General features: G+C 36.3%; 10 protein-coding genes and 1 non-coding gene across 20 annotated transcripts; 9 read left to right on the top strand and 2 right to left on the bottom strand.

Annotated features, from left to right (window-relative positions):
* The first annotated feature begins 909 nt into the window (after positions 1-909).
* LOC111788463 (nucleolar and coiled-body phosphoprotein 1) lies at positions 910-2,985 on the top strand. Its single transcript, XM_023668797.1, has 4 exons — positions 910-939; positions 1,058-1,340; positions 1,406-2,548; positions 2,789-2,985. Exons 1-4 carry the CDS (start codon positions 910-912, stop codon positions 2,830-2,832), a joined length of 1,500 nt encoding a protein of 499 aa, XP_023524565.1. The 3' UTR covers positions 2,833-2,985.
* A 196-nt stretch (positions 2,986-3,181) lies between these two features.
* On the bottom strand, positions 3,182-7,822 carry LOC111787024 (D-xylose-proton symporter-like 3, chloroplastic). 2 transcript variants are annotated; one of them, XM_023667199.1, is made up of 15 exons: positions 7,525-7,822; positions 7,343-7,446; positions 6,466-6,544; positions 6,292-6,351; positions 6,139-6,205; positions 5,931-6,055; positions 5,735-5,836; positions 5,259-5,636; positions 5,110-5,157; positions 4,955-5,017; positions 4,767-4,847; positions 4,560-4,658; positions 3,711-3,848; positions 3,480-3,621; positions 3,182-3,401 (listed from the first exon to the last, which is right to left on the bottom strand). In XM_023667199.1, exons 1-14 carry the CDS (start codon positions 7,729-7,731, stop codon positions 3,487-3,489), a joined length of 1,686 nt encoding a protein of 561 aa, XP_023522967.1. In that variant the 5' UTR covers positions 7,732-7,822; the 3' UTR covers positions 3,182-3,401; positions 3,480-3,486. The 2 variants fall into 2 exon arrangements, with proteins under 2 accessions (XP_023522967.1, XP_023522971.1); XM_023667203.1 differs by having other exon boundaries at positions 3,182-3,390.
* Positions 7,823-9,073: 1,251 nt separating this feature from the next.
* On the top strand, positions 9,074-16,404 carry LOC111786788 (serine/arginine repetitive matrix protein 1-like). 3 transcript variants are annotated; one of them, XM_023667014.1, is made up of 12 exons: positions 9,074-9,422; positions 9,836-9,925; positions 10,104-10,226; positions 10,814-10,851; positions 10,949-11,078; positions 11,171-11,257; positions 11,395-11,522; positions 12,711-13,748; positions 14,860-15,039; positions 15,188-15,274; positions 15,363-15,452; positions 15,620-16,404. In XM_023667014.1, the coding sequence occupies exons 1-12, from the start codon at positions 9,402-9,404 to the stop codon at positions 16,197-16,199; spliced, it is 2,592 nt and encodes an 863-aa protein (XP_023522782.1). In that variant the 5' UTR covers positions 9,074-9,401; the 3' UTR covers positions 16,200-16,404. The 3 variants fall into 3 exon arrangements, with proteins under 3 accessions (XP_023522782.1, XP_023522796.1, XP_023522790.1); XM_023667028.1 differs by having other exon boundaries at positions 10,814-10,875; positions 10,973-11,078; XM_023667022.1 differs by having other exon boundaries at positions 10,814-10,922; positions 11,020-11,078.
* A 1,049-nt stretch (positions 16,405-17,453) lies between these two features.
* LOC111787414 (tropinone reductase homolog At5g06060-like) lies at positions 17,454-20,142 on the top strand. Its single transcript, XM_023667375.1, has 5 exons — positions 17,454-17,856; positions 17,953-18,160; positions 19,303-19,519; positions 19,610-19,716; positions 19,813-20,142. Exons 1-5 carry the CDS (start codon positions 17,567-17,569, stop codon positions 19,993-19,995), a joined length of 1,005 nt encoding a protein of 334 aa, XP_023523143.1. The 5' UTR covers positions 17,454-17,566; the 3' UTR covers positions 19,996-20,142.
* A 1,434-nt stretch (positions 20,143-21,576) lies between these two features.
* LOC111787435 (methylsterol monooxygenase 2-2-like) lies at positions 21,577-25,552 on the top strand. Its single transcript, XM_023667393.1, has 7 exons — positions 21,577-21,838; positions 22,364-22,501; positions 24,308-24,453; positions 24,544-24,663; positions 24,758-24,970; positions 25,049-25,129; positions 25,278-25,552. Exons 1-7 carry the CDS (start codon positions 21,806-21,808, stop codon positions 25,336-25,338), a joined length of 792 nt encoding a protein of 263 aa, XP_023523161.1. The 5' UTR covers positions 21,577-21,805; the 3' UTR covers positions 25,339-25,552.
* A 5,920-nt stretch (positions 25,553-31,472) lies between these two features.
* Positions 31,473-33,635, bottom strand: LOC111787194 (probable protein phosphatase 2C 24). The gene is made up of 4 exons (XM_023667290.1): positions 32,843-33,635; positions 32,346-32,687; positions 32,130-32,235; positions 31,473-32,037 (listed from the first exon to the last, which is right to left on the bottom strand). The coding sequence occupies exons 1-4, from the start codon at positions 33,317-33,319 to the stop codon at positions 31,694-31,696; spliced, it is 1,269 nt and encodes a 422-aa protein (XP_023523058.1). The 5' UTR covers positions 33,320-33,635; the 3' UTR covers positions 31,473-31,693.
* A 5,183-nt stretch (positions 33,636-38,818) lies between these two features.
* LOC111787337 (metal tolerance protein B-like) lies at positions 38,819-40,381 on the top strand. Its single transcript, XM_023667364.1, has 2 exons — positions 38,819-38,990; positions 39,157-40,381. The coding sequence occupies exon 2, from the start codon at positions 39,191-39,193 to the stop codon at positions 40,310-40,312; it is 1,122 nt and encodes a 373-aa protein (XP_023523132.1). The 5' UTR covers positions 38,819-38,990; positions 39,157-39,190; the 3' UTR covers positions 40,313-40,381.
* A 1,521-nt stretch (positions 40,382-41,902) lies between these two features.
* LOC111787459 (elongin-C-like) lies at positions 41,903-44,207 on the top strand. Of its 2 annotated transcripts, XM_023667428.1 has the most exons (5): positions 41,903-42,105; positions 42,280-42,385; positions 43,489-43,619; positions 43,806-43,948; positions 43,985-44,207. In XM_023667428.1, the coding sequence occupies exons 1-3, from the start codon at positions 41,994-41,996 to the stop codon at positions 43,565-43,567; spliced, it is 297 nt and encodes a 98-aa protein (XP_023523196.1). In that variant the 5' UTR covers positions 41,903-41,993; the 3' UTR covers positions 43,568-43,619; positions 43,806-43,948; positions 43,985-44,207. The 2 variants fall into 2 exon arrangements, with proteins under 2 accessions (XP_023523196.1, XP_023523194.1); XM_023667426.1 differs by having other exon boundaries at positions 43,806-44,207.
* A 1,651-nt stretch (positions 44,208-45,858) lies between these two features.
* On the top strand, positions 45,859-45,940 carry TRNAS-AGA. The gene has a single exon. It is a non-coding gene; the product is annotated as a tRNA-Ser (tRNA).
* A 90-nt stretch (positions 45,941-46,030) lies between these two features.
* On the top strand, positions 46,031-51,510 carry LOC111787454. Of its 5 annotated transcripts, none has more exons than XM_023667422.1 (7): positions 46,031-46,196; positions 47,533-47,712; positions 48,899-48,983; positions 49,210-49,316; positions 49,450-49,525; positions 49,604-49,669; positions 50,640-50,828. In XM_023667422.1, exons 2-6 carry the CDS (start codon positions 47,590-47,592, stop codon positions 49,618-49,620), a joined length of 408 nt encoding a protein of 135 aa, XP_023523190.1. In that variant the 5' UTR covers positions 46,031-46,196; positions 47,533-47,589; the 3' UTR covers positions 49,621-49,669; positions 50,640-50,828. The 5 variants fall into 5 exon arrangements, 2 of the variants coding, with proteins under 2 accessions (XP_023523190.1, XP_023523189.1); XR_002813980.1 differs by lacking the exon at positions 46,031-46,196 and adding an exon at positions 51,010-51,510 and having other exon boundaries at positions 46,419-47,712; positions 50,640-50,703; XR_002813982.1 differs by lacking the exon at positions 46,031-46,196 and having other exon boundaries at positions 46,253-47,712; positions 49,194-49,316.
* Positions 51,511-53,277: 1,767 nt separating this feature from the next.
* Positions 53,278-55,709, top strand: LOC111787388. 2 transcript variants are annotated; one of them, XM_023667373.1, is made up of 5 exons: positions 53,283-53,867; positions 53,963-54,244; positions 54,336-54,543; positions 55,004-55,114; positions 55,278-55,709. In XM_023667373.1, exons 1-5 carry the CDS (start codon positions 53,586-53,588, stop codon positions 55,403-55,405), a joined length of 1,011 nt encoding a protein of 336 aa, XP_023523141.1. In that variant the 5' UTR covers positions 53,283-53,585; the 3' UTR covers positions 55,406-55,709. The 2 variants fall into 2 exon arrangements, with proteins under 2 accessions (XP_023523142.1, XP_023523141.1); XM_023667374.1 differs by lacking the exon at positions 55,004-55,114 and having other exon boundaries at positions 53,278-53,867.
* Positions 55,710-57,694: the final 1,985 nt, after the last annotated feature.

Genomic DNA, 57,694 nt, shown 5'->3' with positions numbered 1-57,694 from the left:
AAAGAAACTTTACAAAAAAAAATAATAATAATAATAATAATAATTAATGGACTTTTCTACCCCTCATTTTTCTAATTTAATTTAATTTTTCAAATATTTTATATTTTTATTACCATTTTCAATATCAATATTTACTAAAATAAAATAAAATTTATTGATATATAAAAATATAGCAACAAAATTTCACTCATGGAAATAAAGTACAAATAATAAATATTTTAACTTATTTAAAATATCTATTTTAATCTACAATTTTTTTTTTAAAACAATAATTTTGGTTATTTATTTTTTTTTCAAATATACCATGTTAAGTTAGATACGAACATTGGACAATGTATATTTATGTATTTGTGTATTCGAGTTCGAGTTCCTTCTAACTTAGACGGAAGATTATAAATGGACCCCTCTTTTGGGTTTTACTAGAGATTGGGAATTGACGTACTTTCCAAATGACCCATTTCACTTACGGGGTTTATCATCAGTTTGGCGACTTGATTTGTTACTCGAGATTTTCAATTATTCCCTTTTCTAAGGGGTTAGCAATGTATAGCAGTCAAATACGATCATTGTCTGCATCGTGACCTTTTACGATAGAACATAACATGAGAGAGAGAGAGAGAGGGAGAGGAGATTTGGAGGACATGAAGTTGATTTGTGTGGGTTGTTGGTCAATTGCTAAGAAGTAGGCTTATGTAAAGGAGAAAGAAAGGCCTTAATGAAAACTCTGTTGGATCTTCCCTCTTCAACAAACTTTGCCCACAAATATATTTAGTATACCATTGATTCAGCTTCTTGTGGCTCTTGTTTAACCCCTTCCCTTCAAATGCACCTCTCTTTCACACACAATTAACCAAAACCGAAACAAATCGAGAGCTAACAACGTCGTCATAATGCATGTATATAGTGTCAATGCCAACCCATCCACGGGACAACTTCGAGGTATAGGTAAATTCACGTTTCTTGCTCCTTTGTAATTTGTGTTAAGCAAACCACACAGATAGGCGGAGAAGTGTCTTTCGTTTATTAAACAAATCCATTGAAAACTAACCGAGTTTAGGCATTTCCATACGTAGAGGGGGATTCTTCTTCCAAATGGTCGCCCGCACATTCTCCACCCGTGACAGGAAAGGACCGTGACCCTGAAGAGGATATCGATCACCATCAAAAGAAATCAGTTTTTGCGAAAGTGAAAGAAAAAGCAAAGAAACTTAGATACACTCTAAGCCACAAGAAGAAGCACGGCGAAGACGAGAATGCTACGCCGTCGTGGGGGTATAATTTGGATGAAAATGAAGAGGAAGAGGAGGACCATGTTGATGCTGAATATTTAGGAGCCCCAAGTAAGGTTGTTTCTGTTCATATCTTTCAAATCCTATTCTAAAATATGAACTTGTTTCATTTGCAGTGTATGAATCAGAGCTAGCACCAGAGGGCTGCAAAGAGAATGCCAGGCAGCATCCACGAGCCAATCCTGTGATTGCTGAGAATCATGTGTTAGCAAACAACATAAATCTTGCATCAGGACAAGATGAAAAACCTTTCACCTCGTCGGAAATGTCGTCTGAAATGATCGTCGAGTCGTCTCTTGGGAATATCAAAACAGGAACCGAAACTGCAGCTGCGAATACTACCATTAAGAGAATACAAGAAATGGAGGCTGCTAAACCTTCAAGTCCAAGCAAGACATTGACAGAAGCTGTAACTGAGAAGTTGGCACCTGTTTATTCCACTGTTACTGATGCTACTCATGCTCTTGCTTCAAAGATCCAAAGCCTCACGTTCTCCGCTCCGTTGAACCCATTGGCCAATTCTTCACCGGCTACTCCAAAAGACGCTTTTTCCCCAGCAACGCAGAAGAGGAGCTCTTCCCCAATGGATCAGCAAGCATCAAGACTTGGTAAAGGAACTGAGCAGATATGGGACAAAGGAGATTCAGTAAAGGAGTACCTGATGCAGAAGTTCGAGCCAGGTGAAGACGAGAGAGCGCTTTCTGAGGTGTTGTTCGATGCGCTGAGTCCAGGGAAACTGCCTGGAGATGTAGGTGTTGTGGAGAAGATGAGGGAGGCTGTAAGTTCCATGTTACAGGCTGATGAGGCACCACAGCCGGTGGCTACACATTTGGCTGAAAAATCTTTGCCACGGATTGAAACGGCACCACAACCAGTGGCTTCACAATTGCCTGCAAAATCTTTACCATTGGCTGAGAACTCACCAAAGCCAGTGGTTGCAACATCTTCATTGCGGGCTGAAACAACACCACAACCAGCAGCTGCAAAACAATCGTTACGAACCAAGAAGACACCAGAGCCCGTGGTTGCACGTTTTGTCACAAAACCTTCATTACCGGCTAAGGAGGCACCTCAAGCAATACTAGCACTACATTTGCCTGCAAAACCTTCATCACAGGCCAAGGAATCACCACAGGCACTCCTGGCTACACGCTTGGCTGCAAAACCTTCATTACCAGAGGCAACACCACAACCAATGATTACACATTTAGGTTCAAAACATTCATCTAGCGCTCCTATCTTTACCACTACCCACATGGGTGAGTTACTACACCTTCAGATTTCTACTTTTACAGATAATGTGAGATCCCACATCGGTTGGAGAGGAGAACGAAACACCCTTTATAAGAGTGTGGAAACCTCTCTCTAGCAGACGCGTTCTAAAAATTTTGAGGGCAAGCTCGAAAGAGAAAACCTAAAAAGGACAATATCTGCTAGCGGTGGGCTTAGGTCGTTACAGATAATATAACAGAATAAAGCAATATTTCTTTCTGATGCAGTGGCTGAGGAAGAAGACCTAGAAAGAATTCTCCAAGCCAATTAACAGACATATTCAATGATATCAGAAGTTCATAGACACACACGCAAACAACAAACATTAAGCAATTTACAACTAAGTTGTATTGTACCAATAAAATATTTCTGCAGTATTGTTATTGCAGATTGATGTGAAGAATGCAAGGGCTGCTTGTGTTCTAATCTTAGTTTTCCTTTTATGTTCAGAATTTTGTACTCTGATGGGTTTACTTTGAACCCTTAATAACAAATGTTTGTTTCTTATGACTTCATAGTTCCCAGTCAAATTCTCGAACCGTTCAATATGCAGTTCCTGAATTTAGTTCTCGTTCTCGAGCCATTGGAACGGTTCCTGAAACATTGACAATATAATAATATACAAAACAAAGCTGTAGATTTCAATCATAATGGTAAGAACATTTAGATTTGCACATTTCAAGAAGGGAGAAACCCATGAGTATCAACTATTCGATTCGACACTGTTGTTCCTAAGCCACATTATTTATTTGCATATTGAATAGATCGACAAACTCTCTTCAATGACAGCAACGACCCGTCGTGTCAGCATCTCCAAGTGAGAAATATGCTGCAGTAGCTCTGCAAATGTTAGGTAATTCAACTGCTGCAAACATACGTTTATTATTGAAATCACAGGAAAGCGAATTTGATCATTACGTGTTTATCACTTCAAGATTTTGGATTCGATTTCTTCCAAACTTAGACCTTTGGTCTCTGGAACTTGAAGAGCTACAAAAAGAAGTGAAAGCAATGCAATAGCACCGAAAAGAAGGAAAAGGTTATCCGCTCCAAGCAATTCCTGCAAAACAGCAATTTAAGCATTTGATGTCAATGACTCCAGAAATAGTGGAGACCAGTAAAAAACCAAGCATTCAAAGGAACAACAACCTTTAGGGGTGAAAATGCAAATGTGACGATGGCATTCGAACCGAAATTGGTAAGAACTGCAAGACTGATTCCTTTCCCTCTAGTTCGAAGTGGAAATATTTCGGACACCATAAGCCAACTAATTGGTCCAAAGGATATCTGCAATGGCATTTCAGTAAGTTTTTCACATCCTTTGCTGACAAAAAAAACCAGTAAAGCAAAGGATGGCAAGTGTTCCAGTTTCATTTTGAGTTTGTTTATAATTCAGAAGAGTGATTATTATATAAAAGTGTACATCTGTGGTAGAGAGATTGATCAACAAAGGATGAAGGGCCGATTGGGAAGAAAATGAAAGAGACTACGTTGGCTAAGGGTAAACCGATTGTGTTGGAAAAGGTGAGGTTGTATGTACAGAGTATGGCGAAGGGTGGAGCCGAAGAGTAATCAATCGGTTCCGCCTGCGGGAGCCATGGGGACTGCCCCTACGACATCAAAGCTAGCAGTGGTAGTGGAGAAGAAGATGAGTAGAGGATTCATAAGCCATTGAAAATAAAGGATCAGGGTTGCTAAACCGAAAGAACTCTGATACCATGAGAATATTTGCTAAAATTACCACACCTAAATGGTGTGAAAGTTCTATATTTATAATCAAATAAATTACAAGGATATGGAAAGAGTAATAAACGGAAAGAGCAATATAAAAGATACCTATGTTAAGCCGTAATGAAAGGCAAATATCTAGATATTTGCATATAATAAAAGATCAAATATGATATACACGATAAACTATAATTCAGGACTAAATATCCTTAACAAAAGAGACCGATCAACAAAGGCCTCAAGGCTAAAGAAGCAAAGAGAAAAGTATACCTGGTAACAACCAACATACAAAAGCAGGGCACCAACAGCAACAATGGGGAACCCATCAAGAAATTTGTAGTAAGCTGAAAGAAGAAGCAAGGAAACCGCCTGCAGTAATAAAGACGGCAGAATCAGAACCCCCCAGCAAACAATTCCTCAAAGATTACAAGGTTATTGGAGGTGCCGGCAAGTTATGGATATGGTTATAGTGCTTACAATGCCACTAACACCTCCAATGAGCAAGGGCCTTCTTCCAAGATCATCAACTTTTAGAACAGCTACCCATGTCATAAGCAACTGAACGAAGAGCGATCGAAAGAAAATGATAAGAACGGTTATTATAGGACGACAGAAACAATCTCTTCCAGATTAGATTGCATATCTTTTAAAATTATCTCATGCACCTTAAATACCCCAATAACAACTGAGACTCTAGTAGCATCAGAGGCAGCAGCAAATCCTGCATTCTTGAATCATAATGGTGTACAGACATTATGATTTATCAAAGAGAAGAAAAACTGCCTTCTGGGTTATAATGTAACAAAGGGAAGGTCAAAACCTGAAGAATGGGACCGGCGTAATATAGAACGCTCGGCTGTCCAGTTATCTGTCACATCATAGATGATATAGTTTCTGGAGTTCTTGAATTATTTGCACTTTATGCTAAAATGTTATTCTCAAAATCAAATTTTAGAGATGACGAAAAACCTGCTGAAAGAGAACCAAACCGCCACCAATTATGAAGGCTTTCAAACTCGGGCCTTGAAAGACCTCCCAAATACTCCCTTCAGATTCCTGCTCTGAATAGGCAGATTTCAGGGAGAGAAATGTTTCTTCTATTTGTTTCTCAGATAGTTTATCACCAGGAGGTCGTCCTCTGAGTTTACTCAAGGCTACAATCGCTTGTTCTTTAGAATCCTGTGAAGGCGCTTTACCTTGAACGGCCCTGAGAAGTAACCAACGAGGCGATGGAGGGAGAATCGACATTCCTAATCCCATCAATAAAGCAACCGGTGCACTAAATCCATACATGTATCGCCATCCTCCGATTGTATTAATCTGAAGGCTTCCAACTAAATACCCCATCTGAGGAATAGCAATGGATTGGAAAATTAGCTCATAATCGAAATGGATTCTCGAAACGGAAGTAACTTAAACAACATGGAAAGGTTTATGAGCAGTACCAAGATTCCTAGTACTATAAACAGCTCCTTTAAAGATATTAAGGTTCCACGAATCCGAGATGGACATGTTTCAGCTATATAAAGAGGAGCCCCATGCATGGCCTGTTAAAGTGAAAATGTACCAACGCTAGTTTATAATGTCAGAATGCTCTTGCAATTTACAGGACTTATATGGGGAGTAAAGCAATAACATTACCAGACCAATGCCAAGGCCATAGAGAAGCCTTCCCGCCAGAAGAATGCCCAGATCAGGGCAACAAGCAGTGGTCAGGCTACCAAGTGCATATAGAACAGCTGCTATAATTAGTTCCCTCCTCCGTCCTTTACAACCGAGATAAAGAAAAACAGTCAATTTCATAAGAAGCTTCGAGCTTGAGTTTAAATTGAACACACCGAGCACGTACCGAGAAAATCTGCAATCGGGTACACGAGGAGGGAACCAAGAAGAGCTCCATACAAAGAGCCACTAACCTTAATTCAAGAGAATACAAGACGGGAAAGTTTGAGAGATATTTGCATCACAGTATGCAATTGTAAGTCCTATATAAGAAACTCACCACCAGACCAAGTTGAACGGCAGAGATGTTAAACCAACTGGTGCCACTAAGCTCAGGAGACTGACATTTTCAAGTAAAAAACACAAAAACTCATCAACAGTAAATGGTGACTTCTCAGCTAGAGAAAGTTTTTTTCAGGGGAAATCAGATTATATCAGAAAAATGTAGTTCAACCTGCAATGAAAGGGTAGCTCCAGAGGTGGCACCAATGTCATATCCAAACAACAAACCTCCTATGGCAGGGAACACGAACCTAATAATACAGAAATTCGACGAGGAAACTGTTAGGAATCATTAAACCTCCACAATGGTATGATATTGTCCACTTTGAGAATAAGCTCTCATGGCTTTGTTTTGGGCTTCTCCAAAAGACCTCATACCAATGGAGATGTATTTCTTACTTAAAAACCCATGATCATTCTCTAAACTAGCTAATGTGGGACTCCTCCCCTCGAAAAAAGTACACTATAGAATCTCCCAGAGGCCTATGGAGCCCTCAAACAGCCTCCCCCTTAATCGAGACTCGACTCTTTCTCTAGAGTACTCGAACAAAGTACACCCTTTGTTCGACACTTGAGTCACTTTTGAATACACCTTCGAGGCTCACAACTTCTTTGTTCGACATTTGAGGATTCTATTAACATGGCTAAGTTAAAGACATAGCTCTGATACCATGTTAGGAATCACGGACCCTCCACAATGGTATGATATTGTCCATTTTGAGAATAAGCTCTCATGGTTTTGCTTTGGGCTTCCCCAAAATGCCTCATACCACCAATGGAGATGTATTCCTTACTAATAAACTCATCATCATTCTCTAAATTAGCCAACATGGGACTCCCTCCCAACAATCCTCAACAATCCTCAACAGCAACTCGCCAATCCAAAAAACCCAAAAGTATGAAAATGCAAACTAGCTAAAACCAGACCCAATTGACGAATTGAGACGGTTCTTAATTCAATAAAGAGCTACCCACATAAACCCAGAATTTTACTCAACAAATAGTACAAGAAGAAATCAGCAATGAGCACAAAAGTAATGGAAACGTACGGCAAAATGACAGAAGACCAAGAAAACTCTTCTTCACTGTCTACTTCAGAACCAAGCGAATTGGTTTCTTCCTCCCCAGACGAATAATCAGCCCGATCACCAACCTACAGACCAGATAAGAGTTAAAGCAAAAAACCCCAATTAGCAAACCAAATTAAAATGGAATCCCGAAACTTATGGACCTTGGCGATGAGCCGAAGTTTGCAACCGGAGGAAGAGATTGGTTTATGGAACAGACGCTCTAATTTGCCACTGAATGATGAAACTAGCAGTGGGGTAGTGCGAGTAGAGGAGAAGACAACGCTTGAACCAATCACTTGGGGTTTACATGTTTTTGAAAGAGAAAGCTTATGGGTGAAGAGAGGTCGAATTGGCGCACAGCAATCCATGGCAATGGCGGAACGATCGGAGAGAGAGTGATGAATTTGGGCATTGTCATGCTGGTGCAATCCATTGTATGTTATCTATCATGTGTTGAGAATCTCGTGGCCTCCTTTCGTTCGTATTTATTTTCCTTTGACTTGTCATGTAAATTAATAAAAATACCGTTGATATTTATGTTATATTTAAAAATATATTTTCTAATTTTAAAAAGTAATTCAAAAATAATTTAAACTTTTAAGCAAAAAATTTTTATTTACAATATTTCGGACCNTTAAAAAGTAATTCAAAAATAATTTAAACTTTTAAGCAAAAATTTTTATTTACAATATTTCGGAGCAATAAACTTACACATTTATTATAAAGTCGTTCAAATAATATGGCGAAAAATAAATAACACGAATTTAAATAAACAAAGATAAATAAAGTATTTGTTGTGATTTAACTAAGGGTTATGGAAACAATGAATGCATTTGTCCTAGCTTTGGTCCCATGATGATGACTGTGATGTCGTCGTTCGTACAAGGGTGCATTACATTTACTTAAAAATAAAAAATAAAAAATAAAAGTAGTACGTGGTTTGAGTAGTTTAGAAATACTCAATAAGTATCTTTACTGCTGGGGTCGAAAAATGTATATACAAACAATCATGGTTTGACATATCCTTTCGTAAAACATTTCATGGCCTTAAACTCTGCTTTACGGTCCGAGCAAAATTTAGATATGTAGTACTTCTCAACATTAACCTACGACCCACGATATGAAGTTAAGAGATAATATATGATTCAATTCATCAAACGGTGCCAACTAATTATACTTTTCGCTTGAAAATAACTTACAACAAACTAGCTGCGAATGCTCCTAAAAATGTCAAAATGAAATGATCCAAAATAGTTGGGAAAGGGACCCAAGACTACACTCCAAAGAGGAATTAAGCAGATATTTAAGAAATAATAGTAAAATGTAAGAAATGAGAAATTACTGAGAAGACAGAACCATAGTAAAAACGTAAGAAATGAGAAATTACTGAAAAGAAGTAGCGGAGAGAGGTGATGTATGTACTCAACAAAAGTTTTTTTAATTCGATATTTTCATTTTTTAAATTAAATTTCATTAATTAATTATAGGAGTTGCGCGGTGTACCTAAGTCCATTAATATAATCATTACCAGTAAACCATGTACATCCAACTTAGTTTAAAGGTTGAAATTTAATTACGTGGAGTGTGGAGTAAGTTTTTAAATTTTAAAAAAATTGAAAATTANTATTATTATTATTTTTTTTTTTTGGAGTTAAATAATTTAAGCAATGAATTGTATAAAACAAGAGTTGGATATTTATTTACAAATAATTTAGCCCTAATTCAACGAGGTTGAATGAGGAGGAGGATAAAAGAGTACGAATTTCTGATGGCTCAATCCGTCATTCGAATCGTCTTTGCAGCTTAATCGAGGGCGTGTTCAGTCCAATTCGTCTGGTCTCTGAGTCGTTCCCACGCTCTCGCCTTAGCTGCCACTGTCGGGGAGTGTTCGGAGCTTCATTTCTCCCGCAGCTTCTCCCCAACCCATCGCTACCAATCATCACTTGCAGATGTACTCCAACTAACCCTAATTCCTTCTCCACTCACTCGCTCACCGTCTCATCAAACCCACCTTGGTTCCCACCACAAGCCCTAGAAAATGTCGGGCGGCTTTTTCCGGGTAATGATCTAAACAAACTTACAACTCAGTTTTCAGCTTATTTATTTATCTCGAAACGAATCGGCGTGTTTCTGAAGCTAAGCCTTAACATTTGGTTGGGCGATTATCTGGGATTTAGTTCTGTTCTTCACTTTCTGTTGTTTGGAAAATGTCGAGGCTTTAGGTTTTGATTGGACGAGTTCTTCATAAGCCAGAGGACTTCCCATCTTGTTTTTTGTTTATAAATATTTTTGGGTGTTTTAGCTAGAAGAATTGTTGTTTTTCTTGTTAGATCAGAACAAAATTTTCAGAAATGATTTATGTTTGTGGATTTATCCCGTATGTTTATGGTGTTCATCTCCTTGCATTCATACCTCCAGTATTTTCTTGAGGTTTTCATAGGTTTTTCTCTTTGTTTCATTATCATTGACTAGGGTACGTCTGCGGACCAAGACACTCGTTTTTCGAACAAGCAAGCAAAGCTGCTGAAGACACAGAAGTTCCCGGTTGAACTAGAACAGTTGGTTTGTTTTTTTTTTTCCCTCTTCAAATTACTATTATATGGTGTTCGTTCAATAGTCACAGATGTTTGTTTACGATTTGGTAATTGCAATTGTGCTAAGTGTTTAACCGTGCTGTTATGAATATCTAATTATTTTAAGGGTTAATCAGTAAATCTTACGCACGAGTGATGTTTCTCAGGTGGATATGACAAAGGTGAAGATGGATGTTATCAAGCCGTGGATTGCTACGAGGGTGACTGAGCTCCTTGGGTTTGAAGATGAAGTTCTTATTAACTTCATATACGGCCTTTTGGATGTCAAGGTAGTCAAAATATTTGTACAATAGAATTCAGGCAATTTTCTGCTACCTCAATATTTTACTCTACACTTCTCTCTCTCTCCTTCTCCCTCTCTCCATCTATCTATCAACCTTTGAGATGGTAATAGGTATTTTATCCAATNAATAGAATTCAGGCAATTTTCTGCTACCTCAATATTTTACTCTACACTTCTCTCTCTCTCTCTCTCTCTCTCTCTCTATCTATCAACCTTTGAGATGCTAATAGGTATTTTATCCACTAAGTTCGGATTTGCCTCTCAGATTTTCTTATTATAATTGCATTATGTGATACATGGTCGTTCCTTTTTGTGGCAACTAATTGGTTGCTATGCTCAAGTCATACTACGCTTGTGGCAAAAGGCAGATGAATTGAGGCTGTCACAGTTATAAAAATAGATATTCTATTTGCACTTGGGCAACATACTCTNGTCGTTCCTTTTTGTGGCAACTAATTGGTTGCTATGCTCAAGCCATACTATGCTCAAGTCACAGTTATAAAAATAGATATTCTATTTGCACTTGGGCAACATACTGTTCAATATGCATCAATTATAACTGCTTTGGTGCAGGAAGTAAATGGGAAGGAAGTTCAAATACAACTCACTGGGTTCATGGAAAAGAATACTGTGAAATTTATGAAAGAGCTTTGGACACTACTCCTTAGTGCCCAGAAAAATTCNGGAAGTTCAAATACAACTCACTGGGTTCATGGAAAAGAATACCGTGAAATTTATGAAAGAGCTTTGGACACTACTCCTTAGTGCCCAGAAAAATGCCAGTGGTGTCCCTCAACAATTTTTGGATGCCAAAGAAGAAGAAATTAGAAAGAAGAAGGTTCTGGATTTGGTCAAGATTTATTGTACTAGTGGTAGTTACTTAGATTACTTGGTGTCTTTCTACTGACTTGTTCTCTTTGATTATTACAGGCAGAGTCAGATTTTCTTGCAAATGAAATTCAGAAAAAGAGAGAGAAGGAAAATCGAGAAATTGAGGAGCAGAGATTGAAGAAGATGGTAATTAGTTTATTCATGTTGGAGTTACTATTTATTCAAATTGGTTGTTGGTCATAACTTTTCTTTGTATTTCCTCTGGCATTCAGCTAGCTTCTGCAATTATTTGGGTTCATGTCCTTTACCTCAAACTACTGTAGGATGATGGGGCTGAAAAGGTGGCCGCTTTGGAGCCTACCTCAAAGAATGTGCGCTCAAGGGCTATGAGAAATCATTCAGAGGAAGAGGAAGGGGCTGAAAAGAGAAATGGTTTTAGGGGAAGAAGCAGGTAACGAATTTCAATAAACTGATTTTCAACTTTAGTGTGATGATTCATTTTTGTACCTTTAAAATTATATCGAAGTTTACCTTCTTTCTTATCAAGTCTATGTCATTGCTTGAAGAGAATATGCGAATGACTTAAGATTTTTACTTGGACAATGTCNGATTTTCAACTTTAGTGTGATGATTCATTTTTGTACCTTTAAAATTATATCGAAGTTTACCTTCTTTCTTATCAAGTCTAATGTCATTGCTTGAAGAGAATATGCGAATGACTTAAGATTTTTACTTGGACAATGTCATGGAGTGTAGTGGTGGGAGTTTTGAGTATGATTGATAACAATTCTGCCACTGGATGCTACACCATCACTTTGGTTTGCTTGTGCTAAGAAGTCATGCATTCTGTCTTCTTGAAAGTGCACTGTAATGTTCAACCGGATTCTTGACTAGAAGTCTTTGAGAATGATATACTCATGCATGTCTGATATTTATAACGGTATTGCTAAGCATAAATAAGCTTCAACTACAAGTGACCAAGAAATTTTCTGTATATAAGAAAGTNGTTCAACCGGATTCTTGACTAGAAGTCTTTGAGAATGATATACTCATGCATGTCTGATATTTATAACGGTATTGCTAAGCATAAATAAGCTTCAACTACAAGTGACCAAGAAATTTTCTATATATAAGAAAATGCATAACTTCTTCTAACCAACATATACTGAATTGAGTATTAATAAAGCTAATAATATATTGTAACAGAGTCTGTTGGTGTCATTTAGCTCTTCAATCTCCTTTACTCCTGGATTATTTTCCAAATTGATGCATGCTGCCCTCTTGGAATTTCTTATCATATTTCACAAGTCACAAATATGTGGCACATGGGTCTTTTGCAAAGGCTCACCTACAAGGTCTTTAAGCCAGCCGGTTTTAGTAGTAGTTCTAGAAGTTACTTTAAGTACGCTGTCTATTTTAATATGATAATAGGGATCCAATGTAATTAATATATTTATATTAGTTAAACAGTTGCATATCTTATTTTCTTGTTACTTCTAAGTTTTAGAGATGCACGTGTCTATTTGTGTTACTACAATAAAAATGTTTTTTTTTTTTGATAGAAAGTATGTGAGACTACTATGGCGGTTTTTGGAATCTCCTTTTTTGTACTAATGTTTTTGTCATACTTTTTTTTTAGTGATAGACACAAGTCAAGAAGCATATCTCGATCACCTCAACGACGACGGAGCTCTTTTTCACGAGCAAGATTGTCTGCGAGTCCACATCGAAGGGATCGTCGTGATTCATTCTCTCCCCGACGTAGAACACCATATTCAAGGAGATCTAGATCTACTTCACTTCGTAAATCTCGTTCTCCTTCTCAACATAGCTCACCATCTCCTCCTCGTAAATCACCATATCGATCACCTCCACCTGTACAACGTCGATCATCATCACCTACCCGCCGAAGGTCACCATCAGTTGATAAGCATAAGAGATCACCGTCACCCGTAGGCCAACGTAGGTCACTATCACCTATAAGACGTCGTCGTTCACCTTCAGGTATTCGACGTCGTAGATCACCGTCACCTAAATGGCGTCGTAGATCACCATCACCAGAGTGGCGCCGTAGGTCTCCGTCACCTGGACGACGTCGTAGATCGCCATCACCAGGGCGACGTCGTAGGTCACCATCTCCTATACGGCGTCGCAGGTCGCCATCTCCTATACGGCGTCGAAGGTCACCATCTCCAGTACGACGTCGAAGGTCACCATCCCCACCACGGCATCATAGATCACCATCTCCACACCGCCGCAAGTCACCTGCTTTTGCACGTCGTCGTAGATCACCATCTCCATCACATCGTCGAAGATCACCATCTCCGGCACGCTATGGCAGATCACGCTCACCTGTTAGACGCCACAAGTCTCGCTCTCCAGTACGACGGCGTTTGTCAACTTCCTCCTCACCAGTACGGAAATTGGATAGGTCATCACCACTTGATCATCACAGAACACCCTCACCTCTGGAACATAGATCTCCATCAACCCCATTGAGCAAATCACCTCCATCACCACTAAGGTCATCTCCAGCACGCCTCAAGAGATCAAGTCCATCTCGACGTAGATCCATTTCACCATATGATCGGAGTTCATTGGAGGAGCAGGGAAACCTTTCGCCTGTCAAAAGAAAATCTGCACATCAGAGGAGGTCTCTCTCTCAATCTCCCGGCAGGTAATTCTTCTCTTCTGTGTTAAGCTTGCATCTTGTGTAATAGTTTCTACCTACTTGCATGTGTGTTTGATGATTGTCTGAAATAAGTAGACACAATCAATTTGGATTTCGGGCGCTAGGAATTATATCTTATGCAATCTATTTTTGTAAATTGTTGTTAAAAATTGCTAGATGGCAAGGGTACTAGCCACTACAGAAAAATAAATCTACTGGATGTAGCTGATTTTTTGTGTGGATATTTTATGTCGAGAACCTTCAAATCAATGTCATAATGAAGCACCTAAACAAAATTAGGCTTTCAATCAGATTTCTGATATGCATAGCTTAATGAAAGATGTATCAATTTGATTTCTCTATTCACCCATCAGAGGTTTAGCCAGATAATCATGGACGAAACCTGTAGTTGTCCTTGAGGTCATAAATACAAACTATAGTGGTCCCTGCACAGCCAATTAAAACCCAAATTCCTGAAGGCAAGCTGTAGCGGTCACTAAATAACACTGGTCCTGAGAGGCACTTTTCCTTGTTGTTAGTCCCTGTCGTTGAGGATGCATACATTTTTTTTATTTGCTGGGGAGCGTTTAAAGATTTGGATCAGATTCTTTGGAAATGTGAATTTGAGTTTCCTTTTGGATTCTTATTTGGAGTTAATTGGAGTCTTTAATTATCTGTTTGGCTCATATGATGCTATTTGATGATGGTTTTTGTTCGCTTTGCGATAAGGGTTAGATTCTTTGACATTCGAGTTCTTTTGACATTCTTTGGAGCATTTGAGAAAATTAGGAGAGCTTAATGGCCCCTCTTTGTACTTTTGTTTTTCTGTAATAATCCTTTATATCTTATTCTTTTGGATGGAAGTTGTTTTGTGTATGCTTAGGTTTGCTCGTTTTGACTCCTATTGAGCCGTCAGTTGTGTAGCCTTTTTTTGTATCCTTTCCATTTCTCTCCGTGCACATTTTTTTCGAGAACATATCCTGGAGTTTTCAGTTGCATTGTGAGATATGATTGTCTTGTGGGATTAATATGCACATTAATCTTCATTTATCTTGACGCTGTTCAGATGATTAAGGTTTCTTCATGGTTTTGATCACATCTTAAAACTGTGATACAGAAATGTTCAGACATCCCCAGCATCCCAACAACCTTCTAGGTCATTGAGGTCGCCAGAAAGGAATTCTAGGGAAGGGAACAATTCCAATACCAGAACATTGGCTTCACCATCGTCTTTGGAGAAGTCTCCAGCACTAACAGATTCTCCACCAGTTACGAGGAGTGCTAGCGATGATAGGAGGTGATCATTTTTCTGATTTATTATAACGCTTCGTGTTTTTCTATTTCATTAACTTTTCGAGCTTTTTTAGTTTATATGATTGTTGCATCTTTGGGAGGCCAGTCCTCAGTTTTGTAAGGGTAAACGAACAATGTTCTCATCATGGCAGGTTAAGTTCACCACGTTCACGGGCAAAGCAGTATCGTCATGACAGCCATTCAACAAGGACAAGGGAAGACGAGGTCACCTACGCTAGGTGAGTTCAATTATGAGCCAATGAACTATTCATTTGTTCTTGTGGGTTTCATTTTTTGGATTGTTATTTTTTATTATATTCCTTGTAGGGAGAGTGGGAATAGAAAGTCCCTGAATTCTTCCATTGTCGGTAAGACGAAAAATTCTCCTGTGGATGCCAAAGTTCTCTCACCTGGAAGGTTAGTTTATGAACTTGCACCTGATGCTTTGGAATTTAGAAAGAAATATCAGGAACTAAAGACCTCATTCTCCCATCTCTTGGACAAATATATTCTGATAGTTTAATCATTTATATGTGAAGTCACAGATTTGCGCTCGTGTTTGTGTTTCATGTTTATTTTTGCAGTAGTAAGCATTCTCGAAAGGAGGCGCCTGCAAGCCCCGATGTACAAAAATCTTCGTCATCACACAAAGAAGGTATGAAACAGGATGAAAAGAGCCATTCGCTCCCAAGTAAGACGAAGGAAACTGAGCATTTGACAGTTGAAAAAGTTGATCATAATAACCGGGACGAGGCTTCAGATTCTGATTTGGAGGAAGGCTATAAGCGTAAAACTGGAAGTAAGGAGAAGAAAAGACACAGAAGATCAGACAGACACGACACTTCTTCAGACTCCGAAGACAGCTATGATACTGAATTGGAGAGGAAGGAAGCCAGGAGGAGGAAGAAGGAGGAGAGGAGGTTGCGGAAGGAGAAGAAGCGCCAAAAGCGTGAAGAGCGTAGGCGGAAAAAGGAAGAGCGGCGTGCAGAGAAGACAAAAGCTAAGGACCTTAGTGACGATGACTCAGATGATGGTCAAGATGCAAAGGATGAGTCTTATAAGCGTAATGGCGCAGATGAGGCCGAGCACAAAAGACTAGAGATCGAGTTGAGGAAGAAGGCACTGGAATCGTTCAACGCGAGGAAAGGAAGAGGCCCTGAATAGTCTGTATCAAGTAAGTATCTTTTTCAAATTTCAGAATAGTCTGTATTATGAAGCACATCTTTTCACATAAGAGGTACATTGTCATCTGTAACTTCCCTTTAAGCCATGCGGCTGAATTCACAAATGGTGATTTCTTGAATGTTCCTTTGAACACAACTCTAATTAAGTTTCCATATGATGGAAAGACAATTACCCTCTTGCCTTTCTTGAGCTTGTTTTAGGCTTCTTTTAGATGGTCCGATACATGACTTTTCAAATTGCATTCGACCGTTTTAAAAACGTTTAATGTGTGGAAGTATGTTTTATTTTGTTGAACTATGTTCAAATTGGTGATTGATTGATTAAGGTGGTTGACATTATTGTTATTTGTTTAATTAGATACTTGAGTGACTTCTAATACTTATATTTACTAATAAGTAATGTGTTTATTTTTTGAAATAATTTAACCAAAGTTTGTCACAAATTTTATTCTTGGGTTACTTTAAAATAAATTTTAGAAATTACACGAAAAATTAGAATGATTTACTTAATTGAAATTACACGGTCAATTAGAATTGTTTACAAACATATGCAGATACTAAGAATGGTTTCAAACCTGACATGAATGAATAACTAAATGATTGATAAGGGCGCACACTAAAGGATGAGGTTAATACAGCCAGAATCACACCTGTAACTTAGGTCAATTCACGAGGTTTTTTTTAAATCCACCAGTAAGATACACGCGAAATACGTACAGGATCATCATTAAGACTACATCATACTTGCCGACCATCTATGAACCGATCGGATTAACCAACCAAAGTTAGCTTCCGTTATTATATATTGAACAAAAGCAAAAGCCTCAGTAACGGTCAGCTGAATGATCGATAAGGGCGCATGAATGAATAACTAAATGATTGATAAGGGCGCACACTAAAGGATGAGGTTAATACAGCCAGAACCACACCTGTAACCCGAGTCAATTCACGAGGTTTTTTTAAATCCACCAGTAGGATACACGCGAAATACATGCAGGATCATCATTAAGACCACATCATACTGCCGACCATCTATGAACTGATCGAATTAACCAACCAAAGTTAGCTTTCGTCATTATATACCGAACAAAAGCAAAAGCCTCGTCAACTAAATGATCGATAAGGGCGCAAGAAACACGGTGGAAGATGGAGGGACGAGGGGTATTTGAGAGATTTCACATACATAGAAGTAGCTTTAAAAAGGTCAAAAAGGGCATTTAAAAAAAGTGGATCACTTTTGAAAATAAAACACGATTTGGATTAATTTTGCAATTTTCGAAGGTGTTGTTGAAACTCGAATCGCAGACTGGCGAAGCCTGCAATCTGTTGAGGCCATCCCCAAGAACAATGTTCTTGGCTCTTGTTTCTCCTTCACCCTTCGATTCACTCTCTTCTTCTACCTTCAATCCCTCACAGCCCCATCTTTCAACATTTTCTTTATCTTCCATTTCCCGCTCCTTCAAACCTTTTTGGCTTCCCACATCAAATTCAACTCACAAACTCGTTAAACGCCTCAAATCCATTAGAAATCAAGCTGAATCCGACTTCAAAACCAAAAATGGCAGCACACCAGGCGACCATCGGTGGTCTCTTCACGGAACGACGGCACTCGTTACCGGCGGCACTCGCGGAATCGGGTAATTTTATATCTATGTAGACATATAAATTATCGTTTTAGATTGTTGGGTTTTGTTCCGCTGTTTTTGAGAATTTGGAAATGGTTTTTGGTTTAGGCGTGCGATTGTGGAGGAATTAGTGGGTTTTGGTGCGAGAGTGCATACTTGTTCTCGGAATGAGAATGAGCTGAAACAGTGTTTGAGGGATTGGAAGGATTTGGAGTTCGAGGTTTCTGGATCAGTTTGTGATGTGTCTGTTCGAGCTCAGAGAGAGGAGCTAATGAAGACTGTGGCTGATACTTTTGATGGGAAACTCAACATTCTTGTAAGGTGCACCTTTCTTGTGCTTTGCTTAGCTTTAGATTAAGATGCATTTTACTTTGTTGGGTTACTTTCCTGTTCTCTCTTGTGCTTTCAATGGTTGTAAAAGTGATATCAAAACTCACATGAGTCAATGCCAAGAACTAAGTCTAGGAAGCTACATGAAGCCTTAGCTAACATGTGTAGAACCATGAGTGTTTGGCTCAAGGAAGTGCAAATCATAGGATGAAGAAAGCTTCTATTCAACATAGGCTAAAAGACGCTTCCATGTATTGGAGGTGTAACGGCCCAATCCCACTACTAGCAAATATTGTCATCTTTAGGCTTCCCCTCAAGGTTTTTAAAACGTTTTTGCTAGGGAGAGGTTTCCACACCCTTATAAAGAATGTTTCGTTCTCCTCCCCAACTGATGTGGGATCTCACAATCCACCTCCTTTGGGGTCTAGTTTCCTCACTGGCACTCGTTCCCTTCTCCAATCGATGTGTGACCCCACAATCCACCCACTTCGGGCCAGCGTCTTTTGCTGGTACACTATCTTGTATCCACCCCCCTTCGAGACTCAACCTCCTCGCTGACACATTGTCTAGGGTCTAGCTCTGATACCATTTGTAACCGTCCAAGTCCACCGCTATTAGATATTGTCCTCTTTTGGCTTTTCCCTTTCGGGCTTCCTCTCAAGATTTTTAAAACACGTCTACTTGGGAGAGGTTTCCACACTCTTACAAAGAAGGTTTCGTTCTCCTACCCCAATCGATGTGGGATCTCACCGGAGGACTTCCTCCTTGAAGACGAGCAATTACCAAAGGCCAAATTCCATAGACAAGCTTTGGAAACCCACACACGAACCTTTGGACATTTTGAGCTATCCTTTGAGCCGGATTCTAAATGTGTTTCTAAATTCCTTTAGGTTAGTTACTCACCCTCAAAGGCCTAGGAGGAAGCTTGTAGCTAGTAGGAGGCATGCCTAATTCGTACGTTTAAAATTGTTGGATATCTTGATGATGAAATGAATTTGAGAGGTTTTTCTATGAACCCATCTTCCAGCATCAAATGGGCAAATTCTAAATCCAAGAACAAAAAAAAAACATGATTCTTTCAATCCTTACAGACCATGAACACCATTTCTACGATCATCAATCTTGTAGGTAAACAATGTGGGTAGAAATATACGAAAGCCAACAACAGAGTTCACAGATGAAGAATTTTCTTTCCTTATGAAAACGAACGTCGAATCTGTCTTCCATTTATCTCAACTCGCTCATCCTTTTCTAAAAGCCTCGGGCGAGGGGAGCATCGTGTTCATGTCCTCCGTGTCGAGCTTTGTCTCTCTGAAGTCCATGTCTGTTCAAGGAGCAACAAAAGGTGATCGATCAGTGATCAATGTTACCTATGCTTTCCAAGTTTTATGGATGCAAACATTAGTTTCCTGAACTTTGTAATGACTCTTTCCAGGAGCTATCAATCAACTCACAAAATATTTAGCTTGTGAATGGGCAAACGACAACATAAGGAGCAACGCGGTTGCCCCGTGGTACATCAAAACGTCAATGGTAGAACAAGTAAATCTCGAATAACCCCATTTTGTCTGAACTCATGAATAATCACTCGTGATATTTGTCTCGCTTTACTCGTGCTATATATATCTTATCTGCTAGGTGTTGAGTAACAAAGCATATGTCGAAGAGGTATATTCTCGAACTCCACTTCGACGACTCGGAGAACCAAGTGAGGTATCGTCTCTGGTTGCATTCCTTTGCCTACCTGCTTCATCTTATATTACTGGCCAAATCATTGGTGTCGATGGAGGGATGTCTGTTAATGGCTTTGATCCAAGTTAACATTAGAAGGAACAGAGATATTGAATGTTTTTCTATATACTATTCTAGTGATCATTTGTTTGTTTAAGTGTCCAAATTATTGAATAAAGCTCGCCCGAACGATTGTAATATCTATCGGTATATATTCATTCAAGATACGTTTTATAATTTTCTTGTATATCTTATAGTGTGAAACTAATAACGTAAACAAAAATGTAGCCCGATATAATTTTCTTGTATATCTGAAGTAATTTTAGATAACCAATATATTTTTTTTTTAAAACAAATTAATTTAAAAAAGTTTGTGGCTCATCCAGTTCAGCGGTGGATCCATTGTTTATCCTATTTGGGTGTATGGTCAGGTTCTTAAGGGGTGTGTCAGAACAATCGTGGGTCTACATTTTTTAGGAATTATATGATAAACCGTGGGTCTACATTTTTTAGGAATTATATGATAAACCGTTGCCAATTGACATGAAATCGAAGGAACTTCTGGTTAGGGGTGTTGGGTTGAGGGATTTTGGCTTTTTTTGACTCAACCAAAAAGATTTTTTTTGACCAAACCAAAAAGTTCTGGTTGGTTAGATTGGTAACCCAACCAAAAAATTTTCACAACTCAACCCAAACTTCTATTTTTTAGTTGTTTATTTTTGAGTTGTTTGGGTTGGGGTTGTTAAAAAAAAAAAAAAAATTATTTTTTGTTTTTTTTTGGATTCCAGTTGTTAAAGAAAATTATTAGATAAAAGATAATTAAAACTTTACAAACAAACCCAAATCAGTTCGGGTTTAAAAAAAAGTTTGATAAAAGATAATTAAAACTTTACAAACAAATACAAATCAATTTATAATTATTTTCAATCGAGAACAACGAGAGAAAATGGGGTTCCGGTTGTTAAAAAAAATTATTTTTTAAAAAAAGTTTTAGATAAAAATTAATAAAAGTTTACAAACAAACACAAATCCATTTATAATTATTTTCAATTAAGAACAACGAGCGAAAATGGTAAGATATTAACATAGTTCTATACGAAAATATTATATATGACAAAACAAAAAATATTATAAGTGAGAGATAATCCAGTTAGAGAGTGTTTAATGTAGAACAAAGTGCCACTCTCGCAAATTTTTCATTAATATATTCCTCTTAGTTTATTTTATATATTGTTATTTGGTTCGGGTCAACTCGAGGATTTTATCCTATGAACTCGAAACCAAATCGAGTCAGCTCGAGTTCAGAAAAATGAATCCAAACTAACTCGAAAAACTAATCCAACTCAACCCACACCTATAGGTTGAGTTAATCCAGATTGTCGGGTTGTTGGGATGTGATTGAAAAAAAAAAAAAAAAACTATATTAATAAAAATTATATATCTTGATTTCTTTTGAAAAATATTATTTTAAATTTATAATTCTATCACAAAATCAATAAACAGTTATAACTGAATCAATTTTGTTTATTTATCAATTTTTACAAATATTTGTAGATTTAAGTATTTATAATTTATTAACAAAATGGAGTAATTTAATTGATATAATTACAATTTTTATTAATAATCAAAATTAAATTGATTGGAAATGGAAGAGAGAGAAAAACGAAGAGTAAGAGAGAGAAAGACAGGTCCGGCTGGAAATGGCAGAAAAAGGCAAATCAGTGGACGGAGAGAGAAAGAGATACAGATTAGAGATTCATATAAAAACGCAAACCAAAAACCCATAGATTCCTTTGTTCTTCCAGTCTGTCTCGGTGGCCGCATCGTCTTCTTCTGCACTGCCCTGCTCTCTCCTGCTCCATTCTGATTCCCATTCCCTGCTTATTTCTTCCCGTCTTTCATGGCTGCTGCTCTTCTTGAATCTGCCTGGCAGGTACTGCTTTTTCTCTTCATAATCTTGTTCTTTCCGCCCTAGATTTGATCTTCATTTTCAAGCACCGATTAGATTCTAAACTTCTGCGAGTAGTTTTTTTTATTTTAATTTCTTACGTTCGTTTTCGAGTAGGTTTTGATGTGGGAGTGTTGTCCTTGAATTTCCCTCTCTTATTTGTTAATCGATTGTTGACGTGAGAGTGACATTGCGGTTTTTGATGTAATTTTAGGTTGAATTTCATCTTCTATAGTTGATTTGAAATAGGATCTTAATGTTGAGAGCTAATGATTTGCACGTTTGATGTAATATGATGAGGTTATGCGTGCCTTTTTTTTAAAGATTTTTTGTTTGTTTTCCAATTGGAGGATTGAATTTGGGTTGCGTTCGAATGAGTGTTTCCTTTAATTGAAAACATTGACTTGCTTGAGTGTAGAATTCCACTATGGTTCTTATTTGTAGAATTAAACTGTGTTTCTTTTTGTATTTGGTGCTTCTTTGATGGGTTTTTTTTGCTCTATGGTGCAGTATTTGATTACGAATTTTAGTGATTTTCAACTCGCTTGTTTTGGAAGCTTCATAATCCATGAAAGCGTTTTCTTCTTATCTGGGCTTCCCTTTATTTTTCTCGAAAAAGCAGGATGGCTGAGCAAGTACAAGATCCAGGTTTGCTTTTTTACTTCACCACAAATTTCATAACCAATGCATATTTAGTCAATATTTCATACTTGAATTAGATTTACCTTCGTTAGTGATTCATGTATGGGTTATGAACTAAATTAGCAGTTAGCAGCACTTTTTCTGGAAAGATTCGAAGTTACAGGTTTGATATGGAACAACTTAGTATTTCTTCATTCATTCTCATCCAATTAAAAATGTAGGATGGGTTGATTTCTTGATCTTGATTAATTGTGAGATTAAAAAAATTATTGGTCTAGGCTTTAATGTCAACCTTACTTTTAAGACGAAAATGCAGCACTTTGACTAGTTCTAATTTTAATTATCCTTATCCTTTGATCTCCAATGGAGAAGATTACAGGAAACAATGATTAATTTTTTTCTTTCCCGCTTTTTGATAATGAACAATTTCATTTATATATGAAATTTACAAAAAGGATAATATCCATGGTTACAAAAGGCTTTCCCAATCGATTAACATGATAAATAACCAAGTCAAAAAAAAAAAAATTGAAGGGGGCCTCCTTGTTTGTAAAGACTGTTAGATTCCCCTCCCCCACCCCACAAAAGAAAAAAAAAAGATGCCCTAGAAATGTTCTTCTAAGCAGAGCTTTCGTGTTTCGAAAAGGGTAGTTTTGGTCAAACATGTTGGGTGAAAGCAATTTTGTGGAAAGTGAGCCACTCAGATTAGGAAGCCAAATCCATGAATCCTCTGTTGAGCAAGATAGCCACTCGGAAAAAACACGCACAACAATCTTGCACGGGCAGGTGGCGAGACTAATTGGTTGGTAATCAGCCACTGTTCAGGCTTCAAGCTTCTTTGGGATGAGGCAAATGTAAATTTCATTGAGATTTGTGTTTATGGTTCCATTATGGAAAAAATATTGGAACAATCTCATAATATCAATTCTTAGAATGTTCCAACATTTTTTTAAAGAATTCGGTAGCAGTACCATCTAGGCCAGATGATTTGTCTGTTCCAAGAAGCTGTACTCCCTTGTATACTTCAAGTTCGGTGAAAGGAGCTTCTAAATCAGTAGCCAAAATGACATCAATCGGACTCCAATTTATGATAGTGGGAAAAGTCTCCAGTTTACACTTTTTTGTGTGTAAAGCTTTGTAAAAAGCCAAGAATTCCGGAACTATGTCATCCTCGTTAAGCACTCGTCTACCAACAATGGAGAGAATCTCAACTATGGTGTTCTTCCTTTCCTTTGCAGCCATAACCAATGAAAGAATCTGGTGTTAAAGCACCTTCTTCTATCTATCTACTCTTACATTGCTGCTTTCAGCTTTGTTCCTCCTTTGCAGCCAAGGACAATAATTCAGCTTCCATCAACTTCCTATGCGTATGTTGAACTATGAAAAAAAAAAAAAAAAGAGATGAAAAAGGAAAGAACTGTTTCTCATTGATTGCCTTATAGACGATACTGCTGATACTTAAGGATGCAGACAAAGTACCTATCAACTGAGTTTTCCAGCTCAATAATTACAGTTCAATTAAGTCATGGAGACTTTTGAGATGATATCCGTCGGAATGAGATAAGAGAATTCCAATTCCATTACTATTCTTTTTTCTTCTCAACATTGAAGAAAGAATGAAAAAAGGTAACAAGTAAAAAAATCAGAATCCCCAGATTGGTAAAATCGTGCCATCCTTCCCTAGGGAACGTTGCCCCTCGCTACTGCGTTCTGTTAGGCCATTGATTATAAGAAGAAATGTAGTTTTAACTCACTCTTAATTTTGGATGAATTATTTTTAGTTGTGATATAAGTCTTTTCTGCTTTCTGCAGGCAAAGACTAATAGTTCTGCTGCACAAGGAAAATGTATTTCACGTCTATTGCTGTATCATTTTGGTGTAAATCTGCCAGTTATGATTGTTTCTTATCCTGTCTTCAAGCTTATGGGAATGAGAAGCACTCTTCCATTGCCATCCTGGTATCTTCTGGTTCTTTATTGTTTTCTTATCTTGGATCATAGCATTACCTTTGATAGGATTTAAGTTAGTTCCGGTTTCATTTAATGTAGGAAAGTAGTTTTCGGCCAGATAATATTTTACTTTATCGTGGAGGATTTTGTTTTCTACTGGGGGCATAGAATTTTGCACACCAAATGGCTGTACCAGAATGTGCACAGCGTTCATCACGAGTAAGTGAGATTTATAAACGAAAATGAATGATTATTCTGTGTTTTCCCATGATAAAATTGTCCTAGGCTGTTCTAAGTTGCTTATCAAGTGCAGATATGCTACCCCTTTTGGACTAACATCAGAATATGCTCACCCTGCTGAGATCCTGTTCCTTGGATTTGCTACCATTGTCGGTCCTGCTCTTACCGGCCCCCATCTAATGACTCTGTGGCTATGGATGGTTCTTAGAGTGCTCGAGACAGTCGAGGCTCATTGTGGCTATCATTTTCCGTGGAGCCCTTCAAACTTCATACCTTTATATGGGGGGTGAGTCATGTTTTAATAAGAATACGTTGTACTATGTCTGTTGTTCCTGAAATCAGCTTCTTTGCTCGTGCTCCACAGTGCTTACTTCCATGATTATCATCACCGTCTGCTTTTCACAAAATCTGGCAACTACTCGTCGACATTCACTTACATGGACTGGTGAGTTCTGGTCCAAGAAGGGTCCAACCATTTGTTTTGTTTACATTATTGGTTTGAACTTCATAGCATTAAAACCAGCTTTGTGGAACACTCATTTACTTCAATAGATATCGAAAACGATTATTGACAAAGACGTTTCGTTTTGCAGGATATTTGGAACGGACAAGGGTTTTAGAAATTTGGAAGCTATAAAAAAGGCAGAAAGTTGATGAGCTGAGGAAAAAGTCGTCGGGTCGAGTCGAGTCGGGTACATTCGAGATAGGTTTCTGATGAATAGGCACATTTGAAAAGGTTTAGTTCATATCACCCTTTCTTGTGTGCCATGATGTGTTTTATGTCTTTTTTTTTTTGTTGTTTAAATTTGAGTATTCTTGAGTAATGAAGAGCTATGGAACCTTAATCATCCTTCAAAATTTAAGAATATATATATTTTTTTTTTTTCTTTCTTGTATTTTGATTAGGTTTTATTTTTAATCCTTATACTTTCCAACTATTTTAATTTTAGCTCGCTCGGCTCGACCCTTGTCAATGGTCACCTTTCCTCACCATCATCCTCCCCTATTTCGAGCCACCACTCCACGTCGATCAAAGCCTCGGCTTCTACTGCCTTCATTGCCATGGTTTCGAGCAACGAGAGTATGAAGCTTTGGCTTCTGCTGCGTTTGCCACCATGGTTTTAGTTTCAAGCAAAAAATATATATATATATATATATATATATATTTTTTTTTTTTGAAAGTGTAGGGACTAAATTTGGATGCTTTTAAAATACAAAAACTAAAATAAAATAGTGATACAATTATAGATATTGGACACTTTCAAAGTGTGAACCAAAATATTAATCCTCGAGACATCTAGGATAGTGTCCTTTTCAATATAGGTGATTGAATTGAATGAACTTAATTTATTAACAATTAAAGCATGTTAAGTGGGAATGAAAACTTGTAAAAATGCTCAAATATGATTGGTTGAAGAGTACTTTGTAAATTTAAAGCTCGATTAATAGTTTAGTTATGCAATTTATTATAATATTTATGAGCCTCCATTATCAAGTTACTAAGTGAGGGTTGCTTGGGTTCATCAATCTAGCAGTGAACTTGTCTTCGTTTTATAATAGTTCGCTTAGTTTCTTAGTAGTAGGCCAAGGGCCACTCCCCAATGATTATATAATGTGGGGACTATTATAGGTACTACAAATTCTCTTATCTGAGATGGTCCACATTTATATCATATGAGTTGGTAGATATTGGGTTGAGCCCTAGACACTATGATATGCAGTATCATTAGATTGTTATGTGGAGATGGTTAGGTGGTCTCCAACTGTTCAATAGTGAACTTGTCTCAATTGACAAAAGTGGCAAGCACAAGTGTCACTCCCTCTTGATTAGAATGATTATATGATACGAGAGCTACTAGAGAGTTTTTAACTAATCTCTAATAGTGAGTTGTCTCAATTGAATATACATGTATATGTACTACCAATTGGAATGATTATGAGGTTGCGCCTAACTTACATGTAATGTATGATTTTAAAATGATGATACGAAATAATAAAGAGTGAAGCTAGATTATCCAAAACTCTTAGATAAAACTCAAATGAGATCGATGATCTGAACCTAAAATCAAACCCTATGTCTAATAATAAGGTTAAACGAATAATTGGATTTTAAGGGTGTTAGGAAATATAATTCAAATTTTATAATAATTTAGACTTGATTTAAAATTATAATCCGAATAATTGGATTGGGTCATCTAAAACCGACGAAATAATTTGATGATTTGTTTTCTATTTTTTAAATTTTAAATATATAAACGCACTTTCACAATATTGATTAAAAAATTATAATAAACAAAATAATATTCGTTTTAAATGTAAAAAAATTGATAGTCCAGTTAAGCCACTGAGCCATATGGGATCGAAGAGGCATCGGCCCGTTTTCCTTCCACTGCGAAGAGAGGGAGGTTATCGCTGTTCTGTGAAGCCAGCCTCACGCTTTGCCCTCCACTTTAGAAGCAAATGAAGCCATGAGCCTTCATCCAAACCCCATGGTTTAGCTCCCAGCTTGAAACGGGCGGGCCAGACATAAGCCCACTTCGATCCCAGCCCAGCGGAGTTGGGAACCGTCCAATCATTTTAATGCCCCTACTTAGGTCATAAGCTTGCGTAACCAAGCTCGGCGATTAGTCCATGTGCCAATTGCCTTAATAAATAAGATTAAAATTTAGATTATTCTCGATGTGGGAGAAACAACTTAAATAGACACATGCTCGAAACTCACCCTCAATTTTGGAAGTTTTTATATACATTAAATTATTTATTACTCATTTTATTTTAAAAGTTCTATTTCTACCTTCAATCTTTTATCATTATTTCAAAACAATTTTTTTAAATAGAAAACAAAAATGTGTACAATTTTTACCGACCAACGAAGACAAAAGCTCTTTTTTCTATAACACCGATTAGTTCGAAAAGACAGAACGGATAGGTATAAAACAATATAGTTTTGTGGAGCACTGATTTACTTCACTTCAATAAATATGGAAAACGATTACTAACAAAGACATTATCTTCCCCTATTTCTAGCCACTGCTCCTCGTCAATCAAAGCCTTGGCTTCTACTGCCTTCGTTGCCTGATGATTTTGTGCAAAGAGAGTATAGAAACTATTTTGTCAAATCAATTAATTAAATTTAACCCAAACTATGACAACAACTATTTTGAAAGTGTAGGGACGAAATTTGGACGCGTGCAAAGTACAAAAACTAAAATAAAATAACTAAACAATAATAGATATGGACACTTTCAAATGTTTCCAAAATAATATTTTAACTAAGAAAATAATATTTTAACTAAGAAAATAATATTAATTCTCGACTCGATATCTAGGATATTGTAAAATTGATGGGAGAGTATCATATAATATAAATTAAGAAAATTAAAAGTTTGATTAATGGTTTAGTTATGCATTTTATTATTATATTTATGAGCCTCCATTATCAAGTCACTAAGTGGGGGTTGTTCGGGTTCACCAATTTAGTAGTGAACTTGTCTTGTTTTACAATAGTTCCCTTAGTATCTTAGTAGTACGCCAAATGGGAAGACACTAATGATATAAATGAATTTAAAGAAGCTCGCCCGTTCTTATAAAATAATGTGGATAATAACGTATGACCCGAACAACACACTAATGATATAAATGAATTTAGAGAAGCTCGCCGTTCTTTAAAATAATGTGGATAATGACGTATGACCCGAACAACTCAACCTAAAATATCGAAAAAATAATAGTCCGGTAAAGCCCCACAGCACTGGACCCCATATGGGATCGAAGGGGAATCGGCCCGTTCTCCTTTCTTTAAAATAAGGGGAATCGGCCCGTTCTCCTTCCACTACAGAGAGAGGGAGGTTTTCGCTGTTCTGTGAAGCCAGCCTCACGCTTTGCCCTGCACTTTAGAAACCAATGAAGCCACGAGCCTTCATCCAGACCCCATGGCTTAGCTCCCTGTTTGAAACGGGCAGGCCAGACATAAGCCCACTTCGATCCCAGCCCAGCGGAGTTGGGAACCATCCAATCATTCTAATGCTCCTACTTAGGTCATAAGCTTACGTAACCAAGCTCGGCGATTAGTCAATGTGCCAATTGCCTTAATAAACAAGATTAAAATTTAAATTCTTCTCGATGTGGGAGAAACAAACTTAATTGGACACATGCTCAAAACTCACCCCCATTTTTAGAAGTTCCTATATACATAAAATTATTTATTACTCATTTTATTTTAAAAATTCTATTTCTATCATTATTTCAAAACAATTTTTTCATTAAAGAAAAAACAAAAATGTGTACTCTAATCAATATGGACGAAAGTTCTTTTGTCTGGAACACCGATTAGTCTAAAAAGATAGAACGGATAAGTATAAAACAATATAGATTTGTGAAGCACAAATTTACTTCACTTCAGTAGATAAGGAAAACAATTACTAACAAAAACATTTCGACTTCTTCAATTGGCAAGATATTTAAAACTGACAAGGGTTATAAAAATTTGGAAGCTATGAAAAAAGGCAGAAAATCGTGGAATGATAGAGAGCTACAGAAGAAGTCATCAAATCGAATCCAATCGTCGAGTTGGGTTTTCAGCAACGAGAGTTTGAAGCTTCGACTTCTACTGCATTTGCCATCATGGTTTGGTTTCGAGTTTTTTTTTTGTCAAATCAATGAATTAAATTTAATCCAAACTAATGGCACAACTATTTTGAAAGTGTAAGGGACCAAATTTGGACGCTTTCGAAGTACAAAAACTAAATTAAAAGAGTCGATATGGACACTTTCAAAATGTTTCTAATATAGTATTTTAACTAAGAAAATAATATTAATCATCGACTCAATATCTATGATAGCCTGTTGTTTTAGGATAGGCTACAAAAACAAAAAAATACCATTGATTGTTATGCACGGTAAGTAAATGAAAACTTGTAAAAATGCTACAGATCACCATTGATGGATTAGTTATGTAATTTACTATGGTTTATATATAGTTTATATTTATGAGTCTCCATTATCATGTTACTAAGTGGGAGTTGTTCCCGTTCGCCAAGCTAGCAGTGAACTTGTCTTGTTTTACAATGGTTCGCTTAGTATCTTAGCAGTAGGCCAAATTAGGTCACTCACCTTTGATAATTGCGGGAGTTATCATAGGTTCGTTAATTTTTAGCTACAAGTTGTCTTAAGATGAGATGGTCCACATTTGTATCATATGAGTTGATAGATACTGGGTTGAGACTTAGATGCTATGATATGCAGTGCCATTATATTGTTATGTGAAGATGGTTACGTGGTCTCCAACTATTCTTAAAGAGTGAACCTGTCTCAATTGATAAAGGTCTGCATATAATCTTAATAGTTGGCAAGTACGAGTGTTGCTGCCTCTCGATTATATGATATGAGGGGTTATTGGAGAGTTGCGAACTAATCTCTAATAGTGAGTTGTTCGATTGAAGATGTATGTATATATACTATAAATTGGAATGATTTCGTTATTTTACTTTAAAATAATGTGGGTAATGACGTATGACCCGAACAACTCAACCCAAAATATCATTCGTTTTAAATGTAAAAAAATGATAGTCCGGTTAAGCCCTACAGCACTCGGCCATACGGGATCGAAGAGGCACCGGCCCGTTTTCCTTCCACCACAAAGAGAGGGAGGTTTTCGTTGTTCTGTGAAGCCAGCCTCACGCTTTGCCCTCCACTTTAGAAGCCAATGAAGCCATGAGCCTTCATTCAGGCCCCATGGCTAAGCTCCCTGCTTGAAACGGGCGGGCCAGACATTAGCCCAATTCGATCCCAGCCCAGCAGAGTTGGGAACCGTCCAATCATTCTAATGCCCCTACTTAGGTCATAAGCTTGCGTAACAAAGCCCGGCGATTAGTCCATGTGCCAATTGCCTAAATAAAAAAGATTAAAATTAAGATTCTTCTCGATGTGGGAGAAACAACTTAATTGGACACATGCTCAAAACTCACCCTCATTTTTAGAAGTTTTTATATACATAAAATTATTTATTACTCCTATTTTAAAAATTCTATTTCAATTTTTTCATAAAAGTGAAAACAAAAATGTATATAATTTATACTTACCAAAGATATAAGCTCTTTTTTCTACCACACCGACTAATCCAAAATGACATAAAGGACAAAGATATAAAATAATATAGCTTATATTGTAGCTTCGTTCTATATAGGAAACAAGGGTCGTAGCTGAGGTAGTGGTGATTGACTGTTCAAAGCAAAGCAATAGATAACGCGATTTGGTTGGGAGTAAGTTCGAGACCAAAGAGAGTCTTTCGTTCCTAGTTCTAATGTAGCTGAATTCTCCGAAACCACAAGAATCTTAGTACACCCGAGTATATATCATGTTCTATTTGAATGGGTCGCTTCTCTAAAAGAAGAAAGAAAATGTGATGGGTAGTAGTTGAAGGGTATAGTCCAACAATGCATCATATAGTGGTTGAAGGGCTTAATCCAAATCGCATCATTTAAAAGAGAAACTACCAAATAATACATTATTCTCCAAATAAAGTTGCAAATTATAAACCAATGCATTTCAATAATATTAATAATAATAAAATATTGCTCCTCTTAATTTAAATTTAATCTACATTTAATTACAAATTAACATAAGTTAGTAATCTTATACATGGTGTATGAGAATAAAATAAATGAATAATTTATAAATATAAAAATAAAAAAGTAAAAATAATGACAAATAGCCCATGCATTGACACGTTGACATTGATATTTGTTAATTACATTTTTTTTTTTTTTTTTTTTTTTTTTTTTTTTTTATTTTTTTTTTTTTTGACATTCGAAAAGAAGAAGATTCCCAAGAAAGATGGATTATCTTCATTCTATACCTCACTAACTTGATTTTCCCCTTTCTAATTTTTAAAAATAATAATAATAAAAGACCTTTTTTTTTTTTTCCTCTAAATTTTCAATTTAATTTCTTTACTAAATAATAATAGTAATAAAAAAAGGACGCGGACAGATCGGGACAGATTCTTAGGCTACGTGTCCCTCTTAAGGTCCACCACCACGACGCTCACGTTGTCCGTACTGTGCCTGGCTAACGCCAGCTTCGTCAGCAGTATCGACGCATCGTTGCAGGCCTTGTCCGCCCTCTCCGCCCCCACCCTTTCCACCGCCGTCTCCACCACCACAGGCGGTGACCCCGGCGACCGAGCCTCTGTTTTTCCCCGGAGACACATGCTCGCAACTCCGCACGCCGTCTCGTTTGGAACCACATCCCAAAGTCCATCGCTCGCCAGAATTAGGCACTCGTCCTCCGCCGTCCGATCTGTTATCGTCACCTCTGGCTCCGATATCACATACGGTTTCAGGTAGTTATCGCCTGAGGAAGTTTCAAATTGGAGTTAGTTGATTTGTAACAACAAGTCAACGCCGGTATAGAAACCGGTGAGTTTTCGGCGATTTGTTTGTTACCTATGGCTCTTGACATGGCGAGAACTCCGAGGACTCTTGGTCCGTCCCAATAGATCACACGGCCGCCGGCTTCCTCGATCCGGTTTAGCTCGTCGGGCCGATCCGGCTGTCAGATTTACAATATCGAATCAGAAATAGGCATACGGAATTAAAGACCGAAAGATTGAGACTAGTTAGCCCTAATCGATTCAAAATTTGACAAATCGGAGCACAAACCTTGTGATCGGAGGAGAGAGGAACGGCCTTCCCGTTGCGACAGAGAACGGCTCTGGAATCGCCGCAGTTAGCAACGATGATCTTATTCGCCGTCACAACTGCAACGACGGCGGTGGATCCAACGGCATCACAGTCCGGTGACTGCAGTTCGCATCTGCAATTCGCAACCACAACTTCTTCATTGTTTCGCGCCACAACCTCGTTGTCCATTCGGCGGAAGATTCTCTTCATGGCGCCGTCCCACCTCGAAGCTTCCGCCGCGACGGAAGCCTCTTCTTTCACTTCCCGATCTAACTCATCTTTCACGAGCTCGTGCAGTCGATCCTTACACCTCATCGCCACCTAATACCGTCAGAAAAACCGCCCATAAGTACCCCAAAAATTAGGCAAAAAAGGAGGAATTCAATTACCTAATTATTTAGTTCCAAGTTGCTAATTCTTTAGGTTAAACTTCAATTTAAACAACGAAATGGCGAGGAAGTTATTAAGGATCTTACATGAGAGCAGCCATGGCCGTCGTAAACACCGAACAAGTGCAACTTATCGGTGGCTTCCTTGTCTGTAAAACAAAGCGATGGATGAACGGCCACCGCGTCTTCCATATCTCTCCGTCTTCCACAAACAGAAGAGAATCCAAACTTCGGAATCTCTCCGCCTAAAGGAATGATAGGAGATTCCCGATGCAGAGGTGTCGACACCTCCTTCGGAACTTCTCCGGCCACAAATCTCCCGACAGTCTCTTCTTCCCCGGAATCACAGTTCTCAACTGCGTTATCACAGTCTCTGGAAAGCGACGCCGATCGATCCTCCAGCTTCTGTCGCTTCGCAACAGTATCAGTCTCCGTCGGAGCAACTCCGGCAACAAATTTACACCTCCTGATCTCCATTCTCCGACGTCTAGCCACTCGCGAGCTCGGCTCACAGGACGACGACGCCTCACTCTCACCTATCACTTTACAGCAAATCTCCGCCATTACCAATGAAACAATACAATTTCCGTTACTTCCCCTAATTTCTCTTTCCTTTCCCTTCTCAATCCTCCCCCAGCCACCACAAACAAAAAATCAAATCTCCACAACCGATTACTCCAATCTCTGAACACGCCGGCAACGACGACGGACGACGGAATTCGAAAACGAGCAGATGAAAGAGAAGAGTGGTTCGGCGGAGGGAGACGCTTTAAAAGGAAGACAGAACTCGATATTGAAAATTTCCTAGGGAGGACGGTCAGGGCGGGTAAGTACCCGAGGGAAGAAACGGGCAGATCGAAGTTGTAGAAGAAATCTGAAGCGTTGATTATGGAATGTGAATTGATCAGAAGAGGACACGCGTATATTTAGTTCGGAAGATGGTAGAGACGTGGACCAATAAAATCAAAGCAACGCAACAAGAGAGAGACTTTCTTTTTGACACGCATGTGGTCCTTGGTGTACGCTCTGAGGGCGTCTCCATTTCTTTTTTTTTTTTAAATAATCATAATTATTAATTTTCCATTTCCAGACATGGGTTCGCGCCACGTGTCGATATCATTTCAAACGAGAAGAAGAAAAAAAAAAAAAAGATTTTATTTTATTTTTTTTGCTTTTTATTCCGTCTAGCTTTTGATAACCAATGAGAGAGAGCTACGTGTTTAGACGTGGGCCCCATATGTCTGGCATATAAGAAAAAAATATCTGGAAAACAGGGGAAGAAGGGGGGCGGTTTTGTTTTACGATACTGAAACGTGGCGTATTCTCGCTTACTCTTTCCCGACCCGACCCGGTTGTCACGCGGGACACGTTTCATCCACACCCCCCCCCCTCCAATTATGCCTAAAAATATAACATTTAATTCTAAATAACTACGTGGAAAATTAAATTTAAATAATTAATGATAATTAAACTATTAAATAAAAAAAAAACGTCTTAAATTAAATTTCTTCCAAATTCATGAACCAAATATTTTATTTTATTTTATTTTGGTATATTAAAAAAATGAATAAATAAATAAAAGGNTTCTAAATAACTACGTGGAAAATTAAATTTAAATAATTAATGATAATTAAACTATTAAATAAAAAAAATAAAAACGTCTTAAATTAAATTTCTTCCAAATTCACGAACCAAATATTTTATTTTCTTTTATTTTGGTATATTAAAAAAATGAATAAATAAATAAAAGGGTAAAGAATGACGAAAATACCTTGAAAATGGTAGGCAGGGAAAAGGGCGGTGGGCCAGGGGGGAATGAGGAGGCAACAGAAAGGAAATCACGGAAGCGGAGATTATNAGAAAAGGGAGGTGGGCCAGGGGGGAATGAGGAGGCAACAGAAAGGAAATCACGGAAGAGGAGATTATGTTGGGGGCGTGTCGATATTTGATTGGAGGAGCGGTGGTGGGACCGGTTAGTTAAAATTAAAAACGGAAGTTGGAGAAGCGAGGGGCCTCCACGTGGAAAGGATGTGGGGACAGACAGAGAGAGAGAGGGTCTTTTTTTTGGTTTCGGGTACCGGGGTTGACGTGGACATTTCATTTCAAAAAAATTCCACGTGATTAATAAGACAAATATTTATTAAAAACTCTACAATTTCATGACACGCATCCCTACCCCCCTCTATTCCCCTTTTTTTCCCTTTTCCAAATATCATTTATTATTATTTCAATATTAAAATATCAAAATTATTTCCATTAAAATCTAAAATTAATAAAATACGAATATTTTAATTTGTAAATAATTCAAAGTATTATTATTATTAATAAAGAAAAATAAAAGTGCATTTAAGGGTCAGCATCAAAATGTGTATATAGCATTTGATTTCTTGAGTCACACCCTTTTATCCCAATGATTCAAGCCTCCTATTATTAACACTTCTCATTTTTCACTCAACCTCCCACCTAATAATAATATCCGATATTAATAAAATACTCGTATATATGTATGTTCGTGAATATCATTTAGAAAAAATATATATTTAATTCATGAAATTTAAATTTCAGGGCATTCGAGTAACCGAACAAACTCGAGAAAATTTATTTTTAAAAAATTTAATGAAAAAATATCATAATTGTATTATTAAAAAATATATAAATTTTCGTTTATTTTTTCTCTCTCCATTGTTATCCTTTCTCTTTGTGGTAATAATGAGTAAAAATTATTTGCTATTAATTATTTAGAGAATAAAAAAAATATTTTTTTAGATAGAAATTTAAAAATTTAATATCGATATAATAGAAAGATTAAAAAGTTAAAAATATTATATTTAACAAAATAGTTATAATTTGGAAGTACATGAGTTCCATTAGCTAATATTTGTTTAGAGATTGATCATAAACCCGAAGTGTTTTGCCGGCGGAAGAAAGTGGAGAAAGCGGGTAGAAGTGGAGTTCCGGTACGGCGGCGACACGAGGCGGAGAGGGGCGGCCACGTAGAGTAAGAGGAAGAAAAGAGAGTGACGGTGGCGTAGACAGTCTGACGAAAGGAAGAAAATGGGATACGTGGGGGGACGGCGCGGCGCATGGAGGGCAAATTGCGCGGCGGCGTAGGTTTCAGTGCGTGGCGGTGGGAATTGTGCTGCAGGCAGCAGAGCCAGATTTTACGGGGTTTTCCAAACACAACTGTACCGCACTACCACGATTTCCTCCCCTTATTATCTCTCTTTTTCTATTACCGTTTTGCCCCTCCATATCATAGTCAAACATTCATTATTACAAGGGTTAAATTGTAAATTCAACTTAAAGACTTCCTAAATTTTAAAATTATGATTAATTAAGTATAAATCTTAAAAAAAAAAAAAACAATACATGTATTATACTATTACCATGTTAGACGAACATGACTATCCACAATGGTATGATATTGTCCACTTTGAGCAGAAGTTCTCATGACTTTGCTTTGAGCTTCTCCAAAAAATCTCATATCAATAAAGAGTATTCCTCCAACAAAATTTTCATTTTTTTTTATTTTTACTTTAAAATATTTTATTACTCATTTAAATTTTTATAAATATATTCATGTTGGTTTTTATTATTAAAATTTATATTATATTTGACAAATATTCTTTTTTTTTTTCCTCTAAATAAATACCAAACATGATTGCACCAATGCCATGTATATAATTTAAAATTTAAATACAATAAAAATTAAGGAAAAGGAATTAGAATTAAATTTATTATTAGAGTTTACTAAATTTATTTATTTTTTAAAAAGACCTAGATTGCATTATTTATTAAAAGTCTTATCCACTCTATGTGTTTCTTTATGATGACAAGGCACCAGCTAGATGCTCTCGAGTCTTTTTCAAAATTTATTTATTTTTAATTAAAATAATCATAACTCTCCTTAAAAAAAAAATAAAAATAAAAATAATAAAAACTTTATTCTAACTCTACTCTTTTAAAAATTTCAATAATTTATTTAAACTTTAAAATATCTTTAAATTAAAAAAAAAAAAAAAAAACTATTACCCCAGTTAATTTTTAATAGAATTTCAAAACTAGCTTATTACAAATTTTAGAATACTTTTAAAACTTAAAAAAAAAAAAATCAAAAATATATTTATCCTTAGTTTAAAAATACACATTAAATTTCAAAATTAATATTAAAATATTTGAATATAATCTAAGAGGTGTCAATAAATAATTTTGGTAGCTAAGAGTTTTTTAAATTTTTGGTAAAAGAGTGTTAATTCTAATTTTAAAATATAATATTTTTTAACTTTTTAAAAAATTAAATGGTTTTTTAAATATTTTTTAATTAAAATACTAACTATTTTCATTCAAAATTAATGGTTTTACAATTTTGTTATTATTATTATTTTCATGCTTTATTTAGCTCCTTTTTCACATTTTGAATTTGTGCGAGTTAGTGCTTATAAATGATAGGAAAATCTTGTAACATTCCAATGGTTTTACAAGGGTAAATTGGTCATTTTCCACTACATCGATGTGTTTCTTTGATAAAATTTGTCTTCAATAATAAATACGGAACGATCATGAGAGCTTAATATTTATGTGTTCATAATTTGATGAAATTATTTTCATTTTAAAGGTATATAAAATAAAGTATGTATCTTTTGACTCGAGAATAATTTTTCAATCGGATCGTTTTTTTATATTTAAGAGTCTTTTTGTTATAAATTTTGTTTAGTAAAAAAAAAAATTATATTGATAAAAAAAATATAGGTAAGAAAATAATATATATTTAGTGTTTGAAGTGAAATGTTATCAAAATTTCACATGAATAAAATATTTTATTATGTTATTTAATTTTGTTTAATTATCAACCGTCGTTAAAATAAATTTTAGTAAATAAGTAATTTATTAACTTAATAATTGATTGTCAAAATAAATGAAATAATATTTAAAAATTATTATTGATTTATTATAATAATTTTGTAACCTAAGATGAATTAATTAATTAAATTGATTTTAAAAATAATATAAAATAAGATATGGAATGTTATAAAAAAATTTATATAAATAATATTTTTTAAAATTAGATAATTAATTAATGCTAATTAGTTTATTTTTATTAAGTTAAATTATTAAAATAATTTTATCGCCCGTTAATATTAATAATTTTTTAAACCATTTATTTATAAGAAGATTTAAAAGAAAAAACAATAAATATATATAATTAAAAAATATCCAATCCAAAATTTAAATTCTTCCCAATAGTAAAACAAACGTCCCTCGAGCCTTGAAGTCCTCATGAATTTTAAAAAACGTTAAATTGATTAATAATGAATTTAATACAAAATTAAAATTAAAGATTTATTAGGTCTTTTCTTTAAATATATTTTTTAAAATAACACAGGAATAGTCATGAGGGTTCATATGATCGGATAATCAGACCAATTCGAATTACCTAAACCAAACCTATAATGGTCGACTTGTTACATTGTTAACCGATGTTAATAATAAAAACAACTAAACAGCCTAATTCGACTAAAAAATATGTGATTGGGTCGGGTTGAACGGTGAACTGTGTTTGGATTGGGTGACCAACTTAACCAACTCGAAATTTTGAGTTGATCTAAAAAATTATACGACCCAATTCGTATATAGTTTCGTAAATTTAAAGTATATTATATTTTAGGTTATTTTGATTCAAACATATGTCACTAGCCGCCCCACTGGCCGCCCCCCCATGGCATTGAAGTGACCAATTTCTTGCCAAACAATTCTTAAATTATTGGTATTCTTTTGTTAACCCAAAACGACGTGCATACGTCTTTATCTCCTTATATTTTATGTCGTTTTAAGCGTTGACGAAATTTGAACGATATGTCGTTTTCATCGCCAAAGTTTCGGAGTAAAAGAAAAAAATCAAAACGACAATCGTGAACATCACGCTCCCACAACTCGAATGACTCTCAAAAACTGTAAATTGCAGAGGATTCTCACTCGCTTCGAGGCGCGTCAGACCTTTTCCCCGTTTTGCTTAGTTGGGCGGCAACGAAACGCAACAAAACGCAACAAAACGCAACGAAACGCAACGATCAAACCATTATATTCCTTTTTATTTTATATAATTTTCAAATTAAAGAAATGTTAGAAGCAGAAAGTTTTGGCCATCTCTACCAAATCTGTAAACTCTTTGTGATTTTATCCCTTTTGGATCAAACACAGAGATTCTTTCCATTTCGATCGCACTAAAATCGTTCAGGTATTTACTGATTTTGCTGTTTCGTTCTGTAATTTTCCTTTTACGAATTCGTCTGCTTCGTTTCCTGGAATGCGTCGCTGTTATTTCGTTTGGTTCTTTGTTGTTATGTTGGTCGATGTAATCGATTTTAGCCTAAGAAATCTTGTTTTTGTTCTTCCTTTTTCAGTTTTAGTAACACTAGTTTTCGATTGATTAATCCCATGGCGGAGGAGGAAGTGCCGATTTTAAGAACAGAGCATTCGCTTGATGTTTTGATTCCAGTAATTGCTAAGAAGAGGAATGTTTCTATTCCGAATCCCCTAGATGTAAACTGTTGTCGTTCTGGCTGTCCGTTTTCGAGATTAGAACATAGTAATCTAGAGTCATTAACACGATCGAAGTCCGCTATGAAGCTCGGTGGATTGATATTGTTCTATGTAATCGCTATCATTGTAGAGATTATTGGTGGCTTGAGAGCCAACAGTCTTTCTGTATTGACTGATGCAGCTCACTTGTTGAGTGATGTTGCTGGTTTCTCTGTTTCCCTCTTTGCTGTCTGGGTTTCAGGCTGGGCGGCCACACCACAACACTCATTTGGGTTTAATCGCCTTGAAGTTATCGGTGCCCTTGTGTCTGTGCAGCTCATATGGCTGATTTCTGGGTTCTTAATCTACGAGGCAGCCAATCGGATCCTCGGCCACAAGACAAAGGTTAATGGATTGCTCATGTTCGCCATTGCAGCTTTTGGCTTCCTCCTTAACTTAGTTATGGTCATGTGGCTTGGCCATAGCCATAGCCATAGCCATAGCCATAGCCATAGCCATAGCCATGGCCACTCTCATTCTTGTCATCATGATCACTTGGATCATGACACTGACCATGAGGAGGAGGGACATTCACACAGTTCAAGTTCGAACATAAATCTCCAAGGTGCTTATCTTCATCTCATCTCTGATATGATTCAATCTGTTGGTGTGATGGTTGCTGGAGCTGTTCTATGGCTTAAACCCAACTGGGTCGTGGTGGATTTAATCTGTACTCTTGTGTTTTCTGTTCTTGCTTTAGCTACTACTGTTCCCATGCTTAGACATATAGGTGGTATACTGATGGAAGGAACACCCAAGGAGATAAACATTGAGAGGCTAGAACATGATATCAAGAACATCAAAGGTGTTCTTGCTTTGCATGACTTGCATATTTGGTCAATAAGTGTCGGCAAAGTTGTGTTGTGTTGCCATGTTGTAGTTGAACATGGAGTTTGTGTTAGGGATACAATTTCTAGGATTAGGAACCTCTGTGAAAAGAGATACAATATAGTTCATACCACCATTCAAGTAGAGTAGATGAATGAAAGGATACAAAAATTGAGAGCATGTTACAAATTGTAGCGATTTATTATGATGGTTTTAAATTATTGAGATTAAATTCTATTTTTCTCGAAATGATAGTACCAAATTTATAATTTTAATCAATTAATTTTTCGTTTATTGATTATAGGTCATTCTACTATAGATTTAGAGTTGTAATCTTATATATGTAGGTTGATTTTTCATGATTTGTTCTAGCTAATGTTGTGTTAAAATTTTGTTTCATCCTTAAATATAGATGATTTTCTGGTAACACTTTTGTTTATAATCCAATTATAAAATAGGTCCCTCCCGAGAAAATGAGGATGAGACCACATTGTTGAAACTTAGAAAAATTAGGACTCACATACTAGAGTTTCATCTTTTGAAAATTATGTTTTCGGCTCAAAGAATGGTAGAGTGAGATCCTACGTTAGTTGGAGGGGGAACGAAACATTCCTTACGAGAGTGTGGAAATCTATTCCTAGTAGACCAGTTTTAGAAACTTGAGATTTCACATCGGTTGGAGAGGGGAACAAAACATTTCTTATAAGCACGTGGAAACCTCTCCCGAGATGTGTTTTAAAAACCTGAGATCCCACATTGGTTGGAGAGGAGAACGATACATTTCTTAGAAGGGTGTGGAAACCTCTTCCTACATGACACCTTTTAAAAACCGTGAGGCTGATGGTGATATGTAACAAGTCAAAACGTCTCGAGTAGATGCGTCTTAAAAACCATAGATCCCCCATCGAAACAAAACATTTCTTATAAGAGTGTGGAAACTTCTCGCTAGTTGGCACGTTTTAAAAATCGTGAGGACGACGACGATATGTAATAAGTCAAAATGGATAATATCTATTAGCAATGAGTTTGACTGTTCCAGATAGGCTTATTAGTGTAACTCCAAAATGACTCACTCATACAGATAATAAGATAAGCACTCGTAGATAAGAGTCCATCACACAGTTGGAATTAACACCGAGTTGTATATAATGATCCTATTAAATATTAATCTTCTCAATAAACAAATTTACAAAGAAAGATTAATCTAATCATTTGTAACCATTGCAAAGGGATCCATATTAATAGTGTTATCATGATAAATAACTCAATTTTATCTTTATATTATAGATCATTTAGATTATTTCTCAAGCACGTTCTTTTTGGATATCAAACACATACTGCTCAAGAGAATACTTTTAATGGATATTGCTTTTACTATCAACGTTTTGGTATCAATAGTCGTCTTCTATATCTTGATCTAGAAGTTTTGTGTTGCCTAATCGACTAGTGGTGGTAGCCGACCTGTCTTCTCTTATTGATGCCTCAACTACTAGTGGATTGGAGATGTAGAATTTTCATACTCAACACGCTCTCCCCTTCTATATGACTCAATTACAAGTGGACGAACTAACATGAAACGAAGAAACCACAGTGATATTAAAGAATTAAAAATTCGTTAAACTACAATTATTATTATTATTTTTATTTTTGTAAAATTTAAAAGTATTTATAAAATTTTATTGGATTTTTAATGATAATAAAATATTAAATTTTTTTTAGGATATAATTTAACGAAAATGTCAACAGAAAAAAGGAAGTAGAATCGAAAGCCTGTTTCTTCGTTTCCATAGTTCATTCAGAGAGAAGAGGAATTTCGATAGTTCAGAGCGAAATGAAGAAGGAAGATACTGTAAAATTGATCAGCGCCGAGGGTTTCGAGTTCGTGATTCACAAGGACGCTGCCATGGTTTCTCAGACGATTCGTAATATGCTCACTTCGCCAGGTCTCTCTCTCATTCTCATACCCTCTCGATCAATTCATTTTTGAGACTTACGATCTCGTTGTTGCTTATCTGTAAAGAAGAATGAATTTTGTGGAATCTTGGAACGATTGTTTTCTTTTGAAAATTTCTTGTTTAATTAGGGCTTTGTTTTACTATTTTAGTTTTCTTGTATAGGAAATTTTGCTGAATCGCAGCACAGAGAAGTGACTTTTCCTGAGATTAGCACTCCCATTCTCGAGAAGATTTGCCAATACTTTTACTGGCATCTTCAATTCGCCAGGTTTTCGTTTCTTTTCCCCGTCAAATTTTCTATAATTCTGATTAATCTGAGTGAATGTCTGGCAAATTAAGATGTTGGCACGTTCCATCGCTAATGTTTTGGATTTTAGGTTCTGGTAATTTTTCGTAAACTGATACTTTGTTGATTGTATTATTGAAAACGTATCTGTTCTTTCACTTTTATTTCTGGAATTGCTTGTTAACGAAGGACTGCATCCTCACCAATTTATTGAAAATAGAAACTATAGCGCAGGGCATCTAGTTCTGCCATTTGGACCGGCAGATTGATCTTGATGGTCTGAAAAATTATTTCCTTTTAGGGATTAAAGAAAAGTTTTCTGAGAAACCAGATAGTATGTATTATATGCATCACTGTTTGGTTCGGATCAACTTATCTCAACAATTTTCATGTTGCTGTTGTTATGTACTTTTTGTTGTCTGCGTAAGAGAGTTCTCGAAGGCAAACTCTTAAGTTAGATGAAGCAGTACAGATAGAGTTCTTACAAGTTAATTGGATTAGGAGCCAAATGTTTTGCACCTCATTGGGACAGTACATGGGTGTACATGAAGAAAGGTTAGACAGCTGATAATGTCAAGCCTCTAGATTAGATCTCACACGTCGTACCCGTTTAAAACATTATACTTAAACACATAAACAGAATCGAGTTAGAGTAGGCTTTTCTCTAACTTACCAGAGTATTTTTATGTCTTGTGGGTGTGTGAATGCTCATGAATTTTGGTAAATTTTGTTTGAAGTTTTGGATGGATAAGTGTGTAAACGTTTTGTTCATTGGTGGACATTACTCACCCTAGCTTTTTGCCAATATATGGGGATTGGGAATTCAACCAATTAAAGATAAATGTTGTTTGTAAATACTTATGTACACATACTTCTGATTCTCTTTGGTTCTTAATTTCATTCTCGCAACGAACATAAGTTTTTCCATTGTAAATTCGTACAACGACTAAATCTGTTGCCATGTTCATTGATTTCTTCCTTTTTGTCNTAATTTCATTCTCGCAACGAACATAAGTTTTTCCATTGTAAATTCGTACAACGACTAAATCTGTTGCCATGTTCATTGATTTCTTCCTTTTTGTCAGTGGGAAAGAGACCGAGTTCCCTATTGAACCTGAATTGACTCTCGAGTTGATGATGGCTGCCAACTATCTCCATACATGAATTATAAGCTCTGGGCACTCTTCCACAGTGACCCATTTGACATTGGAATCAGGTGGTAATTTATGTGATAGAAATAGATTTCCATGACTTGATTGTCGGTGAAGTTCATTACTTGGTACTTCCCTTTCGTTTAGGAGGGTTAATCTAACAGGAATACATACATTAATTAATGCATGATATTGTTGCTTCATTTCACTCGTTGGAACTCCATGTCATCTAATCCATGCCATTATTGTAGGCACAAATGTTGCGTTTTTGTGCTTGGAAGCTCCATTTTATTTCTAAATCAGAACGACTTTCTCCTCTTTTCTTCGTAGCAAAGGTAAACTCTCATCTACTCTTCTTATGGTCATTGGCTACTGAACATTTTTTCTATACTTAGTTTTATTGGAATGGAATGGCTTCTTTATCTTCTCTGTGCAAAAGGAATATATTATTCCTTGTGGATTTATATAGAAGAATCCTGAAGATACAAAGAGGGGAAGATAGTGTGTTCCTTATGGATTTGTATTTGTTAAAAGTGAATATTAAATGTGAATCAATAAGCTGAGTATTGCTTTTTAGGTGTGACTTTAATGTTGCACTGTTTGAGAATAATAGCTAGGTTAAATTATACCATATACACCTAAACTTTGGGCCCTTATTTCAATTTTGATACATTGAAGAACATTTTCATTAAAAGAAGATGGAAATTGAGGCTAATAGGTAAAAATTGAAAACATCGTTTATGTTATTTCAATTAACAGTTGATGTGTTAAAAGTAATTATATAAATGATCAAAGATGAAATAAAATTATAGTAACAATCTTAATTTCTTATATAGGTGGAAATCATATTATGTATGTCTTTTTTTTTACACCTTTGTTTTCTCGTCATTATTCATTTTTTTTTTTTTTTAAAGTTTAGGGATATAATTGAAACTTACTCTAGAGTATTATATGCGTTTTAACCTAATATTTAACTAGTTTTATTTTGTAAAAAAAAATTGTTAGCGTTAGTTCTAAGAAACATGGGTTTTTCGTGTTTAGAGGGAACGAAAACGTAACTAAATTTTTGTAATGTTATGAATGTCGAGAAAGGAAAAACAAATCTGTATTTGATTACCATCTCTTTTCATCATTTCTGTACTATTAGTTTCATTTTTTTTTAAAAATTAAATTTTTAGTCATATTTCCAAAATAAAAAGTTTATTTTTTCAAATTTGAAAAAATGTGGATAATAAAACATGGAAAGATTAAAGGGTTTGAAGTTTTCTTTTTATTTTGTTTTTTCTAAAACTTAATTTTATCACATTAAAATAAGAATTTGAGGGCAAAAACGTTAAAATTTGAATTTGAATTTGATATAATTTTATCAAATTGAAGCTTAAACCTAGAACAATAATTTCACCCATAGAGTGGTTAAAAATAATTTCTCGAAATATATTTTCCATATAAAACTGATAGAGTTTCAGTGAAAAGCATGATTTTTGTTGATTTTTGTTGGTGAAAATATAATTTCACCCATAGATTTTAAACATATTCGTTGATTTTAGGTTGTTGGCGTAAGTTTGTGAAAACCATGATTTTTTTTTTCTTTTTTGTTGAAATTAATGGATAATGAGAGAATTATATATTTCTTATTGTTAAAATTAGTTTCTAGATTTAATGGATTTTTAATATAATAACTTTAGAGTCTATGCAATCTTTCTTAAAATTTAATAATTGTAGGGTTGAATCATCGACTTTTGAAATGATAATTAGTGTCTTATCTATTGAAATATACTTCAATTGACATTTTTCAAGTGCTTTTTGCTACGATGTGAGAACAATACATCTTATTAAAACCTTGATATATCATAAGCACGGAATTGAAGTTGAAATTACTTTTATGCCCCTCTCAAATATTGCATAGTTTTCCCTACCTCTACTACTAAAATTTAATAACCAATGGTAAGTTAATGACCAATTGACCCATAATTTTTTTAACTTTTGCACATCAAAATTTAATAACAAGATTATTATTATTATTTGGAAAAATTTTAGAAGATTTTTAGAAGGTATCATGTGTCGTTAATCGGTAAAATTTACGAGGTTTTCATAAATTAAACCAACCAAATATAAATTGTAAGCTCCTGAATTCAAATAAATCTAAATGGTATGGTATGCAAATCCCAGAATTCATAGAGATTACTGTTACTTTTAAATAATATTTGTTAACAAATAAACATTTTTCACCATTAAAAATGCGTAATATTAATAATTATACTAATTTTTATCAATTACTAGAGTTTGCTTATAATGACCAATAGCGTGGGCGTGCCGGAGTGGTTATCGGGCATGACTAGAAATCATGTGGGCTCTGCCCGCGCAGGTTCGAATCCTGCCGCTCACGTTTTTTATTTTGTGCGCGCGCCAAATTCTGAAATTATTCCATAGATATTCATCGATCATCACCAATTTCTTAAAACCCACAAATCAAACATGATTTTTACTCTCATTCATTTGATCGATTTGTCTCATCCTTCCATTTCCTTTGCTTCGTTGTCGTCTGGGTTTTCGCCTTCACAAACAGAGACTTGAAGTTGAAATTGAAGCGATTTCATTCAAACCTTCCATGATTTCCCGGAAGAAAATGCGCCCATCTTCAGGTAAAACCGTGTTCGATTGATCGATTAATGGTTGATATTAATGCACTCCACTTTTTCAATTTTCCTTTTGGTTCTTCTTTGCTTAGTTTTTGTAATACTATTTCGCATCGATTGCAAGAGAGTGGTCGTCGAGTGGCTTCACGTCTCTCTCACAATTATGATTGATAACTCTTTTCATTTTAATATTCGACGTCGCAGTCTTTTCGCAATGTAATGATGAAAGAAACGACCAAGGAAACCCCCCATCCCACTTTCCCTGGCTCTCAGTTCATTTCCCTTATCCAAATCGAACTGTTTTTTTTATCATTTCTTCAATAATGAGCTGGTTTGTTCTTATGATAGGGGTTTGAGCGAATCTTCCTTGTTTTCTTCATGTTCTGCTCTTGAGACCACTTTTTTCTTTAACTTGGTTCTGTAATGGAATATGTCAGAGCTCTTGAAATCATTTGTCTCTCAGATCAGATAGTTGATGGCATCGGAATCAACAAGGATATTGAAAATTTGGGAGTTGAAGAGTCGATTTCTTCTATTTTTTACATTGAAAATGGCATATTCTTTACCTTGTCTTATCATCTGTTATATACATGTGGGATTGAAACCCATTTGAGTTTTCTTTATTTTCTTTATTGTTTTTCCCTTTCCTTATCTCACAAATCCAAATTAACTGAAATTTTATCTTTATAACATCGTCAATATTATATCGATGGTGTTTTTAAAGTATACCAAATCAATATTGCAGCAACATCGTAGAATCATGTACCATTCACTCAATAGAAAATTATGAAAATTCTTGTATGTAATATTATGTAGTATTAAGGGTTCTCTCGATTATTGGCTTCGGGCTAAACAAGGGAAGTTGAATGTGAATCCAACTTATTGGTTTATAATAATTGAGGAAGGAGATTCTCATCATCCCCAAATTTAATTAAATTTTGACGTGGAATCCAGAAAAGCACTCTCAGGGGTTGCCATTGGTTGTGTGGGGAGGAAGAGATCCTGAGTAAGATAATATAGTGCTTGTGAAGCTTGCATTATCCATTAAGCCACACATGGCACGAATGAGGAAATTTCCAAAAGAAAATTCCCAAAATAAGATCCTTGTTAGACTAACAGGAAGGAGAGGCTTCTCTTTCTTTCTTTTGTCTATTCTATTCTTCTTTTTCCAACCAGTGATGATGGCACATGGATGACATAGCAGTAGCCTTTGCCTTCTTATAAATAATGTGTTGAGGAGTCAATTTTGATATGTCTCTTCCTTAGCAGTAGCTCAATTAGGAGGTCTTTATAAGCATAGTTCTCTTGCTTTCATTCTCACTCTGCTGATTTCTTTCAATAGGGTGTGGGAGAATCTCAGGGTAATTTTGTTTGGTTAGAAGGAAAGGTTGAGAGAAAAATGGAGGGAAAGCCTAATGGATATCAAACCTCCTCTTTTGTTGCCGATCTTTTCGATGTCGAGGAGTCGCCATTGTCATCAGCATCAGGAGTTCTTGCAGCAATGTTTCCTTCTCCACAGAAGGTAATGCTGCTCTTTTTTAACTGCTCCTTGCTACATAGAACTTTGTTTCTCCTTTTCAAATAGGTTTAGATTTTGTCACAGAATTCCTAATGATAATGAAGATAAATACATGTAAACGAGACATTACATGGTGAGGATTTGGAAGTTTTGTTGCATAATGTTAGACGGATGCTCATTGAAAATCAGCATTTTATGAAGTTCTATTGCACAAGCGCCCCATGCTATTTGCTTATTAGAAAGGATATATTTTTCTCCTGAATTGATAAGAGGCTAAAATGATTATTTATTTCAAATTCAAAGACAAAATTGAAAGTTCAAACTACAGGGAGGAACCAACACGAAGACTAGAATAAAATTTAAACATATGATTCCTTACATTTCATACTCTTCCTTATTTATTTTACTTTTACATTGTTTGAAAAGAAAAAGTGCTTGTATGGATTTGGATGTGGTTCATGTGAGATCCCTTATCAATTGGGGAGGAGAACAAAACATTCTTTATAAGAGTGTAAAAACTTCTCCCTAACAGATGCATTTTAGAAACCTTGAGGGGAAGCTCATAGAGAACAATATCTGCTAGTGGTGGGCTTGGGCTGTTACAAATGGTATTAGAGCCAGACACTAGGCGATGTGCTTGCGAGGAGGTTGAGCCCTGAAGTGGGGTGGACACGAGGCGGTATGCCAGCAAGGACGCTGGGTCCTAATTGGGGGTAGATTGAGGGGTCCCACATTGATTGGAGGAAGGAACGAGTGCTAGCGAGGACGCTGGACCCCAAAAGGGGGTGGATTATGAGATCCCACATCGATTAGGGAGGAGAACGAAACATTCTTTATAAGAGTGTGGAAACCTCTCTCTAGTAGACGCATTTTAATAATCGTGAGGGGGGTGGACTGAGGGGTCCCACATCGATTGGAGGAAGGAACGAGTGCCAACGAGGACGCTGGACCCCGAAAGTGGGTGGATTATGAGATCCCATATCGGTTAGGAAGGAGAACGAAACATTCTTTATAAGGGTGTGAAACCTCTCCCTAGTAGACGCGTTTTAATAATTTTGAGGGGAAGCCTGAAAGGGAAAGTCCAAAGAGGACAATATCTACTAACAATGTGCTTGGACCATTGTTCAGAAGTCATAAAGCCAGTGTGCATGTATCATTTTTATAACACTGTTATTTTTCTAATTTTCAGGTGGGAAGCAGGACTTCTAGCTCTGAGGATTGGCTAAAACAGACCAACGGGAATCAACCACGCCACACCAAGCAAGGAAATTCAGGTGTGTGAATTGAAATATCAATCCTGTTAAAATTGATGGGCAGAAGGGTATGATATGCAAATTCACGAACCACAGGAACTTCCAGAGTATAATTTGTAACGATTTCTAATAATTAAAAAGATAAGAGCAAAAAGGGCTAGAAAGGAAAACCAAAGAAGTGTAATTCGTTCCCACGAAACAAGAAATCAAGTTATGCCTAACAAAAACCAGATCTGATAATTTCAAGGAGGGAGCTTGGAGCCTTGTCATCTGAGTTCATCTCTATACTATGGAGGACAAGATGGATATTCCGAGGCCCCATCAGCTGGACCATCCCCACCCCCACCGTCCCCTGTGAGTATACTTTGTTGATCAATTTGGATCATTCCCAATGATTTGAGCTGTGCTGTGACTTTTATTTGACTGATCAGAAAGAGAAAGTAAAACTGAGTGTTCTTCTGTTGTTGCCAATTCATTGATGACCCAGTTGAAGAAAAGTGGGGGAGAGGATGATCCAAATGGAAACAACTCTCAACCTGCTTCTAGGGGAAACTGGTGGCAAGGTAATAATGTAATGGCTGAAGTTCTAGAAATCTGTTAACTGATCCATTTTAGTCTCTGATTTCAAATACTTTTTGTAGGTTCCCTTTATTATTAGGACCTCTGCCTTGCCTTGGCGGCACATGAATCCCCACCTATTTTCTAAGGTATGTTTATGTCGTCGTATGCTGTCCTGTTGTCTGCGTAAGGTGCATATTTTGAAGCCTTTTTGTTAGTTACAATAGCATATGTGGACCCATTTTTCCTTTTGGGCTTCCCCTCAAGATTTTTAAAACGCGTCTGCTAGGGAGAGGTTTTCACAAACCTTATAAAAAATGCTTCGTTCTCCTCCCCAACCGATGTGGGACCTCACAATCCACTCCTCTTCAGGGTTCAGCGTCCTCGCTGGCACTCATTCCCTTCTCTAATCAATGTGGGACCATCCAATCCACTCCCTTTGGAGCCCAGCGTCCTTGCTAGCAAGCAGCCTCTTGTCCATCCCCTTTGGAGCTCAGTCTCCTCGCTGGCACATCGCCTGGTGTCTAGCTCTATACCATTTGTAACAGCCCGGACCCACCGCTAGTTGATATTGTCTTCTTTGGGCTTTCCCTTTCGAGCTTCCCCTCAAGGTTTTTAAAATGCGTCTGTTAGGGAGAAGTTCCACACCCTTATAAAGAATATTTCGTTCTCCTCCCAACCGATGTGGGGTCTCACACAACTTATCATTTAATTGCTTTCCTACCTTTCAATTCTTGAAACCTTACCAAAAATGTATCATATCATTTCTTAGAACTTGATGGCATGATTAACTGTTTCAGTTCTTTATTTTTATAGAATTACTTTCAAGTAAAACTTTCATCCATCTAGTTTTAGTAATCTCGATACCATCAGTTCATTGGTTTGGTTGGTTCGAGTTGAGATAACATCACAAGTTAAATATCCTTACTAATGCAACATGGTGGCTTGAGGGTTGAAGGAGCGATGTGGGCTGGGATAGTTTATATATCCTACATGAACTGTGGTTTCGGTCGGTTTGAGCGGTTTTTTCGGGTTTAATTTTGAGGACATTTTGTATTTGTGGAAAAAGAAGGCTTCCCACCTCAAAATGCCTATGCTTTTTCTTTTTTCTGGGTGCAGGAATTCATGAAGCAGCATAGCAGATGGATTTGCATTACACTGTTACTTTTAGTTTGAAAATGGTGTGAGTTTTCTGTATTCCCTTTTCTCAAATTCCTAGTTTATATATATAAAGCATTGCTGTTTCTTACATACTCTACATAAAATGGTTCTTCCTAATAATGAATGATATCTATGGATGATTGCAAATTAAGCTCTTCCACTAGAAATGTGAACACAGCCATTCCTAATCGCACCACTTTCTTAAAAGATTGTAAATGAGTGTCTTGCGCCTCAACCCACCCAAGTGAAAGCAATGTGAATGAAAAGCACCAAACTAACCAAACTTGGCTCAGCATGCACTGTGTCACAATTGCACTTTTCTTGGCAGCGGATTTTTGCGATTGTGTGGCACTCACTCCCAACACTAAGTGAATCGAGCTAATGACCAGGTAACAAATGTTCAAGCCTCTAACTCTGTTTTGAGAAGAAGATTTAGAAAACGGGGTGGAGAGATTTTTGAAAGCAAGATTGAAAATAACATTATATGACAAACAGAATTTCCTATAGTATATTTTGAGGTGATTTAGATTTGGTATGCCTAAACGTGATTTTGCCGAATGGTCATACAAAATCTAGGTACGAGAAGTTTATAATTGGTCGCGTGGATGATTGGTCACATCCCCTATAATATATTTTGGGACATTTCAGGTCTATCAGGTGTAGACGTGATTATGTCGAAACGACATATACTTCGAAAATATAATAATGAAACTATATATCATGAAAGCAGTAAATAAAGTGATACAAGACAAGGGTTTTGACATGCAATAAGCATGCGGTCATAGACAACACGTCTTGAACAAACATGACCGTGATGCACTGCCTTTAACCGCCACTGCTCCCTTGTCCTGAACAAACATGACCGTGATGCACTGCCTTTAACCGCCACCGCCCCCACCCGAGAAGAGGAAGCAGCTGAAGGAGTGGAGGTGGTGGGGTCAGTGTTGTTGCTTAAATGAATAAAAAGGAGAGGCGTCTGGGAAAGAAACATGTCGGAAGCCACTCATATTTTAACTTAAGATAAGAATTCCAAAAAAAGATTAAGATCCAAAAGTTGGAATAACATGTTATTTGTTTCCTTTCTTCAACATGATTATCACTAATACACCAAATCTTCACATAAAACATTTGTTTTGACTAATGACTTGGATTCCATACTCATATTCCCTCACTTTTTATTTTAAGTTTTATTTATTTATTTATTTATTTATTTTCACATTATTCGAACACATTTCGTGCATCACAAACAAATTCAAACAGTATTTCGAGTTTATATCTAGTGGTTATAAGAGACATTAAAAAAATGAAATAAAATGATAATAATAATAAATAAATAAACTCATTTTTAGTGAATATTTGCTTTTATTTATATTTTCTTTTACCAATTTAAATCTCTTTTATCATAATTTCTAATAATAATAATAATAAATCAATTCTCAAATATCGAAAAGAAATAATAAAAAAATAAAAAAAATAGATTTAACTTCTGGTTTAAGTAATGTAAAATTCTCTCTTTTTAGAAATTGGAATTATTAGCCATTAATTAAAAGTGTCCCATAATCTAATTCACATCCAAGAATCCATTTCCAAGTCAAAAGTGGCCGACTTAATTAATCATAGCTTTTTAAAAAATAAAATAAAATAACTTTATTTATATTTTTAAATTTATAACGATTTAATATCTCAATTATTTAAATTTTGTGATAAATTAGTCTGTCATAAAAGAAATATTATTAAAATTTAAAATGTTTTTATAAACCCCAGATGGGTTACGTGATTTATAAAATTTATTTAAAATTTTAAAATTCTAAAATTTAAATTTTCATCAACAAATTTAGTTTTTATATTGCAAATTTAAAAGGTTAAAAATCTTATTAAAGGCATTAAAATTTTAAGGACCAATTAGATATTTTTAAAATTAACGAGCAAATTAAACCATTAAAATGACGTCTAAATATTTAAATTTTAGACATAAATTTAAAATTTGAATTTGCTCTATATTTTAACACAAAAGTAATTATTTCTATTTAAATTTTCCTTTTTTGAGGGAAAAAAAAACTTAAAATTTAATTTTATAAAAATGGAATAACATTCTTTGTACAATAATGGAGTTTGGCAAACGTATTGGTAGTTAGCAATAGTTAGAATTGCAACCAGAAAGGTTGACTCTTAAATTATATTTTAGACAAATGTTATTATTAATTTCTTTATTTTATAATAATAATAAAATAAAAAAAGATTCCTTAATTATGTAATAATGTACCAAAAAAAAGTAGCTAAAAGTAGCTAAAAATCTATAATATTTAAAATTATGGCTTTCCTCAATATACCGCCTCGATCATAAGTCTAGTACCAATAGATTAGTTTGTCAGCGATTCTATTAACCTATCGTCGATAGACTGATATCAATTTACCAATGAATATATATCTAAAGTCAACCATAATTGATGATAAACTTCAATACGTGCTAGTTTATACCCTTATTCTCCGACTTTATATATATGTAATATTGACTGAGGATTGATTTTAATAACTATAATTTCAAATTATTAAAAAATAATTATTATTATTATAATAATTATAATAATTAGGATTATGCTTAGTATTATTGTCAGTTACACCATATTTATCTTAGTCAAATCTACACTTAATAATACACAAATTTCAATGAGATTACTTATTTTGAACACTGACCGAAACCCCACGGCTGTGCTCCGGCGAACGGACCACCACTGTAACCGTAAAAATATTTCATTGGAGTGTTTCATAAAATACTCTGATCTCTCTGTTTATTGGTCGGTCCCTCCACTTGTTCCTACTCTATAAAGTCCAGACTTACGGCGCATAAATTTCCAATTCTGTCGCTCTTTCTTATTGTCTCTGTATCAGCACCAAGGTGCGGCCATGGCGGTCGACCCAGAAGCCGGAGAGTTCAAGTTTTACACTCAGTTTCAGACAGAGCGTGGAGATAATAAGCAGAGCCCCTTTGAAGGAGACAATTGGTCGAGCTATTTCTCGCCTGTGGAGTCTGAGATTGGTTCCTTTGAAATTGAGAGCGATAAAGATGATGGTGACGGCGGCGACGAGGATTACACGGCGGAATTGAGTCGTCGGATGGCTCAATTCATGCTTCAAGATGATGATAACTCTTCAACTGCAAGATTTCAATCAGAGATTCAGAATAAGGTATTGAATTTATATAAACGTGGAAGGTTTCAAGGGGGGTTTGTGAAATTCTCTGTTTTTTGATTTTGTGGGCTTGTTCTGTTTCTTGTATATAGTCATGGGGTTTGTCTGGTTCGCCTATTTCAACGCTGTGGTCACCTTTAGGCTCGAGCAATGGAAGCAGCTATGGCAGCCCAGAAGGGCCTTCGAAGGAGCCGTCGCCGCCAACCACACCGATGGTTGCAGAGCGGCGGGGACTCGACATATCACAGAACGTTTTCACCAAATTGGAGAAGATGAAAAAGGTTAGCACAAATGGTAAATCAATCCAAACAAGGCCCCAAGATGAAGAAAATGGATCCTCTTCTTCCTCCAAAGACCAAACAAGAGCCCTCAAAGTGAGATGAGATTCAAATCCCACAAAACTTGTCCTTCACAAATCTCTTTTACTCTCTTTTTTTGCTGATTCAAGCTCAACCCTGTTTATAGAATCAGAGGCGGAAGCAGAACCAGCAGTTCATGAAGCAAAAAGGTTCAGCCGCCATAATGGGCAAGCAAGCTCAAGGAAGCTCATCACAAGGCAATTCAGGGGGGAAACCAGGAGGGTTATCAGGGACTGGTGTTTTCTTGCCCCGCCATGTGAACTACAACCGCTCAGCCCCATCTCCTCAGCCACCACAGCCGCCGAAGAAAACAAGTAAACTCCATTTTCATTCGATAGCTAGCTAATTTTTACATCGTTTTCTAAGTGGGTTAATTAGCTAACACCATTAGTTGAGACTTTCCCATCAATGAATTGCCATTCCAACCATTCCTCGTGAGGCATCTTGGACTCTTCCTCATACCCCTGTTTCTCCTGATTCATAGAGATTCCGTGCCCTTCCAAACACCCTCTGAATCTATCAAATCTTTAACCATTCACGGTTGGTCCAATCAAATTTGTCCGCTTCTTTGGTGGAATCTCCATCCATCTCCTTAAAACCAGACCAGTTTGTGGTCAAAAGGAGCTGAATGAAAACGACACCCGTCTGAATCTTAAACAACTTGCATAGCCCACTACGGTCTAATTCTTTAATGGGTAGATAGATATGCGTGTCTTCCTCTACAAGCAAAAAAACACTAACGAATTTACCATTTCCTACCTTTCCCCATGTCAGGCTCCTCCACTGTTCTCATACCCGTGAGAGTCTTACAAGCCTTACAACTTCACTACAACAGAATGGACGACGAGACAAGACAAAAAATCACAGGCTTCACAGCACTTAGAGGTAATTTTTCAATTTCGATCACAAAATTCTCTCTATGGCATTTTCACAAACAGTTAGTGTGCATTCCACAAATATTTCGCAATTCCCCCTCTTTTGTCTCAATTCGATCTGGGTGATTCTCTTTTTCATCTAACAACAGATTCCTATGTGCTAATATGAACAGGAGCAGCAGCGGGTGTAAGAATAGCTACACAAACCGTTAAGAAAAGCCATCCGGTAGCGGCGGCGGCAGCAGCAGAAGCAGCAACAAGCCAAACCGACATAGACCTTCCGCAAGAATGGACATATTAATTGCTTTAAACAACTGGCGAGGGGCCATTTCGTCTCTGGAGCACAAATCTGAATCTTTTTGGCAGTTTTCTAGAGAACATGCAGCTGATGTTTATGGAATGGTAATAAATGCCCCAAATGGACGGAGAAGAAGACGAAATGAAATTACGAGTGGTGAAACGCCGTCGTTTTCTTTACTGTCTCAGGGGCAAAAACGTAAATAATGTTTGGCAGAAATGGGATTTACTTGGATGAAATCCTTTTGTAATAATTCAGAAGGAAGGTTGTTCCTCTTCAATAATTTTTTAAATAATTAAATTATTTTTGTTTGGGTCTATAAATTACATAAAAATAAAAAAAAAATTCCATAATTTAATTAAGTTCAAATTTTAGGATGTATATAATAAATATATTACCATAAAATTATGATCGAGAAGCGCTCTTCGGAGATAGTTTGACTTTTGGTCCCTTTGACTCGTTCGAGATCATTGAGATTTATAAAGAGATTGACTTTAAAAAGCGTTACAATAAATCAAGAATTAACTTTTGAACTTTTAACTTAAACTTCGACGTTATTCGTTGGTCATTAACTCATATTTGATTCGAACTAGTCATGATTCTGAGGTCTAAATTGAAATTTGTACTAACAAAAAGGCTAAAGTTGAAAACAATGTGACAAAAAACGTCATTATTATCTAAATAAAGAAAAGAATTTGTCTTTTTCACAACTTGAAATTTGAATTAATAGGGAAAGTGAAATCTCGTGATATATACTTGAGATTACGTGTATATATTATATATAATATCTTATGTATATATTATTAAATATAAAATATATAATATAATGTTAAACATCAGAGGGAGTGAGGTCAGGGACGAGGGACGAGAACGAAGAATATAATTCTTGTTCTTGATTGTGTTTAGCTAATCACGAGTAGTTAACTCAGTCAATTAAAATCTCTCGTTGTGAGATTCCACATTGATTGAGGAGGAATACGAAACCCCCTTTGGTGTGGAAACTTCTCCCTAGCAAACTCATTTTAAAAACTTTGAGAGTAAACCGGAAAGAGAAAGCCCAAAATGTACAATATTTGTTAGCGGTGGGCTTGAGTTATTATAAATGGTATTAGAGTCAAACACTGGACGATGGCCAACGAGTAGGCTATTTTACGAAGGGGGTAGACACGAGACAGTGTGCCAACAAGGACACTAGGCCAGAAGGGAGTGGATTTGGTGGGGGTCCCACATCGATTGGAAACAGGGAGGAGTGTCAGCGAGGAAGCAGGGCTCTGAACGGGGTAGATTGTGAGATCCCACGTCGGTTGGCGAGGAAAACGAAATACGTTTTATAAGGGAGTGGAAATCTCTCCCTAGCAGACGCGTTTTAAAACCCTTGAGACTAAGCCCGAAAGGGAAAACGTAAGGAAAACAATATCTGCTAGTTGTGAGCTTAGGCCGTTACAGACGTTCCTACCTCTTGAAGCAAAAGACAAAGTTATCGAGATCGAGCATCATGACTGCAAAAGAAGAGTCTAGTTTTTGCGTATTTTAAATTCATATCCTCTACTTCAACATAATCTTGTTGAGATCTTGTTCAGATCATTGGGCCAACAAAATCTGTCATCTTCTTCAACTCTATGAGTCAGCTGTAAAGAAAAAGACAATATAGACAAGACAAGACAAGAAAAGCCACACTAATCAGCCCCATCTCCTCAGCCACCACAGCCGCCGAAGAAAACAAGTAAACTCCATTTTCATTCGATAGCTAGCTAATTTTTACATCGTTTTCTAAGTGGGTTAATTAGCTAACACCATTAGTTGAGACTTTCCCATCAATGAATTGCCATTCCAACCATTCCTCGTGAGGCATCTTGGACTCTTCCTCATACCCCTGTTTCTCCTGATTCATAGAGATTCCGTGCCCTTCCAAACACCCTCTGAATCTATCAAATCTTTAACCATTCACGGTTGGTCCAATCAAATTTGTCCGCTTCTTTGGTGGAATCTCCATCCATCTCCTTAAAACCAGACCAGTTTGTGGTCAAAAGGAGCTGAATGAAAACGACACCCGTCTGAATCTTAAACAACTTGCATAGCCCACTACGGTCTAATTCTTTAATGGGTAGATAGATATGCGTGTCTTCCTCTACAAGCAAAAAAACACTAACGAATTTACCATTTCCTACCTTTCCCCATGTCAGGCTCCTCCACTGTTCTCATACCCGTGAGAGTCTTACAAGCCTTACAACTTCACTACAACAGAATGGACGACGAGACAAGACAAAAAATCACAGGCTTCACAGCACTTAG

This window comes from Cucurbita pepo, chromosome LG02 (genome assembly GCF_002806865.2).
Source record: "Cucurbita pepo subsp. pepo cultivar mu-cu-16 chromosome LG02, ASM280686v2, whole genome shotgun sequence".
In the NCBI taxonomy this organism is placed as follows: domain Eukaryota; kingdom Viridiplantae; phylum Streptophyta; class Magnoliopsida; order Cucurbitales; family Cucurbitaceae; genus Cucurbita; species Cucurbita pepo.
Note: the sequence above shows the minus strand (reverse complement) of the source record. Positions and strands in the feature narration are given on the sequence as shown.

Excerpts from the sequence above, each read along its gene's own strand:
- LOC111788463 (XM_023668797.1), top strand. The coding sequence starts at position 910 with ATGCCAACCCATCCACGGGACAACTTCGAG. Across the intron at positions 940-1,057 it reads ATCCACGGGACAACTTCGAG|GCATTTCCATACGTAGAGGG; the intron begins GTATAGGTAAAT and ends AACCGAGTTTAG. Across the intron at positions 1,341-1,405 it reads TGAATATTTAGGAGCCCCAA|TGTATGAATCAGAGCTAGCA; the intron begins GTAAGGTTGTTT and ends TTTCATTTGCAG.
- LOC111787024 (XM_023667199.1), bottom strand. The coding sequence starts at position 7,731 with ATGGATTGCTGTGCGCCAATTCGACCTCTCTTCACCCATAAGCTTTCT. Across the intron at positions 5,837-5,930 it reads ATGGCCTTGGCATTGGTCTG|GCCATGCATGGGGCTCCTCT; the intron begins GTAATGTTATTG and ends TCACTTTAACAG. Across the intron at positions 3,622-3,710 it reads TTGCATTTTCACCCCTAAAG|GAATTGCTTGGAGCGGATAA; the intron begins GTTGTTGTTCCT and ends GCTGTTTTGCAG.
- LOC111786788 (XM_023667014.1), top strand. The coding sequence starts at position 9,402 with ATGTCGGGCGGCTTTTTCCGG. Across the intron at positions 9,926-10,103 it reads CGGTTGAACTAGAACAGTTG|GTGGATATGACAAAGGTGAA; the intron begins GTTTGTTTTTTT and ends GATGTTTCTCAG. Across the intron at positions 11,523-12,710 it reads GGTTTTAGGGGAAGAAGCAG|TGATAGACACAAGTCAAGAA; the intron begins GTAACGAATTTC and ends CTTTTTTTTTAG.
- LOC111787414 (XM_023667375.1), top strand. The coding sequence starts at position 17,567 with ATGTTCTTGGCTCTTGTTTCTCCTTCACCCTTCGATTCACTCTCTTCT. Across the intron at positions 18,161-19,302 it reads ATGGGAAACTCAACATTCTT|GTAAACAATGTGGGTAGAAA; the intron begins GTAAGGTGCACC and ends TCAATCTTGTAG. Across the intron at positions 19,717-19,812 it reads AAACGTCAATGGTAGAACAA|GTGTTGAGTAACAAAGCATA; the intron begins GTAAATCTCGAA and ends CTTATCTGCTAG.
- LOC111787435 (XM_023667393.1), top strand. The coding sequence starts at position 21,806 with ATGGCTGCTGCTCTTCTTGAATCTGCCTGGCAG. Across the intron at positions 21,839-22,363 it reads TTCTTGAATCTGCCTGGCAG|TATTTGATTACGAATTTTAG; the intron begins GTACTGCTTTTT and ends TCTATGGTGCAG. Across the intron at positions 22,502-24,307 it reads TGAGCAAGTACAAGATCCAG|GCAAAGACTAATAGTTCTGC; the intron begins GTTTGCTTTTTT and ends TGCTTTCTGCAG.
- LOC111787194 (XM_023667290.1), bottom strand. The coding sequence starts at position 33,319 with ATGGCGGAGATTTGCTGTAAAGTGATAGGTGAGAGTGAGGCGTCGTCG. Across the intron at positions 32,236-32,345 it reads CTCTCTCCTCCGATCACAAG|CCGGATCGGCCCGACGAGCT; the intron begins GTTTGTGCTCCG and ends TAAATCTGACAG. Across the intron at positions 32,038-32,129 it reads CGCCATGTCAAGAGCCATAG|GCGATAACTACCTGAAACCG; the intron begins GTAACAAACAAA and ends AAACTTCCTCAG.
- LOC111787337 (XM_023667364.1), top strand. The coding sequence starts at position 39,191 with ATGGCGGAGGAGGAAGTGCCGATTTTAAGAACAGAGCATTCGCTTGAT.
- LOC111787459 (XM_023667428.1), top strand. The coding sequence starts at position 41,994 with ATGAAGAAGGAAGATACTGTAAAATTGATCAGCGCCGAGGGTTTCGAG. Across the intron at positions 42,106-42,279 it reads TAATATGCTCACTTCGCCAG|GAAATTTTGCTGAATCGCAG; the intron begins GTCTCTCTCTCA and ends TTTCTTGTATAG. Across the intron at positions 42,386-43,488 it reads TGGCATCTTCAATTCGCCAG|TGGGAAAGAGACCGAGTTCC; the intron begins GTTTTCGTTTCT and ends CCTTTTTGTCAG.
- LOC111787454 (XM_023667422.1), top strand. The coding sequence starts at position 47,590 with ATGGAGGGAAAGCCTAATGGATATCAAACCTCCTCTTTTGTTGCCGAT. Across the intron at positions 47,713-48,898 it reads TGTTTCCTTCTCCACAGAAG|GTGGGAAGCAGGACTTCTAG; the intron begins GTAATGCTGCTC and ends TCTAATTTTCAG. Across the intron at positions 49,317-49,449 it reads CCCCACCCCCACCGTCCCCT|TTGAAGAAAAGTGGGGGAGA; the intron begins GTGAGTATACTT and ends TTGATGACCCAG.
- LOC111787388 (XM_023667373.1), top strand. The coding sequence starts at position 53,586 with ATGGCGGTCGACCCAGAAGCCGGAGAGTTCAAGTTTTACACTCAGTTT. Across the intron at positions 53,868-53,962 it reads AATCAGAGATTCAGAATAAG|TCATGGGGTTTGTCTGGTTC; the intron begins GTATTGAATTTA and ends TCTTGTATATAG. Across the intron at positions 54,245-54,335 it reads ACCAAACAAGAGCCCTCAAA|AATCAGAGGCGGAAGCAGAA; the intron begins GTGAGATGAGAT and ends CCCTGTTTATAG.